At 43.5% G+C, this 50,556-nt stretch overlaps 1 protein-coding gene across 1 annotated transcript; it reads right to left on the bottom strand.

Moving 5' to 3' along the window:
• Nucleotides 1–15,233: 15,233 nt before the first annotated feature.
• On the bottom strand, nt 15,234–40,662 carry LOC142663083 (uncharacterized). Its single transcript, XM_075841384.1, has 8 exons — nt 40,609–40,662; nt 39,567–39,759; nt 38,349–38,632; nt 38,063–38,173; nt 36,810–36,866; nt 33,824–33,967; nt 33,138–33,260; nt 15,234–15,577 (listed from the first exon to the last, which is right to left on the bottom strand). Exons 1-8 carry the CDS (start codon nt 40,660–40,662, stop codon nt 15,437–15,439), a joined length of 1,107 nt encoding a protein of 368 aa, XP_075697499.1. The 3' UTR covers nt 15,234–15,436.
• Nucleotides 40,663–50,556: the final 9,894 nt, after the last annotated feature.

The following is a 50,556-nucleotide window of genomic DNA, read 5'->3' as shown; positions in this document are numbered from 1 at the left end:
CAATAGCGATCGCAACTTCTTAGGGGTTAAAGCACCATTGACGTCCTGCGACATTATCACGGACGCTGATGGTTGCTATGGCCACCGGTTATGCCGTCTACGGAAGCCTAGTGGGTCCTGACAAAGTCAGGACCCGCTATGCTTGCTGTCAGCGAGTAGCCAACAGCTCTAATAAACTGCACTACGCACGTGCGATCAGGGCCTCCTGCCCTCAAGTCCCCATGGGGGACAAAATAAATATATAGATCGATCTCATATCTATCTAATGAGAGAGACCTCCACCCAGGACAGGGACCATGAATTTAAGGGTTTATATTACAGCTTTCGTCCGCACAGCTTAGTATTGTAAATTATGAATTTCGTGACTAGCATGATGTCATGCGGCTGGTGCTGGACTAATAAGCCCCGGCGCCGACACTGAAGACAAAGAACATGGTGCATATACTGTAAAGCACTCCCATGTTCTCTGTCTTCAGGGCCGGCCACATCATCAACAAGTGTGCCCGCTGATGAGGAGCGGGGCAATGGCTGTAACACAATCGCAGCCTATGGCCGAGATCAGAGAAACTTCTAATCTCCGCTCTTATCCCCATGAATGCCGTGTTCAAAGCGGACTGCTGTATTCAAAGGGAAAATGAGAAGAGGGGAACCCCTGTGATGCGATCAAGGGACATACCATATATGGTCAGACAATCCAGGATCCATTGGAGGACCCCAGGGTTGAATGACCATATTTCCTGTTAGGGTATACTTTTACCGTTGTTCTATCCATATATAATCACAAGGTAAATTTTTGATCATAAATAAACATTATTAAATAGAAGTCCCAATACATAAAATAATATACACGTATTTGGTATCGTCGCGACCGTAACAACCCACACAACACATTTATAGCATCATTTATGATGATTGGTGTATGCATTCACACATTAACCCAATGTTGCCCATTATGACTGAGGTACATGATGTGGTTCAAAATTGATAACACCTCGTGCCTCACATAAAAAATTTATTTTTATTTTTGTGTTTCTTTATATTGTTGGCAAAGCATCGTTTTCGTTTGGAGAATCGCAATACTACACGAAGTATCAGGATTGAAGTCCAAAGTCTGGTATCGTGACAACCCTAATCTCATATGTATCCTTTGGCTTTGTAGGTTATGTGTGACCACTGTAGGGAATTGTGGGCACTGTAATGGTAGTCATAGAGTCAAAAATAGATTTCGGGTAAAATAAATTGCCAGTGACTAAAGTGTTCTCTGTCACGATCTGTGGGTATGTGGACCCACTGGGCCGTACCGCCGTAGCGGGATAGCAGCTGGCCAACAGGGTACCAAGTCAATATATAAATAGTCCAAGCACAAGGGTACCTGTAGTGGTTCAGACAGTAGCAATGGCTAGGCACAGATGGGATCTTGACAGCAGACACCAGACGTGGTGTAACACAGCAGGCGGAACCGGTGGCACAACACGACTCCAATAGGTTTAAGGCACAGGAACAAATAGCACGGGATAAAGGGCACAGGTAGCAGGGCACGGGAAACAACGGGAACAGGACAACACTAAGGGACCATTTGCAAGACTAACATAGGAAAACACAACAACGCTCAGGCAATGAGCAAAGGGGCAGGGCCCTTCTTATAGTCCAGGGTGATCATAAGCTAATTAATGATAATTCCCATGTGCGGGACACAGCGGAAAAGAGCGGAAGTGAAAGCTGGCATCTTCTGGGGAGGAGATGCGGGCCAGCACTTACAGATCCATGGCTGTGGCCGTCGGGGGGGGGGGGTGAGTAATCCCGACGAGCCGCGGCCATGGACGCTACATTCTCTCCATGTCACTGGCAGCTCCACAAAGCCACTCCCAACATCTCAAAAATTTCTGAACCCCTCTAAGTGTCCATAGAGGATATTTGGGTTATATCGAGTCACTCCTGAATTTTTGCGTTGTGGGTCAATTTACCTGGAAAACCACTAAGTCTTGGATGTGGAGGTAAAAACTCCCGAGTAAAAAGAGCAAATTATGGCCACGTTGCCCTTTACACTACTCTCCAAAGTAGCCAGATTTGGGTGTATCGCATATACCTAAAACTATCGAACATAAAAAACACTACGTCCCATAGATAATATAAAGCTCAAGTAAAACGGTAATAATCCAGATATACTCACCCGTTTCAGTACTGTATCTGTGCAGTAACTCTCAGGACTGACTTACAATACCTCCGGAGTAAACTTTTACACCGTGATCTTGTGTTGTCACAACTTCACCAGCTTAGCCAGTTCTTTTTATGATGTCAAAGTCAGGGCGTAACTTTGTACTTGTACTATTAACCTTAGATAAATAGTGTGACCTGTGAAGCATTAATACATTTTTCAATTCAGTGAACTAACTGCCCTTCCCCGAAATATATGGGTACCTGCGGCTAATTTTTTACAGTAAGTGATATTTTATTTTACATATAGAGAAAAGTAGTAATCCAAAAATAGGTTTAATGTTTCGATCTATACATTCGACCTTCTTCAGACCCTACAAAATGTATATACACAGAAATAAAAAAAAAAGTCAGGTCAAACCCACAAATATATACATATATACATTCAATATTAATCTCCCCTAGGCTTAGGGGGAGATAAATCGAAGTTCACATACTGGTATACAGAAGTTTATAGCTAGATCTATTTTACAATCTATGGATCATTTTTAGCCAAGGTTTCTCTGCCCACCCATGCAAAAAATGGCATCTATGTAACGTTTCCATGTTGTGGCATGTTTTTTCAATAGGTCGTTGGGATATATGAATGTTTCTTCGAAACACGATATATAACAATTTGCATATGTGGGGCCTCATGAGACCCCATTGCGGTGCCTTGAACCTGTAGGAAACTTAACTTTGGAATACTCTCTATACTCCTTGACATTATTATTGACACACTGTTAATACTGTGCCAGTTGGAGTACATTGTGTGGACCATTTAGAGTTATCTACTCTTTTTGTGGTTTTTGTTTAGTAGTATCATTCTATTCATTTCAGTAATTACTGGCACCATATTGTAGGATATACAGTTCCGTTTTTTTCTTAAATCTCATGGCATTATTACTAGTAACCATTTCAATGTGTGCTCTGTACCAATGTTATATCACAGTTGCTCTCTCCGTGTCTGCCTTTCCCATAAACGCATTTTGTACTATGTGTCATGTAGGGTTCGCGGACCCACTGGGCCGTACTGCCTTGGCGGTATGGCAGCTGTCCAACAGGGCACAGGTCAGAGTCTAGAGTTTATATAGGGTACCTGTGGCAGCTCGGACAGTAGCAAGGCAGGCGTGGCAGGAAGTAGGCAGCAGGTAGACGTCAGGCGTGGAGAAGCAGGACAGCCGTGGTATACAGCACAATACGGCTACAGCTAAGCATGGCACTAGATCAGAATACAGGATACAGGAACAGGAAACACTGGGAGCAGGAAACACTAGGGGACCATTTGCAAGACAGACTAGGAATATAACAACAAAGCTGGGGCTGGGACCTTCTTATAGCTCAGTGTGCTGTGGACCAATTAGCTCAAACACCAACATGCTTGCGCTCTGGCTTCTCAAGTGTGGACTGAGCTCGTGAGCGCACTCTGGTGGTCACTGTAGAGCAGGACAGGCGTATGTGCAAACATCTCTTGACAAAATGGCGTCGACTGGATGGAAGGAGTTTGTGGTCAGCGACCACGGACGTTATAGTATCCCCCCTCTTACACCCCCTCCTCTTGGGACCAGAACGAGAGAGAAACCTCTTAATGAGGGTAGGAGCGTTGAGATTCTCCTCTGGCTCCCAGGACATCTCTTCTGGACCAAACCCATTCCAATCTACTAAATAAAAGGTTCTTCCTCTTACTTTTTTAATGTCCAAGATCTCCTTAACCTCGAAGGTGTCTGAAGGGCCGCTGGAGGCAACCGCAGGGCTTGGAGTCTTGGTAAAGCGGTTCAGAACCACTGGCTTCAGGAGAGAAACATGGAAGGAGTTGGGGATCTTGGGGGTAGGAGGCAGTCGAAGCTTGTAGGCGACAGGTTTGATCTGCTGCAGGATCTCGAAGGGACCGAGGAACCTGGGAGCAAATTTGTACGACGGCACCCTCAGTCGAATATTCCTGGAGGACAGCCAGACCTTCGTGCCAGGAAGAAACTGAGAAGGTTCCCTTCTCCTTGTGTCCGCCTTCCGCTTCATGCGGTCGACCGTCAGCAGGATGGAGGATCGAGTCTGCTGCCAGATTTGCAGAAAGTCTCCAAAGGCCGTGTCAGCAGCTGGCACCTCGGACTTAACAGGGACCGGGAGAGGAATTCGTGGGTGCTGGCCATAGACAATAAGGAACGGTGTCTTCTGTGTGGACTCGCTGGCATGATTGTTGTAAGAGATCTCAGCCCACGGAAGCAACTGCACCCAGTCATCATGCTGTTTGGAGATGAAGTGGCGTAGGTAGTTCTCCAAGATCTGATTGATCCTCTCGACCTGACCATTGGACTGAGGATGGTAGGCCGAGGAAAAGTCCAACTTTACACCTAGGAGTCCGCAGAGGGCTCTCCAGAACTTCGAGGTGAACTGAACCCCCGATCAGACACAATATGCTGCGGAAAGCCATGCAGGCGGAAGATGTGTTGGATGAACAGGTTGGCCAGCTGAGGAGCAGAAGGAAGACCGGTCAGAGGAACGAAGTGGGCCATCTTAGAAAATCGATCCACAACCACCCAGATAGTACTGCATCCAGCAGAGAGAGGCAGGTCCGTAATAAAGTCCATAGCTATATGCTGCCAAGGGCTTTTGGCACAGGCAATGGCTGGAGTGAGCAACCTTGTTGGCTGCACATACTGAAAAGGAAGAAAAAAAGTCCATAATGTCATTGGGTAGCGTGGGCCACCAGAAATGACGAGCAATCAGATAGTGAGTCTTACAGGTCCCCGCGTGACCTGCCAGTCTAGAGGAGTGTCCCCAGCGGAGGATTCTTCCACAGTCAGCCAGTCACATAGGTCCTCCCTGGAGGAATGTCCCCAACTTGCAGGGGATTGACAGAGACAATGCAAGATGGATCAATGATGTTCTGTGGAATCTCCATGGTGTCTTCTGTCTCGAAAGACCTGGACAAGGCATCGGCCCTCACATTCTTGTCGGCCGGACGATAATGGAGCTCAAACTGGAACCTGGTAAAGAACAGTGACCACTTGGCCTGATGAGGGTTCAGCCGTTGGGCCGTCTGAAGATAGGTAAGGTTCTTATGGTCCGTAAAAATCAGGATGGGATGAGCTGCGCACTCTAGTAGATGTCTCCACTCCTCCAGAGCCAATTTGATGGCCAGTAACTCCCAATCCCCAATCGAGTAGTTGTGTTCTGCGGTAGAGAAGAGTTTAGAGAAATATTCACATACTGTTGACTTGCCCTTGGAGCCTGTCTGGAACAGGAGTGCACCAGCACCAACAGAGGATGCGTCCACCTCCAACGAGAACTGTAGGGAAACGTCTGGATGATGGAGGATAGAGGCTGACGTGAAGGCACTCTTCAGGCTATTGAACGTGGACTCTTCCTCATAAGTCCACGCCTTGGCGTTTATGCCCTTCTTAGTGAGGTCAGAGATAGGAGAAGTCAATGAGGAGAAGTTTGGGATGAACTGTCTGTAAAAATTGGCGAATCCCAGAAAGCACTGTATGGCCCTCAAGCCTTGGGGACGTGGCCACTCCAGGACAGACTTTACCTTCTCAGGATCCATCTCGAGACCTCGGTTAGAGACGAGATAGCCCAGGAAGGGTAGGCATCTTTTTCAAACACGCACCTTTCCAACTTAGCGTACAGACGATTCTCCCTTAAACGCAGCAAAACTTGACGGACATGTCTCTGATGAGTTACAGGATCTGGAGAAAAGATAAAGATATCATCACGGTAGACTACTACACAAACAGAGGAGGTCACTGAAAATGTCATTAACAAACTCCTGGAAGACCGCAGGAGCATTACATAGGCCGAAGGGCATTACTAGATATGCATAGTGTCCATCACGGGTGTTAAATGCAGTCTTCCATTCATGAACCTGGCGATTCCGGACTAGGTTGTAAGCCCCACGCAGGTCTAGTTTGTAAAAAATCTTGGCACCACGTATACGATCAAACAGTTCTGAGATCAGCGGCAATGGATATTTATTCTTCACCGTGATGTGGTTGAGACCTCGGTAGTCAATACAAGGACGAAGAGAACTGTCTTTCTTTTTAACGAAGAAGAACCCGGCTCCTGCCGGGGAGGAAGACTTCCGTATGAAGCCCCTCTCCAAGTTCTCTTTAACATAGGCGGACATGGACAGAGTCTCTGGCAAGGAGAGAGGATATACCCTACCACGGGGAAGGGATGCACCAGGAGTCAGCTCGATAGGGCAGTCATATGCCCGATGTGGAGGCAATGTATTCGCCTCTCTCTTGCTGAAGACGTCCGAAAATGCAGCATAATGACCCGGCAATCCTGCCAATGACCAAGGCAGAGTAGGCTGAGCTGAACGAATCTGCACCAGGCATCGACTTGGACAATCAGGGCCCCACTGGAGAACCTCTCCAGAATTCCAGTCCAGGACTGGGGCATGTAGTCGGAGCCAAGGCAGGCCCAGCAACACAGGGTTAACGGCTTTGGATAGGACATAGAACGACAGCAGTTCGGAGTGGAGAGCTCCCACTTGGAGCCTCAGCGGCTTGGTCACCGCTATAACTGGATCTGGTAGAGCTAATCCATTCACTGATGCAACTGTCAATGGCCTTTCCAGAGGGGTAGTGGGTAATTGAAGAAGATCCACCAGGTCTCTACAGATGAAATTACCAGCGGATTCAGAGTCCAGATACGCAGGTTCTCTCGCCGGACACTATGGTCACTGGTATGGACAATTTAGACAGAAGTCCTTTCTTACCCAAGGTTGCCTCTCCTAGCAACCCTAGGCTTTTGGATCTTTGGGGGCACAGGCGCACATGATGGCCACCGAGGCCGCAATATAGACAGAGTCCCGAAGTGCGTCTGCGTTGTCTCTCCTGGGTGGATAGCTTACACTGGTCCATCATCACAGACTCCTTAGGAGGATCGACATCTGAGGACAGCAAGGGTTGCTGCAAAGTAGGGGCCAGACTAGGAAGGCCCCCCTCCCAACAAACCTCTTGGAGGCGTTCTCGGATGCGAATATCAATCCGGGCGGACAGAAGGATGAGGTCATCCAGGGTAGATGGCAGGTCTCGAGCGGCAAGTTCGTCCTTAATTTTAGGAGACAGTCCATGCCAGATTGCGGCCACCAGGGCCTCATTATTCCATAAGAGCTCTCCCACCAGGGTGCGGAAGTGGATGGCGTACTCGCTCACGGAGGTGTGTCCTTGGCGAAGGTTAATCAAGGAAGCCACTGCATATGAGACCCGTCCAGGCTCCTCAAACACCATGCGGAAAGTCCGGAGGAAACCCTGGAAGTCATGGGTCTCTGGTCCTTGTCTCTCTCTCCGAGATAGGGTTCGCACATGCAAGGGCCTTGCTAGTGAGGAGAGAGATGATGAAAGTGACCCTTGCACCGTCAGATGAAAATGTCCTAGTATACACCGTGTTCCAAATTATTATGCACATTGGATTTAAGTGTCATAAACATTTAATTATTAGTTTTTCAATTAAACTCATGGATGGTATTGTGTCTTAGGGCTCTTTGGATCATTGTAATCAATCTCAGACACCTGTGATAATCAAAGGAAAACTACTTAAGAAGGACGTTCCACATTATTAAGCAGGCCACAGGTTTCAAGCAATATGGGACTGAAAAAGGATCTCTCTGCTGCAGAAAAGTGTGAAATATTGCAATACCTTGGACAAGGTATGAAAACATTGAATATTTCAAGAAAACTTAAGCGTGATCATCGTACTGTGAAAATATTTGTGCCTGATTCAGAGCACAGACGGGTTCGTTTAGATAAAGGCATAATGAGGAAGGTTTCTGCCAGACAAATTAATAGGATTAGGATAGCAGCTGCTAAAATGCCATTGCAAAGCAGCAAACAGGTATTTGAAGCCGCTGGTGCCTCTGGAGTCCCGCGAACCTCAAGGTGTAGGATCCTCCAGAGGTTTGCAAGTGTGCATAAAGCTATTATTGGGCCACCCCTAAACAATGCTCACAAGCAGAAACGGTTGCAGTGGGCTCAGAAATACATGAAGACTCATTTTCAAACCGTGTTGTTTACTGATGAGTGCCGTGCAACCCTGGATGGTCCAGATGGATGGAGTAGTGGATGGTTGGTGAATGGCCACCATGTCCCAACAAGGCTGCGACGTCAGCAAGGAGGTGGCGGACTAATGTTTTGGGCTGGAATCATGGGGAGAGAGCTGGTAATCCCCTTTAGGGTCCCTGATGGTGTGAAAATGACCTCTGCAAAGTACGTAGAGTTTATGACTGACCACTTTCTTCCGTGGTACAAAAAGAAGAACCGTGCCTTCCGTAGCAAAATTATCTTCATGCATGACAATGCACCATCTCATGCTGCAAAGAATACCTCTGTGTCATTGGCTTCTATGGGCATAAAAGGAGAGAAACTCATGGTGTGGCCCCCATGTTCCCCTGACCTCAACCCTATTGAGAACCTATGGAGCATCCTCAAGCAAAATATCTATGAGGGTGGGAGGCAGTTCACATCAAAACAGAAGCTCTGGGAGGCTATTCTGACATGCTGCAAAGATATTCAAGCAGAAACTGTCCAAATACTCACAAATTCAATGGATGCAAGAATTGTGCAGGTGATAGCAAAGAAGGGGTCCTATGTTAACATGTAACTTGGCCTGCTAAGGTTTTTTTGATTGAAAGAGCTTTTGATTTCTGTAAATATGACCTCCTGATGCTGCAAATTCAACAAATTACCATCTTACTTCTCTTTACAACCTTAAAAATGTTTTGATCTGTGTTGTGCATAATAATGTGAAACAAAGAAAATCTGTTATCATTAGGAGATTTGTTCAATAAAATTCGCATTATACTCCAACGGTTGATGGCTTGAAGATTATACTGACTGTCATTTGCATCGACTATTTAGGAAAATCAGCCAAAAGTAACATTTGCATAATAATTTTGAATGCGGTGTAGTTACGGGACCCAATATTAGATCAGAGCTGTAGCTAAACTTTTCTTTTTTTATGGCAAAGATTCAGTGTGCCACCACCCCCACACAGGCACACCTAGGTTTTATCTAAATTTTCCCCCCATAATCTGTACCCGTATATATACGAGGGTGAGTAAAAAATGATCCGCACTCTGGCTGTAGAATTTATTTGAATCAACTTTCAGAAAAGACAAATACATAATTGGGCGTGTTTAAAGTTAAGTCCAAGTGGGCGTGTATTGTGTATGTACATCTGGGCGTTTTTACTTGTTTTACTAGCTGGGCGTTGTGAATAGAAGTGTATGATGCTGACGAATCAGCATCATCCACTTCTCTTCGTTAACACCCAGCTTCTGGCAGTGCACAGACACACAGCGTGTTCTCGAGAGATCACGCTGTGACGTCACTTCCTGCCCCAGGTCCTGCATCGTGTCGGACGAGCGAGGACGCATCGGCACCTGGCGACAGAGGCTACATCGACTTTCTTGCAAACGCCGATGCTGCTGCAGAATCAACTGTAGCCTCTGTCGCCTGGTGCCGATGTGTCCTCGCTCGTCCGACACGATGCAGGACCTGGGGCAGGAAGTGACGTCACAGCGTGATCTCTCGAGGACACGCTGTGTGTCTGTGCACTGCCAGAAGCTGGGTGGTAACGAAGAGAAGTGGATGATGCTGATTCGTCAGCATCATACACTTCCATTCACAACGCCCAGCTAGTAAAAGAAGTAAAAACGCCCCGATGTACACACACAATACACGCCCAGTTGTACTTAACTTTAAACACGCTCAGTTGTACTTAAGAAAGGCTCATTTGCATAAATATAAAAATGCTCATAACTTGCCCAAAAATGCTCGTTTTTGAAAAATAAAAACCGTTACTCTTATCTACATTGCAGCGCCGATCTGCTGCAATAGGAGATAGGGGTTGCAAAATCTGGTGACAGAGCCCCTTTAATAACATACCTCTGTTGTCCAAATGAATTTTTTGTATACATTAATACATCTGGATTTGCTCTTTTGGCCTGTATTTCTTCCAATAAATCCTGTTGACACATAGATGGCTGGTATTTGGAATATAATATGGGTGTTAATATCCTGATTATATATGCCAAGGTGACTGTATAGTGACATTCTCCTTTTTTCTTCTTTTTTAAGGACTACTTCATAATTGTTATTGGAATCACACGATCGGAAGAAGGAATCGTTGGACTCATATGTGACTGTTGCTCTTCTAGACTGCATTTATGTTGATAAAATTATATAATGAATGTAATTTTTTTGAATTTTCTATTGGTCATGTGGTGCAGCGGTACCGCATGAGTATGAATAATACCCTTGGATTAATCTGTCCATTTTTTCTATATTTTAAATCTGACTAATTCTGATCCTGTATGTGTATCCACTATGAGGTCGGTGGCATCTCGATTGGCAGCAGTGATGGCACTAATAAACTTGTAATAATAATAGTCATTAGAATATGACTCGCTCTGATAGAGTCAATTAGGTTTATTCGCCTCTTGGCTAGTACCCACTATAAAATCTCTTGGGGATGATATATCCGCTGGAGGTCTATGTGGTGACTGGAGACAAGTTACTCTCTTATGGATAATGAGAGATGTAATCTGTACCGGGATGTTGAATACCTTGTAAGTGCCTGAACGAAAATTGCCTAAATGACGTTGTTTGCGTAAATGCGAACGGACCGTTTTCCCTCTTGTTGGAATGACATGTTGGATCTTATAAATTTCCCTTTTGAGATAACTATCCTCTTTTATGTAACAAAAATAGGTTATGGTTAAACTATGGATTTACCTGGCTGGGATTGCGATATTCCCTCTTTAAAGATGGCGGTTTTGAATACCAAACAAGGGATGACGTCTCTATAGTTGAATCTCGCGAGACATACTTGAGGTTCTGCTGCTCCATGTTGCCCTGACGTTATTTGATTTGACGTTCAGTTTATCCAATCTATGCGCTCCCTGCGGGCATGGGCAGTATGGTGTGTTTAACGCCGGTTTGGTAGACTATGGACGATTACGTGCGTTACATATGAGTCTCATGATTACCTTTTTTCCGTTCATAGATCGGTGAGTGCCAGCTGATCTCATTTTTTAATCAATTACACTGTGTTGGTTTAATCAATCATAAAGATGAATTTGTATATGTTAGCCATGTTGCATCATCTGTTTGTATTATTGCATCATGTCATACCTCATGTTCACTATCTGAATTTTGTTTCACTTGTCACTTTATATTTATAATATTTATGTATTTTTATATTTTTGATTAATTATGTACTGATTTGTAACACTGATTGTCTGGGCTTTGCCCCCTATATATACACGTGTATGCTTTAACACACCTGACTTGAAAAAGCCTTCATAGAGAAGGTGAAACGTTGCAGTGGATGCTGGATGAATAAAGCAGAGTTTTTTTTGAGTGCTGCTTCTATCTCTCTTTTTTGGATAGAAGTGTATTTATATGTATACGATTATGATGATAAGATCAGATTATCTCTATAAATTGCAGAGATCATTGGTTGTATATGTATTTTTAACCAGTTTTGATATGTATGTAAATTGATATCAATTGAAATGTTTTGCGGCTATATAAACTTGTCAATTAGACACGTCACACACGCCCCAGAGGAAGCCGGAGGAGCGAAACCCAGGGTCGGGCAAGAGTGTTTGGTGCAGAAATATTAAAGATTTTTACTTACCTTGATGCTTTTATTGCTTGTTACTTCTGTGGGTATGTATTAAACCTGGCGTGGAGCAATCTTTTTTCAGAGGGTCTTGCACTATGTTCTCTTCCTTTTTCCATCTATTAGAGACATAAGATCCTTCTCCTACCAGGAGTTCTTTGAACGTCGAGAGATGATAGGAAGCTCGGTGGAACTACAAGGATAAGAATAACCATCCACACCCTCATTGGATTGCGGATTGTCCACTGCATTTTTCTGGGGGAGAGTGTCCATACTGAATGATATTGGACTGTTACCAGTGCCGTCTGAGCGGTAAACTTCACTGTACTTTATATATGTCATTTAGGGTATTTGTTGGATCATACCCAATTTAGTTTTGCCTGCTCCGGTCTGAGAGATATATTGTGGGTATTTAAGCCAGGAGAAACTACCATTATATTTGATGCTTCACTGCTGCCTGCAGACCCTCATTATTGTACCGCTCTCCAGGACCCTCCACCATCTTCACTGCTGCCTGCAGACCCTCATTATTGTACCGCTCTCCAGGACCCTCCACCATCTTCACTGCTGCCTGCAGACCCTCATTATTATACCCCTCTCCAGAACCCTCCACCATCTTCACTGCTACCTGCAGACCCTCATTATTGTACCGCTCTCCAGGACCCTCCACTATGCTTCACTGCTGCCTGCAGACTCTCATTATTGTACCGCTCTCCAGGACCCTCCACCATGCTTCACTTTTACCTGCAGACCCTCATTATTGTACCGCTCTCCAGGACCCTCCACCATCTTCACTGCTGCCTGCAGACCCTCATTATTATACCCCTCTCCAGGACCCTCCACCATGCTTCACTGCTGCCTGCAGACTCTCATTATTGTACCGCTCTCCAGGACCCCCCACCATGCTTCACTGCTACCTGCAGACCCTCATTATTGTACCGCTCTCCAGGACCCTCCACCATGCCTCACTGATGCCTGCAGACCCTCATTATTGTACCACTCTCCAGGACCCTTCACCATGCCTCACTGCTGCCTGCAGACTCTCATTAGTGTACCGCTCTCCAGGACCCTCCACCATGCTTCACTGCTGCCTGCAGACACTCATTATTGTACCGCTCTCCAGGACCCTCCACCATGCTTCACTGCTACCTGCTGCTGACATCTATGCGAGCATGCTTCCGTGGTGTACAGCAGAATAACTGCTGCTGAACTAAATATCGCTGGCATCCCGGCCAGAGTGACCAAGCTACAGACCCCTGATGATGAGTATTGAAACGCGTAGGGTCGGTTGTGAATAGGAATTTTTTAGCATAGGGAACACTAGCATTGTTTGTATACCTCAACACTAGGAGCTTCCGGTGCGGTTATCACGGACTCTAGTGTGAATTAGGGTCAAGACTATTGTTATGCCCATTTTTCAAATGCTGATTCCGTATTGATATTCTTGTTGAACACTGAGCTATAGGAGGTTCACAATTGAATTAGAACTCAGTGTTTACTATTTAATACGTTTTTATACACACGGTGGGGCTTTTTCACAGTGGTGATTGTACCCCTGTTTTTAGAGAGTTATAAATAAATGTTATATTTTACTCATATCACACCAGTGAATCCTTTAAAATTGTTATGTTGTGGGAGCACAATTGAATATATCTTTGAAATACAGTGAATTATACTGCTACCTGCAGACACTCATTATTGTACCGCTCTCCAGGACCCTCCACCATGCTTCACTGCTACCTGCAGACACTCATTATTGTACCGCTCTCCAGGACCCTCCACTATGCTTCACTGCTGCCTGCAGACACTCACTATTGAACCACTCTCCAGGACCCTCCACCATGCTTCACTGCTATCTGCAGACAATCATTATTGTACTGCTCTCCAGGACCCTCCACCATGCTTCACTGCTACCTGCAGACCCTCATTATTGTACCGCTCTCCAGGACCCTCCACTATGCTTCACTGCTACCTGCAGACCCTCAGTATTGTACCGCTCTCCAGGACCCTCCACAATGCTTCACTGTTGCCTGCACTCATTATTGTACCGCTCTCCAGGACCCTCCACCATGCTTCACTGCTACCTGCAGACCCTCAGTATTATACCGCTCTCCAGGACCCTCCACTATGCTTATCTATTGCCTGCACTCATTATTGTACCGCTCTCCATGACTCTCCACCATGCTTCACTGCTGCCTGCAGACACTCATTATTGTACCACTCTCCAGGACCCTCCACCATCTTCACTGCTGCCTGCAGACCCTCATTATTGTCCCGGTCTCCTGCTCTTCAGCGAACAGACTGCCTTCTGTTACAGCCAAGTATTTTAAGTTTTGAATCATCAGTCCAGAGCACCTGCTGCCATTTTTCTGCACCACAGTTGCTATGTTTTGGTGCACAGTTCAGTCGCTTGGCCTTGTTTCCACGTCAAAGGTATGGCATACTGTATCATTCTTCCATGAATACCACTTCTCGCCAGACTTTTCCAAACAGTAGATGGGTGTACCTCCTGGGTTCCATTGTTTTTTGCCAGTTCTGAGCTGATGGCACTGCTGGACATCTGATTTCAAAGGGACGTAAGCATGATGTGTCTTTGATCTGCTGCACTAAGTGTCCTTGGCCGACCACTGCATCTATGGTCCTCAACGTTGCCCGTTTCTTTGAGCTTCTTCAGCAGAGCTTGAACAGCACATCTTGAAACCCCAGTCTGATTTTAAATATTTGCCTAGGTGAGACCTTGCTAATGCAGTATAACTACCTTGTGTCTTGTTGCTGTGCTCAGTCTTGCCATGGTGGACCTGTGACATGACACTATCTTCCACAACCTCACCTTTGTAGCAAAATTTGGCTGTTCCTTAGTTTTAAGCCTTCTACACAGCAGTTTCTGTTACAGTTAATGACTGTGTTTCAACCTTTATATAAAAATGATGATCATTATTACATGTTTAGTATAATTGGTTATTCATACAGCTGAATAAAATCTTACAAAATTCATGACTTTGTGCAAGTGTATCTAGAAGAATTGATGCTGTTTTGAAGGTAAATCGTGGTCACACCAAATATTTAATTGATTTAGACTTCTCCTCTGTTCATTCACTTGGTATTTTGTTAATTGATAAAAAATAATAATAACACTTCTATTTTTTTTTTAATTCTTACTTTACAGTATTCTTCCACAACTGTCTAAAACTTTTACATATATATATATGAGATAGATAGAAAGAAAGATATACATATATGAGATAGATAGATAGATAGATAGATAGATAGATAGATAGATAGATAGATAGATAGATAGATAGATAGATAGATAGATAGATAGATAGATAGATAGATAGATAGAGAGAGAGAGAGAGAGAGAGAGAGAGAGAGAGAGATAGATAGATAGATAGATAGATAGATAGATAGATAGATAGATAGATAGATAGATAGATAGATATGAGGCATTCTTATGCCAATTTTAGCTTGATGCCTACTAGTAAAATGCCAAATCCTAGTGAACTGATAGGCCGCATTCTCAGATATTGTTCTATATATATTTTTGGGAAATGATTCAAAATGATCGGCTTCATCTCAATTTCGAGAACATTCTTTGAAATACTTAATGTCACTATGACAATGGTCTAGCTTTGACTTCTTGGAACACATATGGTGTTGGTGGAACGTTTGCTGATGGAAATGGTTGAGCAAATCCTGGAAATGTGGCAGCAGAACTTATGGAAACCGGAACACCATTTTGGATCACAAAGACCTACAACCAGAGACAACAGAGTACAGTAAAGCATGAGTCAAGTGCAGTAAACAAGTAACAGACATCTGCCACACATTTTGAGACCGGTATTGCTTTCCTTCTTGACGGATGACTTTCTGGAAGGCTTACTTTCGAAGCTCTGTGACAAAAAATTGGAGCAATGTCTACTACCGTGTCCCTGGTCCTTTTATCTATCTCTGTTGTATGTTCTTCTACTATCTTCTGCACTGGAAGACCTAATGCCGTTTTCAACCCTACCCAACTCACAATTGTGAGCTGAATCCAAACTGTCATGACTGTACTGGGTAGCTGGTCTTTTTGTACTTTTTTCCTGTGGCTTACATAGTTACATAGTTAGTACGGCTGAAAAAAGACACATGTCCATCAAGTTCCACCAAGGGACGGGAAAGGGGAAGTAAAAAATTTCTACACATAGGAGCTAATATTCTTTTGTTCTAGGAAATGATCTTTGCCTTTTTGCAGCATCTACTGTCCCTGCTGTGACGGCTCCTGCGGTGACTATTCCATAGATTCACAGTTCTCACAGTAAAGAAGACTTGTCGCCTCCGCAGGTTGAACCTTTTTTTTTCCAGACGGAGGGAGCGCCCCTTGTATTTTGAGGGGGTTTTACATGGAACAGGATTTCACCATATTTTTTGTATGTGCCATTAATATATTTATATAAATGAATCATGTCCCCCCTTAGTCGTCTTTTTTCAAGGCTAAATAGGTTTAGTTCTTTTAATCTTTCCTCATAACTTAGATTCTCCGCGCCCCTTATTAGCTTCGTTGCTCTTCTTTGTATTTTTCCTCCTTTCTATGAACTGTCGCCCAGAACTGAACTGAAAGCAATCCTTTTGCTTCTGATCTGGTCTGGTATGGTCGTTACATTGATGATATGATCATTATCTGGTCCTCAGATGTGGCGACCATACCAGACTTCATCAACTACATAAATAATAATCCATTTGGTTTGACATTCACCTATGCTTATGATTGTCAAAAAATTACGTTCCTGGATCTCACTCTAAGTGGTATTTCCAGCCTAGAGACTGTTCAGACTGGCACCTATCGCAAGCCTACTGCTGGTAATGCAATTTTGCATGGCAAGTCCTGCCGCCCGGAGCACACCATCAAGGGTGTTCCGGTTGGAGAAATTTTACGAGCTAAAAGAAACTGCTCGTCTGAACAGGTGTATAAGGAAGAAACAAATAAAATTTGTAATTGTTTAAAAAAATCGAGGTTATCCTCAATGGATTCTGGATAGGGCTATTAATTTGGGTGAGGACAGAAAACTTTGTGATTTACTGCAAATAAAGCATACACATAAAAAGAACAAAAATGTATCTCTTGCGTTTGTTACATCGTACAGCAAAGAATATCATACGATATGATCTATAGTGTCCAAATATTTATCAGTCCTCTTTCAAGATGAGGGCTTACGCCAGATATTAGAGCCAGGTTGTACATTTTCCTCTCGGAGAGCGCCTACTTTGGGTTCTATGCTTTCACCTAGTTTAGCGCAATTTTCATCCAAACAGAATTCATGGCTGTCGTCAAAAGGTTTTTATCCTTGTGAAGCAAATATATGTATGTGTTGCAATTATGCACACCAAACTAAAGAAGTTATCTCAGCCATTGATGGATCTATACATAAAATTAAACAGTTCATCAATTGCAACACACGACATGTAGTCTACCAAATAAATTGTACTCTTTGTAATTTATCTTATGTTGGGTGCACTAGTCGCTCCCTTAAGGTTAGAATTAGAGAACATCTCAATGGAGCCTCTAATCCTGGAGTTAGAAATCCTTCCAATGCATCCAAACATTTTAGTCTTATGCACCAAGGCGATACCAGTAATTTTGCTTTTTCAGGAATTGAAAGAGTTAATAGACCAGTGCGAGGTGGTGATCATAGGAGAGCACTTTTGAATCGTGAGGGTTACTGGATTCTCATGTTGAACACTATAGTCCCCAATGGTTTAAATGTGAGAAATGATCTTATTCTGAACTACCAATATTTTATATATTTTGCACATTTTGTATTTTTGTATTTTTGTGTTTGGCTTGAGATTTTATAGTTGCATTTTATACAATTTTGTATGTTTCACATGTCATCCACTTCTGTGATAAAGCATACACCTGATCAAAGTGGGTGTTTTTTGTCTTGGCTGCTATTTTAGCCAGACATTCTCATTCCTTCCCCTATCTATCAGTAATGGCTCTTGAGAGCAAGAAACGCGTCAGAGGGAACGTATGTTTTATGTTTCTTGTCCACTGTTTGCTGTTCAGTCTTCCGCTGGCTATCTATTTTAACCAATAAAGAGGATTTTTTCATGATCCACAAGGAGTGCTGAACCTTTTCCTTCTGGATATTCTAGATGAGGCCTCACTAATGCTTTGTAAAGTGGTAATATTACATCCCTGTCCCGCGAGTCCAGGCCTCTTATAATACATGACAATATCCTGCTGGCCTTTGAAGCAGATGATTGACATTGTATGCTGTTATTTAGTTTATGACTTACAAGTACACCCAGATCCTTCTGAACAAGTGACTCCTCCAGTGTAGCGCCCCCTAGGACATATGATGCTGCAGATTATTACACCCAGATCCTTCTCAACAAGTGACTCCCCCAGTGTAGCTCCCCCTAGGACATATGATGCTGCAGATTATTACACCCAGTTCCTTCTCATCAAGTGACTCCCCCAGTGTTTCTCCCCCTAGGACATATGATGCCTGCAGATTATTACACCCAGATCCTTCTCAACAAGTGACTCCTCCAGTGTAGCTCCCCCTAGGACATATGATGCTGCAGATTATTACACCCAGATCGTTCTCAACAAGTGACTCCCCCAGTGTTGCTCCCCCTAGGACATATGATGCTGCAGATTATTACACCCAGATTCTTCTCTACAAGTGACTCCCCCAGTGTAGCTCCCCTAGGACATATGATGCTGCAGATTATTACACCCAGATCCTTCTCTACAAGTGACTCCCCCAGTGTAGGAATCATTGACCACAACTCTCTGGATACGGTCCTTGAGCCAATTCTCAATCCAATTACAAACTATACTTTCTAAACCTATAGTCCTTAATTTACCCATTAGACGTCTATGAGGGACAGTGTCAAATGCCTTTGCAAAGTCTAAAAACACTATATCCACAGCGGCCCCTCTGTCTAGGCTTCTGCTCACCTCTTCATAAAAACACTATATCCACAGCGGCCCCTCTGTCTAGGCTTCTGCTCACCTCTTCATAAAAACACTATATCCACAGCGGCCCCTCTGTCTAGGCTTCTGCTCACCTCTTCATAAAAAAAAAATCAGGTTGGTGTGACAGCTTCTGTCCTTAGTAAAACCTTGCTGGCTGTCACTTATAATACTATTTTTTGTCACATAATCCTGCATATAGTCCCTCAATAGCCCCTCAAACATTTTCCCCACGATGGATGTTAAGCTTACTGGTCTATAATTACCGGGGAAGATCTAGAACCCTTTTTTAAAATAGGCACCACATTTGCCCTGCGCCAGTCCCTTGGCACTATACCAGTTACTAGAAAATCTCTAAATATTATGAAGAGGGGGACAGAAATAACTGAACTAGGCTCCTTAAGAACTCTAGGGTGTAACCCATCTGGTCCCGGGGCCTTGTGTACATTTATTTAATTTAGCTTGCACCATATCTACATTCATCCAATTCAGTATATCAACTGATATATTAAAAGCACTGGCACCGGCTACATCAGCTGCTCTCTCGTCTGTTGTATATACAGAGCGGAAGAACCCATTTAGTAACTCTGCCTTCTCTTGATCCCCTGTGACCAACTCCCCATTACCACTATCTAGGGGTCCTACATGTTCAGACCATGGCTTCTTTGCATTTACAGTACATACATGAAGAATTTTTTGGGAATTGTTTTACTATCCTTGGCCACCTGCCTTTCATTTTCTATTTTTGCTGATTATATTACATTTTTACAGATTTATTAAGTTCTTTATATTTTACAAAGGCTACAGCTGTACCCTCAGATTTGTATTTTTCAAATGCCCTGTTTTTGTCATGTATTGCCCTTTTTACAGAAGGTGTAAGCCATGTGGGGCTTAATTTTAGTCGTTTATACTTGTTACCTATAGGAATAAATTTTGCACTATAATTACCCAAAGTAAATTTGAAAATCTCCCATTTATCATTTGTCCCATTATTTGACATTAGTTCTTCCCAGTCTATATCCTGAATTGCACCCCTCATCCTGGGAAAATTGGCCTTCTTAAAATTAAGTGTTTTTGCCCTCCCAGCCTGTGTTTGTTTTTTACAGTATAGGTAAAATGTAACTATATAATGATCACTGTTACCGAGGTTTTCACGAACATTGACGTTCCCAACAAACTCTGCATTATTGGAAATGACCAGAACCAACAGTGCTTCACCTCTAGTCGGGTCTTCCACAAACTGGCCTATAACATTATCCTGCAACAGGTTGAGGAAATGTCTCCCCTTTGCAGTTGAAGCTGAACCATGACACCAATTAATATCCCGGTAATTAAAATCTCCCATTATCACTACTGTACCCGCCTGTGCAGCGCGCTCCATCTGTTTATATAGCTGAACTTCCATCTCCTCAGTTATATTGGGGGGGTCTATAGATTACACCAAAAGTAATTTTTTCAGTGTTTACCTCCCTTTCTAGTTCCACCCACAAAGTTTCAACCTCCTCACAATCTTCACCCTCTAATGTCTCATTCACACTCACCTTCATATCACTTCTCACATACAGACATACACCACCGTCTTCATATCACTTCTCACATACAGACACACACCACCACCTTCATATCACTTCTCACATACAGACATACACCACCGCCTTCACATCACTTCTCACATACTGTATCGTCCGTGGCTGCGGGCTGTCAGCTCCAACCTTCCCCTGACAGCCGCAGCCACAAGTCGGCAAGCGCTGGCCCTAGCCTCCTCCTCAGGAGACGCCAGCGCTCGCATCCACTCACTTCTGCCGGATCCCGCGAAACCCACGCGTTTCTTTGCCACTTCTTAATCGCTATGACGGAGATGCAAGTACCTGTCGTGGTTTTCTTAATCAATGCCAGATCCACTTCAGCTTGTATGCTAGGACATTTTCGTCTGATGGTGCCAGGGTCGCTTTCATCATTTCACTCCTCATCGGAAAGGCTCTTGCATGGGCGAACCCTATCTGGGAGAGACAAGGACCAGAGACTCGTGACTTCCCTGCCTTCCTCCGGACTTTTCCCATGGTGTTTGAGGAGAGGATCTTCAGTGGGGTCCAGAGTGTCAAGGTTGTTGCCTGGTGTGGATTAGTTCGGCTCAGCCTTCGCTGCCTCGGTCATTGGCAGGATTGTCGGGTAATTATGCTGCCTTCTCGGACGTCTTCAGCAAGAGGGAGGCGGAGACATTGCCTCCACATCGGGCATATGACTGCCCTATTGAACTGATACCTGGTACATCCCTTCCCCGTGGTAGGCTATATCCTCTCTCCTTGCCAGAGACTCTGTCCATGTCCTATGTAAAAGAGAACTTAGAAAGGGGCTTCATACGAAAGTCTTCCTCCCCAGCAGGGGCCGGGTTCTTCTTCGTCAAAAAGAAAGATAGTTCTCTTCATCCTTGCATCGACTACCGTGGTCTTAACCAGATCACGGTGAAGAATAAATATCCGTTGCCACTGATCTCCGAACTATTTGATCGTATACGTGGTGCAAAGATTTTTTCTAAACTAGACCTGCGTGGGGCTTACAACCTAATCCGGATTCACCAGGGCGATGAATAGAAGACTGCATTTAACACCCGTGATGGACACTATGAGTATCTAGTAATGCCCTTCGGCCTGTGTAATGCTCCCGCGGTCTTCCAGGAGTTTGTGAATGACATTTTCCGTGACCTCCACTATGTTTGTGTTGTAGTCTACCTTGATGACATCTTGATTTTTTCTCCAGATCCTATGATGCACCAGAGACATGTCCGTCAGGTTCTGCTGCAGTTAAGGGAGAATCATGTATACACCAAGTTGGAGAAGTGCTCTACCCTTCCTGGGCTACATCATCTCGAATCGAAGTCTCGAGATGGACCCTAAGAAGGTAAAGTCTGTCCTGGAGTGGCCACGTCCTCAAGGCTTGAGGACCATACAGCGCTTTCTGGGATTTGCTAACTTTTACAGGCAGTTTATTCCGAACTTCTCCCATCTCTAACCTTACTAAGAAGGGTATGAACGCCAAGGTGTGGACTCCCGAGGCAGAGTCCGCATTCAATAGCCTGAAGAGTTCCTTCACGTCAGCCTCTATCCTCCATCATCCGGATGTCTCTCTGCAGTTCTCGTTGGAGGTGGACGCATCTGTCTGTCTGGGTGGTGGTGGACCGATTTTCGAAGATGGCCCACTTCGTTCCTCTGACCGGTCTTCCTTCTGCTCCTCAGTTGGCCAAGTTATTAATCCAACACATCTTCCGCCTGCACGGCTTGCCGCAGCATATTGTGTCTGATTGGGGGGTTCAGTTTACCTCAAGGTTCTGGAGAGCCCTCTGCGGACTTCTTGGCGTGAAGTTGGACTTTTCTTCTGCCTACCATCCTCAGTCTAATGGTCAGGTCATGAGGATCAACCAGATTTTGAAGAACTACCTACGCCACTTCATCTCCAAACAGCATGATGACTGGGTGCAGCTGCTCCCATGGGTGGAGTTCTCCTACAATAATCACACCAGTGAGTCTACTAGGAATACACCGTTCTGCATTGTCTACGGCCAGCACCCACGAATTCCTCTTCCGGTGCCTGATACTTCTGAAGTACCTGCAGCTGACTCCACGTTTAGAGACTTTTTGCAAATCTGGCAGCAGACACGATCCTCCATCCTAATGGCAGTGGACCGCATGAAACGGAAGGCTAACACAAGGAGAAGAGAGCCTCCTCGGTTTCTTCCTGGCACTAAGGTCTGGGTGTCGTCTAGGAATATCCGACTGAGGGTGCCATCATGTAAATTTGCCAATAGGCTCCTCGGACCATTCGAAGTTCTGCAACAGATCAACCCTGTCGCCTACAAGCTTCGGCTGCCTCCTACCCTCAGGATTCCCAAATCCTTCCATGTCTCCCTCCTGAAACCAGTGATCCTGAACCGATATTCCAAGACTCCCAGCCCGGCGGTTTCCTCCAACAGCCCTTTGGACATCTTTGAGGTCAAGGAGTTCTTGGACACCAATAGAGTGAGAGGAAAGGCTTTTTATTTGGTGGATTGGAGGGGGTTCAGCCCTGAAGAGAGGTCCTGGGAGCCAGATGAGAACCTACTCTTCTGAAGAATTTTCTCTCTCGCACTGGTCCGAAGAAGAGGGGGCGTAAGAGGGGGGATACTGTAATGTCCGTGGCTCGCGTCCACTCACCTCTGCCGGATCCCTTAGGGTGCGCGCGCACGCTCATGCCCGCTCTTAAAGGGGCAGCGTGCGCACCGGACCGGATGGACAAACTTTGACCCGTGAGTACCCTGGACTATGGGAGAGGTCCAGCCCCCTAGTTCTAGGCCTGAGCATTGTTGTGTATCCCTGAGGCTGGGTTCACACGACCTATTTTCAGGCGTAAACGAGGCGTATTATGCCTCGATTTACACCTGAAAATAGGGCTACAATACATCGGCAAACATCTGCCCATTCATTTGAATGGGTTTGCCGACGTACTGTGCAGACAACCTGTCATTTACGCGTCGTCGTTTGACAGCTGTCAAACGACGACGCGTAAAATTACTGCCTCATCAAAAGAAGTGCAGGACACTTCTTTCAGACGTAATTTGAGCCGTTCTTCATTGAACTCAATGAAGCACAGCTCAAAATTTACGGCTGTCAGAGAAGCCTCGCAAAATGGCAGGAGGAGCATTTACGTCTAAAACGAGGCAGCTGTTTTCTCCTGAAAACAGTCTGTCATTTCAGACGTAAAAGCCTGCTACCGTGTGAACATACCCTTAGTCTGTCTATGCAAATGGTTCCCTAGTGTTTTCTACTCCCAGTGTTCCTGTTCCCATTCCTGTACCTGTATCCCGATCTAGTGCCGTGCTTCCTACTGTCGTGCTGTGCTGGATACCACGCTTGCCTGCTTCTCCACGCCTGATGTCCACCCGCTGCCTAGTTCCTGCCAAGCTACTGTCCGTGCTGCCACAGGTACCCTATATACCATAGACTGTGACCTGCATCCTTTTGGCCAGCAACCCAACCGCCAAGGCGGTACAGCCCAGTGGGTCCACAGACCCTTCGTGACACATACATACATATACCACCACCTTCATATCACTTCTCACATACAGACATACACCACCACCTTCATATCACTTCTCACATACAGACATACACCACCACCTTCAATTCACTTCTCACATACAGACATACACCACCACCTTCATATCACTTCTCACATACGGACATACACCACCACCTTCATATCACTTCTCACATACAGACATACACCATCGCCTTCATATCACTTCTCACATACGGACATACACCACCACCTTCATATCACTTCTCACATACAGTCATACACCACTGCCTTCATGTGATGGTGCATTATGTGTGGTTTATTGTGAGTCCTCAGTAGAGAGGGATGACTCTCTAATCAAGTACCACAGGTCGTGTCTCCAGCCTATGGACAATTAGACGAGTCAGAGGTGAAGTCCACAAGACATAAAGTGTTGTTATTGTCCAGTCCCAACAGGGGGTCATCAGGAGGCACCACAGTTATATTCAGCTCAGGTGCAGACCAGCAAACAAAGGTGATCCAATTATCTCCCCCATTGTGTCCTCATCCCGGCTGTGGCAATACACATGATAGCAGAAAGGACCACAACTCACCTACAGACAGTGTATGACTACAAACTAAAGTCATTATAATGATGGTGACTAATTACCGAAAAATATGTTCCTCCCCCTGAGGGGTATGTAAGGGCTTGTCCTGGGGAGGATGAAGAGATCTCCTGGATGTAGACTTTACTGAGAACTGAAGCTGAGGCCAGCGCTCTGAAGATGTTCCTGGGATTACCTTGTTTTGTGGACTGTGTGTTGTTCCTGCATTGAACGCGACTTGTTCTGTCAGCATTGGATACAATAAACCCTGTTGGAGTTTCCCTGTCGTCACTGGCTCTTTTGATCGTGTATTAACGTAATGAACCCCATGACAACTGGTATCAGAAGTGGGATCAACAGAGTACAGGAGAGATGGACAGAGGTCTGCACACTAGGATGTCTATCGTGAGGAGAGCAATTGTGTTTTACCAGGAGGCAATGGACTGTCTCGGACCAAAGTTTACAGAAGACATTGAATGCTGGGCTTGGGATAAGGCTATGACTATGGCAAGGAAAGAACAAGTCTGTGTGCGAGCTCGGGAGTTGTACCCGGAGACCATGGATGATCTGGGATGTTTGGCCTCCAAGGATGATAAGTTCTGGGACTGGGACTGGAATTGGTGTCTGGCAACAGCGGAGCGAGAGGTGCCGCAAACATGGTGTGTACGGCCAGCACAGTGTTATAAGGAATGTGCTGCTGCTCCAGGCTCTGATCGCTACAGATCTCCAGAGAAAACTACAGAGTGTCCTGAGGTGAGTGATGTGCAGTCTGTGGGCAGCTTATACCATAAGACATGGGAGCACCAATAAGAAGGAAAAGATTCTGAACTTAATTCAGGACCAGAAGGAATGCATACAGAGGATGTCTATATATCTACAGAAATAAATCCTGTGGATGATGAAGATACAGGAGATATAAGTAGCGCTGGTGTGGATGATGAAGACACACGAGATGTAACTAGCCCTAGCCCTCCTGAAACCTTTAGCACTAAGATCACCAGTGCCAGTTCTGAAAGTCCAACTGAGGTTAAATCACACAAAACAGACCCACTAGTGAGTAATGATGTTTGTGCTTCTCCTGGCGATGTGTTTCCATCGTCCCCTTCACCCCAGGATTTCCAAGAGGTTGAGGAACCAAACTGTATTGTTACCTTGAGGTCTGATTTGTCTTTGTCCAATGATGTTGTGGATGTTACAGTCAGTATGGACTCTCCAGGCGCACAGTCTTCCAACATGGATGAGGATGGCACTGGAGTGCCAGCAAGTTCTAAGGTGGAAGAAGGAGCGTTGGAGGAGCAGGTCTGCGAAGGGCAACAAGACACTGGTCCCAACAGCATTGGTGACCTTTATGATGGTGAGACTTCAGACCCTTTTCAAATATGGCCATGGCCCTTGTTTTCTCAAACCGATTGGACTGCTATCTCCCCATCTTTTGAGACCAAGCTCTCAGGAGTCGCTACAGTTCTGAACAGTGACTGTGTTTTCTGGTGTGATCTTTGCCTGGGTGGTGGGTCGGATAGTGGGCCAGCATTACCCAATGTGTTGTGGTGGGATGCAGTGGGGAGGAGGATGTCTGGATGGTCCATGTAGAGTCTGCGGAGACCTGTAAACTGGATAAAAGGTACCAAGAAACCTCCAGATCCCAGAGACTCCATTTCACGGGCTGGTCTGTCCTGGAGGCCACCGGATCAGCTCTTCCAAAATGAACAGATGACGTGGAACTTTTGTGGAAGTGTCTTGAACTTTGTGGTTGTGTTTCCAGACATTGCTCTTAGCCCCGGATGTACATGTGGACTGTTCTTATTGAATTGTAATATGTGGCTTATGAGTGAGGTTGCCAGCGGCCTGTGTAGGCCACATGGCCAGCTCACTTATTATATGAGGGGAGAGGTTGTGATGGTGCATTATGTGTGGTTTATTGTGAGTCCTCAGCAGAGAGGGATGACTCTCTAATCAAGTACCACAGGTCGTGTCTCCAGCCTATGGACAATTAGATGAGTCAGAGGTGACGTTCACAAGACATAAAGTGTTGTCATTGTCCAGTCCCCAGAGGGGGTCATCAGGAGGCACCACAGTTATATTCAGCTCAGGTGCAGACCAGCAAACAAAGGTAATCCAATTATCTCCCCCATTGTGTCCTCATCCCAGCTGTGGCAATACACATGATAGCACAAAGGACCACAACTCACCTACAGACAGTGTATGACTACAAACTAAAGTCATTATAATGATGGTGACTAATAACTGAAAAAGATGTTCCTCCCCCAGAGGGGTATGTAAGGGCTTGTCCTGGGGAGGATGAAGAGATCTCCTGGATGTAGACTTTACTGAGAACTGAAGCTGAGGGCAGCGCTCTGAAGATGTTCCTGGGATTACCTTATTTTTTGGACTGTGTGTTGTTCCTGCATTGAACGCGACTTGTTCTTTCAGCATTGGATACAATAAACCCTGTTGGAGTTGCCCTGTCGTCACTGGCTCTGTTGATCGTGTATTAACGTAATTAAACCCCATGACACTTCATATCACTTCTCACATATAGACATACACCACCACCTTCATATCACTTCTCACATACAGACATACACCACCACCTTCAATTCACTTCTCACATACAGACATACACCACCACCTTCATATCACTTCTCACATACGGACATACACCACCACCTTCATATCACTTCTCACATACAGACATACACCATCGCCTTCATATCACTTCTCACATACGGACATACACCACCACCTTCATATCACTTCTCACATACGGACATACATCACCTTCATATCACTTCTCACATAGACATACACCACCGCCTTCATATCACTTCTCACATACGGACATACATCACCTTCATATCACTTCTTACATACAGACATACACCATCACCTTCATATTACTTCTCACATACAGACATACACCACCACCTTCATATCACTTCTCACATACAGACATGATTATTTGGGCATTTTTATTTACACTGCTGTTTTGTAACAAAAGGATCTCCTTATCTTGTTGCCTGGTCCTCTCCCCACAGTCTATTTCTCCCCCCACCAATAAAGTCTGACCACTCTCTAACCTAACTACCCCTTTATTTTCTACATTGACTTCCCTCCTCAGCCCTAGTTTAAATAATCCCCCCCAGCACAGCGGACCGCCTTCCATTTAGGTGCAAATCATCTGCAGAATACAGTTTGTACCCCAATGAAAAGTCAGCGATTAGACCTTATTGATGATATGTCTTGTGTGTACAATGACAACAAAGATTACGATGGTCTTTAACCCTTTAGTGACCGGCCTATTTTAGACCTTAATGACCAAGCAATTTTTTTTATGTTTTTCCATCGTCTCATTTATAGAGCTATAACTTCTTTATTTTTGCGTTGCCACAGCTGTCTTAAGGTCTTGTTTTTTGCAGGACAAGTTGTAATTTTTATTAGCCCCATTTTGGGGTACATAGAATTTATTGATGAACTTTTATAATTTTTTTTGGGGGGAATAGAAAAAAAACTGCAATTTCGCCACCATTTTTTGCGTCCTAAATCTACGCCGTTTACTGTGCGGTATAAATAACACAATAACTTTATTCAGTGGGTTGTTGCGTTTGCAGCGATACTAAATTTGTAAAGATTTTGTATGTTTTACTACTTTTACACAGTGAAAACACTTTGTTTTCAAAATTATGTGTTTTTGTGTCTCCATATTTGAAGAGCCGTAACTTTTTTATTTTTCCGCCGATGCAGCTGTATGAGGGCTTTTTTTTTGTGGGACGACTTGCAGTTTTTATTGGTAACAGTTTGGAGTAGATGCAACTTTTTGATCACTTTTTATCACATTTTGTTTTAAGGCTGGATTCAAAGAAATCAGCAATTTTTGCATTCTTTTTTATTATTTATTTTTTTTACGACGTTCACCATGCGGGTTAAATGATGTAACAAGTTTATAGTTGGGGTCATTACAGACGCGGCGATACCAAATATGTGTAACTTTTTTACTTTATTTTGTTTTTAAATAATAAAGCAGTTTGTAGGCCAAGGATAGTAAAACAAATCCCAAAAAATTATTCGAATATATAAATGCTAAAAAGCCAAGGTCTGAACATGTAGGACCCCTAGATAGTGGTAATGGGGAGTTGGTCACAGGGGATCAAGAGAAGGCAGAGTTACTAAATGGGTTCTTCAGCTCTATATACAACACAAGAAAGAGCAGCTGATGTAGCCGCTGCCAGTGCTCTTAATATATCAGTTGATATACTGAATTGGATGAATATAGATATGGTGCAAGCTAAATTAAATTAAATAAATGTACACAAGGCCCCGGGACCAGATGGGTTACACCCTAGAATTCTTAAAGAGCTTAGTTCAGTTATTTCTGTCCCCCTTTTCATAATATTCAGAGAATCTCTAGTGACTGGTATAGTGCCAAGGGACTGGCGCAGGACAAATGTGGTGCCTATTTTCAAAAAGGGCTCTAGGTCTTCCCCGGGTAATTATAGACCAGTAAGCTTAACATCCATCATGAGGAAAATGTTTGAGAGGCTATTGAGGGAATATATACAGAATTATGTGACAAAAAATAGTATTATAAGTGACAGTCAGCACGGTTTTACTAAGGACAGAAGTTGTCAAACTAACCTGATCTGCTTTTATAAAGAGGTGAGCAGAAGCCTAGACAGAGGGGCCGCTGTGGATATAGTGTTTATATGAGAGGTGAGGAGAAGCCTAGACAGAGGGATTGCTGTGGATATAGTGTTTATATGAGAGGTTAGGAGAAGCCTAGACAGAGGGGCCGCTGTGGATATAGTGTTTATATGAAGAGGTGAGCAGAAGCCTGGACAGAGGGGCCGCTGTGGATATAGTGTTTATATGAGAGGTGAGCAGATGCCTAGACAGAGGGTCCACTGTGGATATAGTGTTTATATGAGAGATAAGCAGAAGCCTAGACAGAGGAGCCGCTGTGGATATAGTGTTTATATGAGGGGTGAGCAGAAGCCTAGACAGAGGGGCCGCTGTGGATATAGTGTTTATATGAGAGGTTAGGAGAAGCCTAGACAGAGGGGCCGCTGTGGATATAGTGTTTATATGAAGAGGTGAGCAGAAGCCTAGACAGAGGGGCCGCTGTGGATATAGTGTTTATATGAGAGGTGAGCAGATGCCTAGACAGAGGGTCCACTGTGGATATAGTGTTTATATGAGAGATAAGCAGAAGCCTAGACAGAGGAGCCGCTGTGGATATAGTGTTTATATGAGGGGTGAGCAGAAGCCTAGACAGAGGGGCCGCTGTGGATATAGTGTTTATATGAGAGGTGAGCAGAAACCTAGACAGAGGGGCCGCTGTGGATATAGTGTTTTTAGACTTTGCAAATGCATTTGACACTGTCCCTCATAGACATCTAATGGGTAAATTAAATGCGTCAGGAGAAAAAAAGGTTCAACCTGCAGAGGCGACAAGTCTTCTTTACTGTGAGAACTGTGAATCTCTGTAATTCTCACCGCAGGAGCCGTCACAGCAGGGACAGTAGATGGCTTCAAAAAAGGGTTAGATAATTTCCTAGAAAAAAAAGTATTAGCTCCTATGTGTAGAAATTTTTCCCTTCCTTTTTCCCGTCCCTTGGTTGAACTTGATGGACATGTGTCTTTTTTCAGCCGTACTAACTATGTAACTATGTAACTGTGTATGGGTGGGTTTTTCACTTTTTATTAAACTTTTTTATTATTTTTTTACTAGTCCCACTTTGGGACTTCACTATGCGATCCTCCAATCGCATTTATAATACACTGCAATACTTCTGTATATAGCGTATTACTGCCTGTCCGTGTATTATGCCTCTGGCATACACTACAGGCAGACCTGGGGGCCTTTATTAGGACCCCGGTTGCCATCGGAGACACAGACACTCGGTGATCTTATCGCTGGCTGCCGGTGGGATGAGAGGGAGCTCCCTCCCTCCCTCTACAAAACCACTCAGATCCTGCGCCCGCTATTGAGCGCCGCATCTGACGGGTTAAACGGGTGAGATCGATACTGATATCGATCTCACCCGTTAGATCAGGGATGCCCCCTGCTCTCATATACCTCTGGCAGCTGAGTTCAAATATCTTTGAGGGTTTTTAATGAAAGACCTGCTTGGTATCTATATATCAGAATTATATTTGTCTGGATCATAGATAAAAAGATATTTCTTCTACTTAGTGGAACAATCGTGAGTATTATTTTTGATGAATATATTCATGCAGAAATCGTTCTGTTCTGTGATCGAAGCCGAAGGAATTTCCAAATTGTGGTGAAGTTTTTGGTGCATAATCTCCGCTGTGGAAAAACGACTAGAAAAAAAACGTAATACCCCATTCTTCATTGTCATAACGACGCATTCCCCTCTTCTGAGTGCAACCCGGCCTCCTGGGATGATGCTGCAGTCCATGTGACCACTGCAGCCTTTGATTGACTGCAGCAGTCTCATGGGATGAAAAGTCATCCCAAAAGGCCGGACTGCACTCAGAAGAGAGGAATGTGTCCCTGTGACAATGCCCACGGGGTAAGTATTAACTTTTTTATTAATTTTATACCCCCAAAAAAATTGTGTTTTTTCTGATTTGCGATTGTTGTGGCGGAAACACAGTATTTCCGCCACAAACATTGCAACATTTGTGTATTTGTTGCGGGTTTTACCTCCCATTGAATTCAATAGCAACAGAACAGCAGAGATTCCGCAATAACTTGGATAATGGATAACAAGATTGGAGGTTTTCGTCAATGCACAGTTGGCCATATGTATTCCGGCCTGGAGCAGGAGTTCCAGGGTGAATACCTCTGTGGCAGATGTCAGCATGTTGCCCTCCTGGAAGCTCACACTAGAGATCTGGAGGAGCTGAATGCAACATTGAGGGCGATAGACAATCTTGCTGATCACTGAGCACGCACTTAGTGGGGTAGATCTGGATGGGGGGGGACTGGTTTAGGAGGACCAGGCAATTAGCTTGGTTAGTAAAAATGGGGGGAAAAAAGGGTTCCCTGAAAAGGAAGGTCAACCCCGTTTCTGTTATTCAAAGCAAAATTGCCAAGTTGGGTGATGATGCGAGGGTGTCGGTCTCAAAAATGGCCGGTCTAGTGTATCCTGATCTCCCTGGGAGAACAGCCCAGCTAGTAGTCAGGGGGATGGTAATGCTGGTAAGGAAAAACAGTTAATGGTTAAAGGGGATTCTATGATCAGGAAGACAGATAGAATAATTTATCGTCAAGACCACCTCAACCGAATGGTTTGCTGTCTCTTTACTGTCTGGACTGTGGAACAGGATAAGAAGATCAATTTGTTACAAAACAACACTAAAGATAAATGTGTCCAAAAATGTAAAAAAAAATCACATTCCTAAAACGGAATGTAAAAAATTGGAAGGAAATTTAAAGGGGTCTTCATATTAAGAACATTTATGACTTACCCACAGGATAGGTGATAAAGTTAGATCCTCACTGATCCCGACCCTTCCCGTCCCACCTCCCTGTGCACAATAAGAGGGATTTTAAATGGAGTGGCGGTCGCGTATGTGCCCTGCCGCTCCATGTAATGTCCATGGGGCTGACGGAAACAGCCGTATGTTGGATTCAGAAACTCCAGTGATCAGGAGACCTGGAGAGAAGCTCAACAAGTCATACATTGTGGTTTCATATGCCGGCCATTCAAACGATGGCCAACCCTGTAATACCTTGAAGGACTGGGTCCAATAGAGGAAAAGTCTACCTTTCTTGGCTACTCTCCACTCAGTCTATCTTGGTTTGATCTTCTGTAAGTAGACCACATTGTTGAAGAAGACCTGTTATTCCTGAGGTTTTCCTAATTTAATAGGAAATATTCCCTATACCTGAGGGACTATGCAATGGTCTTCATAAAGCAATGTAACCACCTTAGATAATATTTCTATTACAACTGCATTTTATTATGTAATTTTTATATATACGTTGACCTCAAGCCAAGAATATCACCTACAACAGCAGAGGAAAGAATTAATGGCGGAATTCCTAGACTATCCACTGGCCTGGCATGCAGATTTCAGATTGAGCTACATATGAAGGCTAATGGTAATCTAATTTTGGTTTACTCTTCAAGGACCAAGCATGTTTGGAAAAAAAACACCTCCTAGTGAAAGGAGTAGCACTGTGAGGAAAAGAGGTCGAACAGGATAGTATGGAGACATTTTTCGATTTTGCCATCTTTTTAAAAAACATTTGGAATAGGGTTGGGATGTGGCAACCTTGTGTGATGATAAAATACAGTTGTTTTTTTTCAAGAAATCAGACTACAAGTGTTATGAATATCTTTGTTAAATTTACATATCCACTACTGTAAGTATACAAGTATGGTAGTAGGAAAGCGTGGTTGTGATTTTTTGTAGGTCATCCCTTTTACTACAGAAACTGGCCAGGCAATTCGATTATAGTTACGGTTCTGGCTTTAGAGACCCCTGGTGATCGCTGAGATCACCAAGAGAAGCTATGGCTGGCCACATATTTCCCCCTGTAGCGGCCGCTGCTGGGGACATGTGGAATTACATGTCAACCATAATAGCAGCTCCCTGCTCTGGCTCATAGGCAGGAACGGTCTTAATAGGACTATAGGACTCTTTCTTATAAATGACCAGTTTATTAGTACGGAAGGTTTTGTCAATTCCTATCGGATATTCACGACTGTACATTTTATTCAGTGGACTCTCTGTACTCTTACCTGAGGAGTATTTGAAGATTCATTTGATAGAGAACGACATCCAAAAATGGAGATGGACAGGGACACACAGAATATCAACAAATTGATCACAACTAAGATAGCCAGCAATGTATATGCTCCGTTCTGCAAACAAAACCAAAATGAGTCAGTGCCTAAGAGAGATAATTATCAAGGACTTCAGGAGAAAAATGCTGTAATATAACAGACGACATTGGAATTGATGTCTTTATTATATATCATACTGACTGTACATGACTGTATACATGTCTATACCCTACCACAATATCTGTATTATTTTATATTATGTTCATTTATTCACATTAATAATATGTTGTATTATTCTCATTCATAATTCCTTATAGTAAAGGTACCCAGGTACAGAATCACCAATCACACAATCACCAAGCACACAATCACCAAGTACACCATTAGTCATGTACACCAGTAACCATGTACACTAGTAACCAAATACACCAGAAAACAAATACACCAGTAACAAAAAAAAACAGTCAACATGTACACCAGTAACAAAATACACCAGTAATCAAATACAACAGTAACCAAATACACCTGTAACCAAGCACACAATCACCGAGTACACCAATAGAAACTTTAATTTCATGGATTTTTTTTTCAAAAATTCCTTTTACCTACATTTTTAGTCTGTAAATGTAATTAAAACTTACAAGCTGTCCCCGGCATCTGTAGTCATTTCCATAATAGTTTCCACTATAGTAGCACCTAATTATTGCTAGATTAACGATATTTAGGATTACAGCAAAAATGCTGAACAAGGAGCCGATGATGTTTAAGGCGAGGGATCCTCTCACCTGTTGAAATAAACTCTAATTCAATATAAATGCATAATGTAAAATATCTCTCATGGATAAAAACATAAATTTGAACTGTGGTAAGGCACAAGGGCGTACACAGAAATCATAGGATCGAAGAGCAAAGCTTAGGATGGGCCTTTTCCCCACAATAAGCTCCGACAATTGTACAATTTTTTTTTATGTTGATGTTCCCTGTAATTCTACAACAGATGTTTATTGGGGAGATGTGTTAATACTGATGAAGCGTCCATGCCCTGACGATGAAGCTGGCCTAAAGGGGTTTCCGGGCAAAGAACACATTTGGCTAAATTAATACAGACTTCAGTGTCACTTACATACCAAGGGTCGCTTTCACGGTCACGCCATTCCACCCATTTCACCACCAGTCACGTGATGTCCTCAGCCCCACCTGTTCATTGGTGGTCCTCCTCCGCTGCTGTAGATCCTAAACTCACCCAGTAGTCGGTGTGTCATCCAGACATGTGACTCGAATCCATCCTCGGGCTTTTACGGTCCTTCTCCACATCCTTTGAATCTTTACTACGCATGCATAGTGAATTGAAGATGGATCCTGGTGCCGACGCCTCCGAGGATCACAAGGCCTTGCTGTTTTTATGCATCATGCGGAGGAGTAGAGGAAGGGGTTTAGGTGTCACGATGGAGAGGGAGGGATTCGGGCTGGGTGTGATTCGCATGACTCACCCATTTTAGGGGACTCACAAAGATGAACGGAACTCGGTGGTCACGTGACTGGCCATGAAACCAACAGGGCGGAGCATCTGAGTGCCGGAGCCTCCATCTATATGTAAACAACACTCACTTACATATTAAAGAAGCCTAAAAACTCTAGTTTGGACCTTTTACAAGTATATAAGTAGAGGGATTATATAGGGATAATTATGCTCTTCTCGACTCTGAAGCCTCGCTAACTTTACCCGACTTGAATGTCAGACGTAGTGGAACAGTGCTTCATAAATATGGTCCTACGACTGAACATCATATTTTTCAATGTATGTACAACTGGCACAAATATATCAATAAATTTCCTCCATACTTCACTAAATCCCCTGCTTCCCTCTACACAATACATGATAAAACTCGCCGCTTTTAGCCACCACTGGGGGGAGCTCAGTACATATGAATTCATACATAGATCACTAAACTCACTGAAAACTGTAAAAATCTCTATGCACTGGGCTCCCCTTAGTGGTAGCAGGAAAATGCTATGGCTTCATGTCGGAAAGGAGGAGGAGTTCCGCACCAGGGCCCCTTCAAACCTTGGGTCCAATGACAGTGGTGTGGTCGGCCTTGATGGTGAGTACGCCACTGGCAAGGGATTGTTGTCACATAGCTCTGGCTGTTTCCGAAAAAGTGCTTATGTTTCAGGTGAAAAATGTCTTCTTGTTATTGAAGTTTTTTTTTTCATCATAGACATTTATCATATATCAATTGGAACACCCACCACCCCCAAAAATGGAGGTTCTCAATCTACCACTGACATCAGACAGGTGACCTAGCAAGCGGGATCAATGTCCATAATATTGTATCATAATATCTTTGTAAAACCTTTTTAACAAAAAAACTTTTGTCGTAATGTGGCACTCATGGTCGTTTAACAGTGATAACTTTTTTTATTATTTTTGGGCCAACAAAACATTGCGTTGATTTTTTTTGTCACACATAGGGCTGTTTTTTATACCTATATTTGAATTAATATATTTTTTTTTTTTTCATTTTTTGATTTATTAGGGATAAACTGTACAAAATATTTTTTTTTACATTTGGAGTTCTCTATTTTTAAAATTTGTAAATCCACGAATTTTTTTTTTTTTAGTGGAACTAGATGGAAATAATAATTTATGGCGATCATCAGTGGATAAAATGGTCTTTTCTGACGGATGGAAATCTTTTCCATCCATCAGAAATGTATTGGATCTTTCTCTCTAGTTAAAAAACGCTATCGCTATGACTGTAGCGTGTAATGGGTATCGGAGCGTGGAGAGGTGGTCGGTGAATTTTATGCTAATGATCGGGTACAGACATGATAGGGACAGTGTAAAATCTCCAAACTCTATTGATGTTTGTGTGTGGTGCAAGTGCTTTGGGCAACTTATTTGACGCCACGATCCAAACGTTGATAAACATCCGAGTCGTGGAGTCAATAAACAGTCTATTTAGGCGCAGAGAGGATTTTAGGTAAGTTATTGCTCATCTTGTTTCTCAACCATATGTGACAAATAGAGAACAAGTATACTCCATGATTGATAAGCAGGGGTAATAACATAAAATTTTTTGATGCTACCCCTTCCCCTGGAGTCATCTACAGCCATACAGGGAAAGCAGGAGAATCATAGATCTCCCTTCTGTCCCTGCAAACTGCTAGCAGATCCCCAGCTGGACCCCCTCTACTCCTCCAGCCAGACTTAAGTGAGACCTGCAAATATATGCAGATCCCACTTCAACCTGCTATTGAGTTAAAAAAAAAACAAAAAAAACCTAGATCCCAGTTCTAGCTGCAATGGAGCCTCAGCTAGAGCCTTTAGTAGCAGCGACGTATCAGACACGTCCTTGGCTCCTGAAGTGGCTCTCTGCCAGGGTGTATGAGATATGTCCTTGGCAAGGAAAGGTTGTTTAAAATGGTGGCTACCATTCTATGTTTGTGACAGGTAACAAAAAAATAACGCTGTGAATATTACTGAAGAAAAAAATATATATTGGAAATATTCCAGTCTAATATCATCAACTGACCATTAGTTGCCCACAAGAATCAGGAAAATAATGAATAAGCCTAAATTTCTCACAGGGATCCGGTGACATTGGATATTATCAAGTTACTCACCAAGCAGATGTTTGGTTTAGAATGAGCAGCAATGGTCAGAGATCCGGATATGATGTACTGAAAAAAATAAACTTCCAATTAGAATCATACAATACATGTATTAAAGGATCTGAAAATACGGTGTCAGCTCAATAGCACCGGAAAAAGGTGTGAAAAATTATAGTAGAAAAACTTACATCATATTCTACAAAAACTGGCCCCCAATATTTTTAAATTAAGTTCTGAAGTATGTACCATCAATCATCAATAGCCAAAAATGTACAAACAAATACAATCAAGCAATGTTAAAAAATGATAAAGTGTGTTTATAAAAATGTAAAAACATTATTAAAAAATACAAAAAATTATACATGGCATGGCCAGATACCTATGTTCGCCAACTTGTCAGCAAGTGTGTGATTGTATGACTTGGCAAGACTTGTTGATTGTCCGCCCTGTATACAAAAATGGTAAATTACATTACCCAGAAAACCCAATTCCTTCATCCCTTTGCCAAAACTTGGAAATGCCAATAGCTACTCTTCTACCTCAGTCATGGGTACCCATCACTAAGGTGCTCATTATATTATTGAGACTCGGTCTTTTTGGTCAGAGAAAAAATTAACACCGTACTGTATACTGAAAAGTTTTCTGTCTTTTAATAGAGGCCATCTCAATTATTAATCCTTCCCTTTGGACTGCATTTCCATTTTACGTGGAAAAAAAACCATTCACACTGTATGAGATGATGAGCTATCGTAAGGCCTCATGCACATGGTCGCATCATGACTCTATGTTGTATGGATCTGTAATTCAGGATCTGTAGACTACTTATGGGCCCATACTGTACCTCCATGTGTCTCGGAGCCACGTGGCAGTTTTACTTTTTGCTTGAGCCCTAAATTTTTTCTTTGGAAGAAGATCCTCAGAAGCCTAACTAGTAAGTTGAGCTTAGTCTTCAACAAGCTATATTGAAAGGTGGACTCTTCTTCACTTTCATGGAAAATAATGTGACCAACTTGTGGGATCCCAGCTAAAAAAAAAAAAAAGGACTGTGAGGTCTGGTGCCCTTTCCGTATTTGAAGGAGCTAGCACAAAGCTAGAGCTATTTTACGATTCCAGTATGACTAGACCGCTGAAATAAATTGAAGTGATTTTTGGTGGTGGTTCTTGTCCATGTCAGATGTATGTGTGCCCATGAACCCATAATACACACTCGTGGGAGATTCACATTGATGTAACATGTTACAGTATAAAATGTTACTGGTACTTACAAAAATTGACCCCCAAAAATGAATACCACTGAATACAGTTGTGGATATTAGGGTGCAAACCAGAGCAATTCCCAAAGCAATCTCTATGATGGCTGAAACGATCAATACAATCTAAGAAAAGAGAAGGCAAAAAATGAAAAAATGATCACATTTTAGGTAGATACGACAACTTTTTGCATAGGTCAATTATCTGAGTTTTTTTAAAATTAAAAATAAATCAAATGTGACAAATTTAAGTATTAAGAATTGAATTATAAATTAAATTACTGCTTTTGTTGTTACTTACCCCCAAGGCCTTTGGTTTGGCTTTCAGGAATGTTTGGTAAAAAGGCGGCGTTGTCTGTGTATTCGGTGGCGCTACCCCTGCCACACTCCACTGTGGTGCCACAGTAGGGACAACCCACACCTGTGTCGAAGGAGCGGTATTGTATGCAGGGGCCGTTGGAAAGGCGTCTTGTCGGTAGGCTGGAACTGGCATATTCCAATTGGGAACATTAGCGGAAGATTGGCCCTGTAATATCTCGTAGGTATTGGGTGAAATCTCATTGTTTGGTGCAGACATTGTGGGCGCTGGAACGGAAAGTAGAAATATAACGTGAGTCCAGTAACTACTATAGCATCAACTGTAAGTCATTTCCAACTCATAACCTCCTCATGAGAATGTGTAAAGTGTGGGGAATAAATCTCTAAGCTTAAAGGGGGATGTTACTTTACACGCGATTATATTTTGGGCCCAACAGGGCATTGTAGTTATGTTGGGACAAAAATTTGGGCACTGCGCTTTGAAAGGAGTTGTCGAGGGCACAGGGCGGTTTTTCATACTGATGACCAATCCACGGAAAGGTCATCAGTATATGATTGTTTTTTTTTTTTTTTAAAACCTTCAGGTTTGGAATAAAAACACATCTTGTAAATCAATCCACTTACCCTCAGCAGATTTTCGATCAAATATAGTTTTATCCATTTCATCATCAGGTTTTTAATATACACAATGCATGTTAACAAACAATAAACATAACATATATTTCAAAATCTCCACCTTTATACCCTCATTACATGCTTCCACTTCAAAAATGTCCATGTTCCCTCAGCATCAACTTCTCCAAACCTCTTTTGATCCCACCTATATATAGTGTACAATCTATCCAACACCGTCCTCACACATCCTTCCACTGACACATCTTTTCTCTTAAAAACATACAGATTCCTCACATCCCACAAGACTTCCTTAATAATAGCTAACATTATATACATAACCCTCTGATTTTTACCCCCTACCACCCCCACCCCAAACATGATAACCTCAAAGGACAACCTCTTGACTCCCCCCAACTCTTTACATAATGGCCCCAACCTTTTCCAAACCTGCTGCGCTAAATCACAATTCCAAAAAAGGTGCATAACACTCTCTCCCCCCCCCCACACCCCCCTCTTGGACACATTTCACTCCTCCCAATTCCACGCTTCATTCGGAATTCTCTCACCATTAACGCCCCATGCAAACTTTGCCACCCAATCTCTCTCTGTCTATTCGTTATCCCATCCGCCATCACACTCTTCCAGACTTGACTCACGTCTTGACCTCTCACCATATTAATTGGACACTGAGCTTCCTTCTCGCTAATATGCTTCATCACACTTCTCTTATCCTTCAAAATGTCCTTACTCCCACCCTCTAAATCAAGATCTTTTATAAACTTCTCAACAAATAAATACCACTTTGGACTAACAAAAGCACATGGCACTTTCAAATCTCTCTCCAACCACCCTAGTCTGTGCAAAACACACCCACTCAAATATCTCAACATACATGCAAATTTCTTCTCACCTCCCATCATCCTCTTTACAGCAAAAATAATATTAACCCCTAAATACACCTCAATTTTTGGGAAATTCATACCCCCATTCTTCCAATCTTTCATCACAGTCTCTCTCCTCACTCTTTCCATTTTCGTACCCCAAAAAAACACAAACAAAATCCTATTCAATTTCCTCAAAACCATATATCCGGGTGGAAACACGACCGCAATATACAGTAATATTGGCAAAATCACACTTCTAATCACCATCACTTTCCCAACAAAAGACAAATCTCTCAATCTCCAAAAATTTAGCCTTTTTGCCACTCTATTCCCCACATCTGCCCAACTTTCACTTCCATCCAATTCCTCATTAATTTTAACACCCAATATCCGAATCGCACCTTCTACACATTTCACACCCAAATCTTCCCTTGTTCCAACACTTCCAAACCTTTTATACTCACTTTTATCCCAATTCACTCTAAAAGCGGACGCACCACAAAACAAAGAAACCAATAACTTTGCTCTTCTCACAGCAGCATCCGATTCACAAACCCCACAAACATCATCCATATAGGCCAAAACTTTCACTTCCTTCCCATCACTACCTGGGACTCTCACTCCCCTAATACACTTATCCCTTCTTATCAACTGCAACAATGGCTCAATTGCACATATGAACACTATAGGAGACAGGGGACATCCCTGCCTCACCCCTGAACACACTTCCACCTCCTCACTCACCCATCCATTAATCAGAATCTTGCTAAACACCTTCCCATACAACATTCTTACCATGTTCACGAAATCAGCAGGAAACCCCATTCTCACCAAGACTTTAAACAAAAAAACATGAGACAACCTATCAAACGCCTTTTCAAAATCAATAGCCAAAACACTCACTCCTTGCTTCCTCTCCATACTATCCCATAATACATCCCTTAACAAACACAAATTCTCTGCAATCCTCCTCCCAGGCACTCCACACACTTGCTCTTTCCCAATCACCTGTTCAATCACCCCACGCATCCCATTTGCTATCAACTATGAAAACACGTTATAATCAACATTCAACAACGTAATCGGTCTCCAATTCCTCACATCCTTCTTATCCCCTTTCTTATATATCAATACAACCACTCCACTCTTCATACTCTCAAACATCTTCCCATTTCTCCACATAAAACAATACACTTCCACCATATCCTTTATCATCACATCCAACATTCTCCTATAAAACTCAATTGGTAGCCCGTCTTCGCCTGGCGTTTTATTCATCGCCATACTTCCCACAATTCTTTTCACCTCTTCCTCATCACACTCCCTCATCAAACTCTCATATTCCTCCCCCTCCACCTTTTTCTCAATTGCAGCCACCAACTCAGACTCCAAATCTTTATCACGCCCTTTAACCGCATACAATTCCTTATAATAATCTTCCACCACAGACATGACCCCATTCCCTTCCACCACCCTTCCCTCCTTGTCATACACTCTCACCAGATCTTCCTTTTTTACAACCACTCTCTTAAAGAAATACCTGGAGCACTTCTCATCCTTTTCTAATTTGTCAAACTTTGCCTGATACATAATCTCCTTTCCTCTCCTCACCAACCACTCCCTCATACTTTCCTTCACACTCTGAATCTTCTCATCCACTTCCCACCCGTTTTTTCTCAAAGTGTACAAAAAGGACAAACTTTTACTCAAACCGACATACATTTTCTTTTTATCAGCCGCTTTCTTATGACCTTCTCTCTTAAAAAAAACACCCGTCCTTTCTTTCATCCAATCCCACCAACACAACACATCTTCAAACTCACTCTTTCTACCCCTCCAAACTTCATTTTTTTTTACATATCTCTCATATACTCCCTCCTCCTCCAACAGACTTATATTTCGTTTCCACATACCCCTCCACCCAACACAATTTGCATCCAACTCCAATTCACACTTCACCCAATCATGATCTGAATATACCACCCTCATTTGCATAAATTTCTTTCCCATCATACTCTTGGACACCAAACATAGATCGATTCTGAAGCCACATCTCCCACTATCCGCATGATAGGTGTGGCTCTTTTCCCACACAAACTTCCCACATCCTGCAACTTAAAATCAGACATAATACTTTTAACCATATTACCTGACACATCCACTTTCTTTCCCTCTATCTCGCAATTAAAGTCCCCCACCCACACAATTAGCTCTTTCCCTGGCAAAAATAACTTAATCTTCTCAAACAATTCCAACCTCTCACTCTTTCTTACAGAAGCATACACATTAATTAAACGAAATTTCACCCCATACCTTTTAATTTCTACCAACACACACCTCCCCATCTCAATCACTGTGTAACTACACAACTCAAAATTACTATTCCTAAATAACACCCCAACCCCATCATTCCTATTACATGAAGAGCCGGACCACACTGCTGGTCCATACCTCCACTCTTCCTGATTTACCACATAATCTAGGCCACACTCCTGGACACAGATAATGTCTGCTCCTGTCTCAACCAACTCTTTCAAGATGGCCGCTCTTCTAGCCCGGTTTTTGAAAACTCGGACGTTAGATGAAACAATTACTACAGACATAAAACACAAAAATAATCAACCCAAAGGAAGGAGAAAAAAACTTGAGCAGCTTCTCAGGCCTTCCTACTTAGTGGCCCGGAAGAAGCTTCGCTGCCAGAGCCAGTATCCATTTCGGTCTCAAATAACGGTTTGAAACGGTTTGGCGTCTCCAAAAACGGCGGTTGCAAGTCACCATCTTTGATTTCCCTTGCTGTTTTCTGGGCGGGGCGAAAACGTTTTTCCCCCCTCCCCTCCATCCCCTCATCCTCCTGCACATCCTCTTCTGATGACAAAGACCAGTCAATCTTTTGAGAGTTTCCAATATCGCATGGCATTTCTTCAATGGCCTCCTCAGCCACCACCTGCTCCTGAGCACCTCCACTCCTCCCCTGCTCTGCTATCACACTCTCACGTTGTTGCTCCAGACTCAACTTCTTCCTCCTCTTCTCTTCCTCCTTCCTCCTCACCTCCATAAGATTTTTTAACTTTTTAGCCTCCTCTTGCCTCCTATCCTCCTCTTTCCTCCTCTGAGATACAGGACAGTCTTTATATACATGGCCAGTCTTTCCGCACAAATCACATGCTCTAGGCATAGAACATGCACCAGCTTCATGTCCAGGAATTTTACAATTTCGACATAATTTTACACCTGGGCACTGCTCTCTAACATGACCGAAAGAAAAGCAATTTCTACAAAAAAATGGCTGACCTTGATACCATAGATATCCTCTATGGCCGGCAATGGAAAAATTGGCTGGGGGATGCCTCACACCTCCAATACAAGAGTCATCAGTCCTTAGTTTGACCCAAAATCTATAAGTGCCATTAAAGACACCCAGTATACTCTTCTGCTGAATTCCACCCTTCACACTCATGCAATAAAGGCTTAAAAAATTCTTGATTATGCTGAGCTCAGTAAAAGGGTTAAACACATGCACGAATACTGCTTTGATATCAAGCTCAAATAAGGGTACAAAACTAATATTGTTCAACACCTGATTTTTTGCATTGATCTTCAGGCTCTCATAGAATAATAGACAATCCCCATCAGAATAAAAAGAAATGTCGTATATTCCTGACTTCCTGGACTCTTGCAGACAGAATACTTGTTCCAAAGAAATACCTGCCATCTTCTCGATGATCTCATGTCCAATATACGAAACACAATTCTTTTCTCCATCGCTCAGCTCCAACTTCAAGCGTACTGTCTTCTGTATCCCAGTAAGAAAATCGACTCCTGCCATCTTCTGTCGGTCCAAGAACCACAGTGATATCACCAATGCAGTCTCTTCCTAAAAAGACTCAAAACGGCCTGGAAGCACCATTCTCATCTTTGGTAAAAAGGCGGTGATGTCTGTGTATTTGGTGGCGCTACCCCTGCCACACTCCACTGTGGTGCCACAGTAGGGACAGCCCACACCTGTGTCGAAGGAGCGGTATTGTATGCAGGGGGCATTGGAAAGGCGTCTTGTCGGTAGGCTGGAACTGGCATATTCCAATTGGGAACATTAGCGGAAGATTGGCCCTGTAATATCTCGTAGGTATTGGGTGAAATCTCATTGTTTGGTGCAGACATTGTGGGCGCTGGAACGGAAAGTAGAAATATAACGTGAGTCCAGTAACTACTATAACATCAACTGTAAGTCATTTCCAACTCATAACCTCCTCATGAGAATGTGTAAAGTGTGGGGAATAAATCTCTAAGCTTAAAGGGGGATGTTACTTTACAAGCGATTGTATTTTGGGCCCAACAGGGCATTGTAGTTATGTTGGGACAAAAATTTGGGCACTGCGCTTTGAAAGGAGTTGTCGAGGGCACAGGGCGGTTTTTCATACTGATGACCAATCCACGGAAAGGTCATCAGTATATGATTGGTGGGGGTCCGACACGGATCCCACACCGATCAGCTGTTCCGGCTGCCTCCGGGCACTAGATGATATGCTGTGGCCAGTGTTAGAAGCAGATGGCTCCATACACTGTATAGCGGCCATCCCGCAGTACTGCCACTATACCATGACTAGAGCCATCTGTTTCCGACACCAGTCACAGCCGATCATCTAGTGCCCGGAGGGCAAAAAAGTTGATTTTAAACTATAGGTCATACCATAAAACGTATTATAATATTATAAAAACCATGAGGTTGTAGTGTTTTGGGGGAAATTCAAACCTTACATTTACAGTGGTGCTTATAAGTTTGTGAACCCTTTCGAATTTTCGAGATTTTTGAATAAATTTGACCTAAAACTATTTCACATTTTCTCACAAGAACTAAAGGAAGATAAAGAGAATCAAATCAAACAAATGAATCAAAAATATTAAAATTTCTCATTTAACTTTTGAGGAAAATTATCCGATATCACATATCTGTGAGTAGCAAATGTTTGTGAACCTTGAGGATTAGCAGACACAGATAGAAAATTCTGAAGGGTTCACAAAATTTCAAGCACCACTGTAGCTCAGTCTATGGAAGATGTTCATAAATTACAAGACGATCTGGACACTGAGTGTTTGGGCATCCACTTGGCCAATGAGATTTAATGTAGATAAATGTAAAGTTCTGCATCTGGGAGTAATAATCTGCATGCATCATATGTCCTAGGTGGAGCTATACTGGGGGAGTCACTTGTTGAGAAGGATTTGGGTGGACTTCTAGATCATAAACTAAATAATAGCACAGTGTCAATCAGCTGCTTCTAAAGCCAGCAGGATATTGTTGTGTATTATAAGAGGCATGGAGTCGCGGGACAGGGATGTAATATTACCACTTTACAAAACATTAGTGAGGCCTCATCTAGAATATGCAGTTCAGTTCTGGGCTCCAGTTCATAGAAAGGTTGTGCTGAAGTTGGAACAAGGGAGCGTTTTCCAAATCACCTATCCTACCCTCTAGGGCAGTAGTCTCGTGTATCGGTTGCATCAATGTTGAGTCCTCTCCTTCCTCCATCCACCGAGGCTGAGCGGACAAAATTTTCCAAACGAGTAGTCACCCCCCTTTGTGTGCCGATTTGGTCCTCTCTCTCCTTACCTTTGTTGTCCATCATTAGGATTTTTGGAGCAGGAAGGTCAGACATGCAGCAGGTAGTACTGTGGGCTGATTGTCAATGAATTGCGGATAATATATCGGTTTCTATCAGGTGCTCACGGACTGTGGGTATCACGTATCAGGACAGACACAGGACATATCAATAAGATCTAATAGGTTATACGTATATGGACCCTGGTGGTAAGTGATTGGCTAATAATGGGGTTGTCTTCTGCTGGAACTTTGCAAACGATTACTGTGTCGGAGCCTTGGCCGACTGGGGGATCCTCTGGTATTCTGGTGGGATTGTCTGACCCTGTTTGAGAGTTTGGGTCTTCGAGCTTATTCTTCCAAACATACTGGTTAGCTTAAAGTACATTCCTACATTCACATGCACAAGGTTCACATGGAGAAACGAAAATGACCCGGTTTATGATTACATATGTTCAACTTGCCTACGTCTTAAGATTGATGAACAATGTTTTTACGGAGAGTGAATAATAAATATTCCATTACATAGTCCCTCTGGTATTACCATGCAGTTTACTTAGTGGTTTAGGAACAAGGAAACGAAACTGGATTTTCAAGTTTCTTCGCTTCTGGTATCATCGTGTCTTGCATTGCATAGATGTGAATTGGGTCTCATGAACACTCTGCTTCTTGAAAAACAAAATTCTCTACTTAACATGTGTCCCAGCTTTTTTCATAAAGAAAGAGGGACACCCGTGTGAAGCGCGACGCAGCAATTTTTTTTGTTTATTAAGCCATGACTCTAATCTTGCCCAATTCTCAACCAATCACAATAAGTTCCCAACTGAACAAATCTTCATGTATAGGTGCCGCACTTCTAGCATTCCATTCATGACGAGGAGTCTCAGGTGAGCAATGTTATAGGTCCTTCAAAAATATTATATTCCAGACTTTCTTCTCAAACTTGCTTGTTCCAAGGAAGACAGACCCATAGACGACAATAACCACTGCATCTAGTGAATGGACTGTCTATGGGAAGCGGTGAGGAGCCACTCGTTATTTCCTCTGCACGGCATAGACATCTCCTCATTTAGTGGTGGGCAGTGTAGCAGTTAGAGAAAGTGCTTCTGACTGTTCTGCCCTTTTAAATACCCCCCTTCTATGACCTATCATCCATTGATCTGATGAAAGATAGAACACGTCCTATCTTTCCTCGGATTGGAAACTCGGATCATTTTTCACGGACCCGATTCACCCGCTAAAGTGAATGGGTCCGTGAAGACTATCGGGTACCACTCGGATCCCATCAAAAATGGCTCGAGTGGCACAACGGTTTTTTGCATGAGGCATAAGTTTCTACTTACATTGAAGCGACCCTCCGGTCCTGTGACAACATTTTAAATATGACGATGTATATGGAGTAATATTTCCTGATGCCCATCAGTTGTGCCCCTCTGCCATGGATCTGCCATTTTTGGGTCGCATTTGTGTTGTCCCAACATGGCTGCAGCGCTATCAATGTTGGGACAACACAAAGTCTACTACTACTAAGAGTCTGAGACGCTCCCACTGTTCTCGGATTGGCCAGATCTGCTCACGTGAGTTGTTCCGTCCAATCCGTGAATGGAGGGAGAGTCTTAGACTCAGTCTGTCAAATGCTGTGGCCATTTTGGAACAACACGGAGGGGACCCTGAAACGGCGGATCCATGGCAAAGGGCCGGAACTTCAGGGCACCATGTAATAATACTCCTTTTATACATCACATTATGTCCTGAGTCCGGAGCGTCGCTTTAATGTAAAATAGTCTGCACCTAACATGGCAGCCAATAAGAAGATACTCTTCCCCTGTGTTTGGCCCCTACTTTGGGCAGGATTTCTCTTTCCCCAGCAGTCTGTGTCATGGTAGTGGCATCTTAAATCGCCAGATCACGCCGTGTTTACACTTCTGGCCGCAGATCCTTCACCACCTCATCCAGGGACCACCCACAGAAAAAGAGATCTCCGCTTCAAGTTAGCGGGAGCCAGAGGGTAGCTGAACAACAAGACTATTTTTCTGTTTTTGCTGTGTGCCCCCATTGTCTGCAGGGAGCTGATTGGAAAGCCTGTTAATTTCCCCCATTCGACAAGACAGGAATCGAAAGGATTCCAAAAATGTTTCTTTACTGCAGAGACCACAAATAATTTACATATTCTAGTGGCAACTGGAAATATGCGTTTTTGTAAAGTTAATTGTAACTCCTGTTTTCCCAACCAGTTCTGGTACTACCCATTTGAAGATATAAGAAATATTTTTTTCTTGGCACAGCCTGGCACCGGGGCCGGGTGTATGTGATTTTGTCATGGAGAGCCCTCTCTTACTCTGAATTTGTATAAAGAATATACCCCTATATGGCAAGCAAGTAGGGACCCAACACTGCTATTTTAGAGGTTATTCACAGGAAGGGTATAATCGGCTGTGCGACCGAAATTTTTTTTTATAGCCACCATTAAAATCAAGGTACGTCTAAGGGGCTATTCACATGGCCATTTTTTTTTAACGGATCGTGTGAACGGCCCGTGAAAAAATAGGTCAAGTCCTTTTTTGCCCGTTTTCACGAATCCCTCAATAGACTCAAGTCTATGAGAGATCTGTGAAATTGGGTACCGCACGGATGCAAATCGGCCGGTTTGACACCCATTCGTGTGAATACGCCTCCCCCTTCCCGCTCAAGGACCTACTATTAGTAATAGTAGATAATAGTAGATCATGGGAATAGCCGCCCTTCCGCCCCCCTCCCTGCACATTTATGAGCTGTGTCTCGAACAGCAATTGCCGCAGCTCCTTCCCAACGCGTTGTCCCCGCCGATTAACCGCTTAGAAGCCGTGTTCAATAGCGATCGCAACTTCTTAGGGGTTAAAGCACCATTGACGTCCTGCGACATTATCACGGACGCTGATGGTTGCTATGGCCACCGGTTATGCCGTCTACGGAAGCCTAGTGGGTCCTGACAAAGTCAGGACCCGCTATGCTTGCTGTCAGCGAGTAGCCAACAGCTCTAATAAACTGCACTACGCACGTGCGATCAGGGCCTCCTGCCCTCAAGTCCCCATGGGGGACAAAATAAATATATAGATCGATCTCATATCTATCTAATGAGAGAGACCTCCACCCAGGACAGGGACCATGAATTTAAGGGTTTATATTACAGCTTTCGTCCGCACAGCTTAGTATTGTAAATTATGAATTTCGTGACTAGCATGATGTCATGCGGCTGGTGCTGGACTAATAAGCCCCGGCGCCGACACTGAAGACAAAGAACATGGTGCATATACTGTAAAGCGCTCCCATGTTCTCTGTCTTCAGGGCCGGCCACATCATCAACAAGTGTGCCCGCTGATGAGGAGTGGGGCAATGGCTGTAACACACAATCGCAGCCTATGGCCGAGATCAGAGAAACTTCTAATCTCCGCTCTTATCCCCATGAATGCCGTGTTCAAAGCGGACTGCTGTATTCAAAGGGAAAATCAGAAGAGGGGAACCCCTGTGATGCGATCAAGGGACATACCATATATGGTCAGACAATCCAGGATCCATTGGAGGACCCCAGGGTTGAATGACCATATTTCCTGTTAGGGTATACTTTTACAGTTGTTCTATCCATATATAATCACAAGGTAAATTTTTGATCATAAATAAACATTATTAAATGGAAGTCCCAATACATAAAATAATATACACGTATTTGGTATCGTCGCGACCGTAACAACCTACACAACACATTTATAGCATCATTTATGATGATTGGTGTATGCATTCACACATTAACCCAATGTTGCCCATTATGACTGAGGTACATGATGTGGTTCAAAATTGATAACACCTCGTGCCTCACATAAAAAATGTATTTTTATTTTTGTGTTTCTTTATATTGTTGGCAAAGCATCGTTTTCGTTTGGAGAATCGCAATACTACACGAAGTATCAGGATTGAAGTCCAAAGTCTGGTATCGTGACAACCCTAATCTCATATGTATCCTTTGGCTTTGTAGGTTATGTGTGACCACTGTAGGGAATTGTGGGCACTGTAATGGTAGTCAAAGAGTCAAAAATAGATTTCGGGTAAAATAAATTGCCAGTGACTATAGTGTTCTCTGTCACGATCTGTGGGTATGTGGACCCACTGGGCCGTACCGCCGTAGCGGGATAGCAGCTGGCCAACAGGGTACCAAGTCAATATATAAATAGTCCAAGCACAAGGGTACCTGTAGTGGTTCAGACAGTAGCAATGGCTAGGCACAGATGGGACCTTGACAGCAGACACCAGACGTGGTGTAACACAGCAGGCGGAACTGGTGGCACAACACGACTCCAATAGGTTTAAGGCACAGGAACAAATAGCACGGGATAAAGGGCACAGGTAGCAGTGCACAGGAAACAACGGGAATAGGATAACACTAAAGGACCATTTGCAAGACTAACATAGGAAAACACAACAACGCTCAGGCAATGAGCAAAGGGGCAGGGCCCTTCTTATAGTCCAGGGTGATCATAAGCTAATTAATGATAATTCCCATGTGCGGGACACAGCGGAAAAGAGCGGAAGTGAAAGCTGGCGTCTTCTGGGGAGGAGATGCGGGCCAGCACTTACAGATCCATGGCTGTGGCCGTCGGGGGGGGGTGAGTAATCCCGACGGGCCGCGGCCATGGACGCTACATTCTCTCCATGTCACTGGCAGCTCCACAAAGCCACTCCCAACATCTCAAAAATTTCTGAACACCTCTAAGTGTCCATAGAGGATATTTGGGTTATATCGAGTCACTCCTGAATTTTTGCGTTGTGGGTCAATTTACCTGGAAAACCACTAAGTCTTGGATGTGGAGGTAAAAACTCCCGAGTAAAAAGAGCAAATTATGGCCACGTTGCCCTTTACACTACTCTCCAAAGTAGCCAGATTTGGGTGTATCGCATATACCTAAAACTATCGAACATAAAAAACACTACGTCCCATAGATAATATAAAGCTCAAGTAAAACGGTAATAATCCAGATATACTCACCCGTTTCAGTACTGTATCTGTGCAGTAACTCTCAGGACTGACTTACAATACCTCTGGAGTAAACTTTTACACCGTGATC

Source organism: Rhinoderma darwinii, chromosome 11, assembly GCF_050947455.1.
Source record: "Rhinoderma darwinii isolate aRhiDar2 chromosome 11, aRhiDar2.hap1, whole genome shotgun sequence".
Taxonomy (NCBI): domain Eukaryota; kingdom Metazoa; phylum Chordata; class Amphibia; order Anura; family Rhinodermatidae; genus Rhinoderma; species Rhinoderma darwinii.
The sequence above is the reverse complement of the archived record's forward strand: the minus strand, read 5'-3'. Positions and strand labels throughout refer to the sequence as shown.

Coding starts and splice junctions, on each gene's coding strand:
- LOC142663083 (XM_075841384.1), bottom strand. CDS start 40,662: ATGGTAAGAATGTTGTATGGGAAGGTGTTTAGCAAGATTCTGATTAAT. Junction 36,867..38,062: donor ATTTTTGGGGGTCAATTTTT/GTAAGTACCAGT, acceptor TATTTTTTTCAG/TACATCATATCCGGATCTCT. Junction 33,968..36,809: donor CTAAACCAAACATCTGCTTG/GTGAGTAACTTG, acceptor TTATTTCAACAG/GTGAGAGGATCCCTCGCCTT.